The sequence below is a fragment of the Narcine bancroftii genome, chromosome 2, assembly GCF_036971445.1.
Source record: "Narcine bancroftii isolate sNarBan1 chromosome 2, sNarBan1.hap1, whole genome shotgun sequence".
Lineage (NCBI taxonomy): Eukaryota > Metazoa > Chordata > Chondrichthyes > Torpediniformes > Narcinidae > Narcine > Narcine bancroftii.
This window is the reverse complement of record NC_091470.1, coordinates 249829082-249901170: the sequence shown is the minus strand read 5'-3', so window position 1 is coordinate 249901170 and position 72089 is coordinate 249829082. Positions and strand designations below refer to the sequence as shown.

At 41.3% G+C, this 72089-nt stretch overlaps 1 long non-coding RNA gene across 1 annotated transcript; it reads right to left on the bottom strand.

Moving 5' to 3' along the window:
* Positions 1-21906: 21906 nt before the first annotated feature.
* On the bottom strand, positions 21907-43528 carry LOC138752666 (uncharacterized). The gene is made up of 3 exons (XR_011350820.1): positions 43488-43528; positions 28182-28315; positions 21907-22043 (listed from the first exon to the last, which is right to left on the bottom strand). It is a non-coding gene; the product is annotated as an uncharacterized lncRNA (long non-coding RNA).
* Between the last annotated feature and the right edge of the window lie 28561 nt (positions 43529-72089).

The following is a 72089-nucleotide window of genomic DNA, read 5'->3' as shown; positions in this document are numbered from 1 at the left end:
ATTTTGTTAAACAGTACCTACCAATCCACCTTCGATACCAATCCATAATTGGCAGCTGTTAAGTTGGCCCTGTCCAGTTAAACTTTTTTTACGTTCACATGTTACTTACTTTCTAAAATACTTTCCAAAGAAAGAGGGCATGATTTTGCTGTAAACAGTTAATATTTAACATAAAATTGATGGAGCTAACATATCGCATGTATAATTTTATCTCAGTCTTTGCCATCTGCTGGGTAATATATCATATAATTTACCTGTCTAAATCCAATTCCATTGTACTCTGAAGATTTGAGCTGATTTTTGGGGGGAGCTGTCAGTACAGTAATTAGCATACACCACAAAATGACTTAACATTTTAAAGGCACAAACTTTTAGTGGTTAAGGACAAGCAGTGCAATGAATTCTCAGATGGAACTCCCTGAATGTGCATAATACATGATTAATATTTAGCGGTTTATGTGCTACCTCATTTATCATGGGGCAGAAATGCTGAAGGGTTGCAGAATGCATGAGCCGGCCCCGTGAACTGCAGTCTAATCCTCATTATGCCGGCTCATTGAGTTAAGAATGCAGGCTGATCTTAAAACCAGGCGGATCAATGATGAGCAAGTTGGGACGACTTTGGAGCAGAAATGCTCTCAGTCACAAAAGCTGATCATTCAGGTTCAAGTATTGAAAGAAAAAAATAATACACAGTGATGTACTATTTCACTGGATGCAAATATTATGGATTAACAAAGTCCTCCTGCAATTCCAAGCTCAGTAACCCAGTTATAGCAATGGTCATAAGATCCAGTCTAAGATGCTAGATTGTGTTATGACTGTTTTGAAGTCATCAAATGGATATCTAAGGATCGATATGCTGGTGTTGTGCACACCCACCTTCATGTACATTCCAATATACTGGAGTGATTACTCTCTTGGCATTAGTCTGGGAAAGCAAGATATGTAAGTAACTTTTTTTAATGCTGGAAAAACTCAGCAAGTCCGGTAGCCTCTGTGGAAAGACAAAAAATAGAGTTAATGTATCATGTCCAAAGTCTTTTGTTAGAACTGACCTTTTTTTTGTATCAGATTCCCAGTACCTACAGTATTTTTAATGTTAAAAATTGTTTTCAATGTGCTTGCATCTGGACAGCTCTGATATAGGTCTGTCCCTGAGCCTGGGTTTTTTGCTAACCATGGTACTGAAGAACAAAATGAATCCTCCTGCTTCAATAGTAAAGGCCATAACAAGTTAATGCAGATGAGAATCTAATTTGCTCTGTGGGTCTCCTTTTCCAGAATTAATTTTTAACCTCTGTCAGTCATTTTAGCCTCTCCTTATCTGCTCTTATGGTCATGCATACAGGCTGACTGCCCTCTGATGGAGTACCACACTGTCAGAAGTGGTATGCTCGAAAGAAGTGGAACGGCTGTCCTGTCTGTTTCTTCAGATGGATGTAAAGATCCCGTGCACGGCACTGACGAATAAGGGAACTATCTTTGGTGCCCTAGTCAATATTTGCCCCTCCTTCATCAGCCCTAAAACTAATTTGTTATTAATTGTCACTTTGCTCTTCAAGGGAAGGAGATTTGCTGATGTATTTTTCTGCTTTATGTCTGAAGTTACATTTCAAAATTACTTTTGGCATTTCATTACATTTTCTTACTGCTTAGTAGAAGGCCATATGCGTGACCCATCAAATCAATGCTGGCTCACATAACTTTCCCATCAATTCAGTCTCCCATTCATTTCCTTGTGTACTATATCACACCCATCAACTCATTTCTGATTCATCTACTTCCCACCTGCACTTGAAACAATATGCAGCGGGCAACCAGCACATGCCTGGGATGTAGGAGGAAACCAGAGCATCCAGAGGAAACTCACACAGTCACAGGAAGAAGGTGTAAACTCCACACAAACAGCATCTAAGATGAGGATGGAACCTAGGTTACCTGACTGTGAGAAAGCTTTATTGCCTGCAGTACCTTGCCACTACCCACAACCACCTTACATCTTTCTCTGGGACTGCTGAGTGCTCATTTGAGATGCCACAGTCATGGGATGCCTCACAGCACAAAAGATCCTGATTCAATACTAACCTTGGGTGCTGCTTGTGTGGAGTTTGCTTGTTATATCTGTGATCATGTGAGCTTCCTCCAGGTGTTCCAGCTTTCTTCCACATCACAAAGGTGTGCCAGAGGTAGATTAATCGACCATTGTTAATTACCATCAATGTGTGGATGAGGGATATGGCTGAAGGGAATGTGGGGAAAGTAAAATAGTGGGATGTGTAATGAGTGGCTGATGTTTGACATGGATTTGGTGGGCCCAAGGGCCTGTATCTGTGTTGTTTCTGTCTACACCTGACTATCAATCACTACAACATAATAAGCTTTGTAGAAATGCGGGCCTTGGAGACACAAGAGACCATAGATGCTGAAATCTGAAGCACATAAAAGGGTTTCATCTGGGCTGAAAGAATAGAGTGGAGATAGCTGGCATAAAGATGTGAGGTGTAGGGGTCGGGTAACAACTAGTGATAGGTGGATCCAAGTGAGGAGAGGTAATGGGAGTGTGATGGGGGAGGGAAGGTTGGAGGTAGTAACAATGGCTAGGCTGTGATAAGTGGAGCCAACAAAAAGCTGGCGATGATGGAATCTGATGAGAAAGGAAGAGTGGAACCAAATAAGTGAGGGATGGAGGGCAAATGGGAGTAGTGGGAGGAGAGGAAATAAATGGTAACTGGAGGTCGGGTATGCAGGGAAAGAAAAGAATACATGAGAGGACCTGGGTAGATTAGAAATGGAGGATAATGACCAAAGGAGAAATTGGTTAGATGAAATTGGAGAATTTAATGTTCATGCTGTTGGATTAGAGACTCACTAAGTGGAACATGAGGTGCTGTTCATCCATTCTGCATTTGGCCTTGTTCTGGCAAGAGACGAGGCCAAGGACAGAAAGGTCAGTGTAGGAATGGGAATTGGAATTAAAATCCAGATGGCCATTGCAGACAGAATGCAGGTGTTCAAGTTTGGTCTCCACCTTGGTATCTCCTGCATCTCCCCTGCACTCCACTCATTCAACCCCCATGAATGGTCTTGACCCGAAAGGTCAACTGTCCATTTTCTTCTATGAATGTTGCCTAGCATCTTGAGTTCTTTTTGCTCCTTTCTCATTTTCTGACCTGTTTCATTTCTGCATTTTAACTTGCTCAGAAATCTTCAGGCTGAGCTCCTGGATTTCCAGTACAAGGGAAAGCAGCCAAGAAACAAGATGGAAAAAGATACTAAGAACAGCAGAATGGAGTCTCGATGTTAGCAGGAGACCAGGACCCAATACTGGAGCTCTTGGGACAAATGGACTCCGCACACCGGAAATGGAGCATGCACTTTCGCTCCATCTCACCCCCAAATTAGTTACTCACAATTTCCCAACCAATGCTCAAACATTCACCAATTCTCGCTCATTTTGTCCATAACAGTCAGCCAATAAAGAACAACCTTATGATAAGCAATAGCAAGATCCCATAAGCAGTACTATATGATGACAAGGGGATTGGTAATGTTCCTTGAGGGAATAAATATTAACCAGAATACTGGAGGGTATGAGGGGGTGGGGAGGTGATGCTGAACTAGTGCCTTTGGATCTCTTATGAACTTGAGGAAGTAGGCTTTTATTTAACATCTCATCCATAAAGCACCCACTGGATCATCAGCCTGGGCTTCAGTGCTCCATTTTCCTGGAATAGAAATTGAACCATGACCCTCCAAATCGAAGCTATGCCTGAGCTGCCTGCATTCACTGAGCTTTGCTCAGACTTTGCCTGTCACATGGTCAGCAAATGGAGTGCCGCCGAGTGTTTTCAATACTGGCAGTTTTCCCATTACTGTCTTTGTGTCCCACTGGCCTGCCAACATGCCAAGCAGCTTAGAGAACTAGCTAATGAGAATATTGGGCTTCACCCTACAATTTAAACAGCAGCCATGCCCGTTTGGCCAAACTCACAACAGGAATGCTGTTCTCTGGGCTTCAAACCAGAGAAACATTCGCCATCCATGGTGTCAATACCTTTGTGCTCTAACTTGTCCCAAGCTGTGGCAGTCCATTTCCCTGCTAAGGTTGGCCTGGCTACCCGCTCCCCATCCTCTGTCCCAACTTTCCCTTTTGTTTGTCGGAAAGTTCCAAAATGCACAGTAAGCCTTCTCTCTCTCTGATACCAGAATATTATTGCCAATGTAGCATTGTTAAAATCAACTCATCTGGACCTAATCGCATCTGAATGGTCTCCTGGTAACCTCTCCTGGGATGCTTCATATGGCCTCTATTTGTAAACATTGAGAGGGAATGGGGAGGGGAAGGGAGGTGGTTGTCATTGGTAAAGAAGCCTCTTGTTTGAAATCTTTCAGCACACTGCAAGCTGGACAGGAGTGTTTGCCAACATGTCATATGGGAGCTGTAGCACAGACTTTTATTTCTTTTCTCTCTGAAAATAATTACATCTTAATGGCAGAATTCAAATGGTTCATTGAAATTTTAAGTGTTAACAAAACCAGATGTGTGTGTGTGTGTGTGTGTGTGTGTGTGTGTGTGTGTGTGTGTGTGTGTGTGTGTGTGTGTGTGTGTATGTGTGTGTGTGTGTGTGTGTGTCTGTGTGTGTCTGTGTGTGTGTCTGTGTGTGTGAGTGTGTATGTGTGTGTGTGCACACGCGCGTGCATGCACGTGCTTGCCAAATACACCAGAGGAGCAACATCACAGCAGAAGTTAAAACCACTTTGCAACAGTGATCAGTGTGCGTAACCATGGTACTAATTTGATCATAATATAGTCATCTCTGAAGATTACAGCTATTCAATTAAATATTCTAATTAACCTGAAGTATTAGGCAAATGATACTAATTACAAATATTCTCCTGAGAGTCGCAGCAATGAAAAGACCGCTTGCAACCGATAATTCTAGCCAATGTTTCGTTGCACAATGTCCTGTGTCATAGTCTTGTGGAATATTAAAATGCAGTTAATTTGCGTAAACCTCATTTGTTTAATGACATTAGCATTTTGCTTGAAATTGTTATAAACATGTACATTCTCGCTTCCAACCAAAATTTAAAATGAGTACACTCTTGGGGTAGCTGAACATCTCCGTTTACGGATTTGGCACTTTACTCAGTGAGTGGAACAGTTTAGCTTTACTTTGGACCATTAAACATATTGAAATTGTTTAAGATTTCTTATAATTTGTCTCCACCAATAAGAGTGAGAGAGCATGGCTAAAATTTTATTACACAACACTTTTTTTAATCAGCACCCAGAGAGCTGGCAGTCTCAATGGTGAACTTTCCTTGCAGTTTAGAAAATAATCAAATCTTTTTTAACTCAAAGAAAGGGAATTACTTTTTTTTTTGTCTTGCATGCTGCTTCTCATTTAACCCTGTTCAGTCCAAGCAGAAGCAAACACTTTTTGAACCAAAATATTTTACATAGATACTGACCACCAATATTCACTCCAGTGAATTCAGCGGTTGAGAAGTTCTGATGTTACTTAAAGGTCCAGATAATCAAGTCTCATCTTGGTTCTTAACGATGTGGTTCCACTGGATTTCAGAAGAATTACAAGGACATCCGGGTATAGGAATATGTGCTGAGGGAGGATGGGCAAGGGGTGAAGGGTCATGCATTTTCCTTGTAAGACTAAGTCTACTCTGATCAATCAACTTTTCAGCAATCAGGACAGAATGAAGGAAACCTCCTGGCCAAATTGCTTTTCAACTTCTGCAAGATTTGCTGCCAGTGTTTGTCACTGCAGCATTTAATCTGCTGATCCGTTATTTCTAAATATTTCAAATTTCCATTTGAAAACAGTCCTTAAAAAAATAGTTTGTTTTCAAATAAATGAAAAACAAGGAAATATAAAATAGAAATGGAAAAGACCTCAACAATTTTTTCCCCAAAATGTTTGTTTGATTTGTCTTCTTGGGGAGTGGAGATTTCAGGCAAGGTCAGCAATAACACCTATTCTGCAGTACACTTATCAATTTGAGCATTTGAAATTAAGACTGCACTGGGAGGAGCTGTAATACATTGTTATACATTACATCATTTATCGATTCGGTTGTGAGTCAACACTGCAAATTTCAGAACTGAATGATTCTTGCACAATGTGGAGTGCACAAAGAAATATGTATCATCTGGGAATGAGGAGGGTGGTGAGTTGGTAATGCATGGAGTTAAGGGGTGCTTAGTTGGCCAGACATCAGTGCCTTGAGGTAGGAAGAATGGAGATCAATCCTGTCTTTAACGCGGTTTGCTGGGTTGATGGTGGTAGAGTTGGGGATGTTCAATGATCTGACGTGTGGCCTTTGGAGGCAGAGGGCCATGAGTTTGACGACCAGGGATGCAATGCTTCCCTGGACTGGTTGCGGGAATGGAAGGTATGCTGTGTGAGAAGAAATTGAATAGATTAGATTAGGCCAGTAGCTTTTGAGTTTAAAAGAATTAAGCCAATATCTTTGAAGGTTACAAAATGCCTTTGGGACTTGACAGGTTGGAATATTGGACCCAAAGAGGATGTTTCCCCCTGGCTGAAGAGTATAGGTCACAGTTTCAGAATAAGAGGCTGTTGATGACAGAGATGAAGAGAAATTTCTTCTCTTAGATGGTGGTGAATCTGGTGGGTTGTTGAGGTCCTGTCAAGAAAATAGATTAATAATGATGGATATTGAGGGATAAAAGGAAATGGGGAATATGAAGATGAGATAAAAGATCTTAATGAATGGTGGAGCAGGCTCAAAAAGCCAAGTGGTTGCATCTGTTCCAATTTCTTAAGTTATTATAAGGAGTCGGGAATGAGGTGAAGTTCAGAGGGACGATATCAGTGGAGGAGAGGGAACTTTGAGTGCAGAACTAATAGAACCTGCTTTGATGGGGTCCCATTTTAATACAGTGCAATAAAATTGTGTATGTTTGAGGAGTGACCAAAATCACATGGCTTAATCCTTCAGTAAGATCCAGATGGAGTGTTGCAAAAGGGAATGGGATCAACTAAAACTTCCAGGAAGTGTGTAAGTTTGTTACAATAAGAAGCTCTCTTGAATTTCCAGAGTGTGGTGAGATGGGCTGCAATTGATCATAATTGAGTTTGATTTTGCAAAATAAAATTGCATCACCAATTGCTTAATGGAGAAATAATCGTAACGACATGTTTGTCAGGTAAAGCTGATGAGTTGCCTAATTAATCCACTGAAGCCCTCATGGTTTGAGTTGTGCACTATCTAAAAGCAGACACATTCAAATTTTGAGCAGCAAGACCTCACAAACAGCAATGTGACAAATAGCTAATTAACTTGTTCTCTTTGTGGGGTTTTGCAAAGACTGATTCCCAAAAAGTGCTGTGAATATTGGAGGTAGATACAAGTTTGAAATTTGTTTGTTCACTGCTTTGGGTGGGGAATAAATTAATTCAACATGCACAGATTATTCATCACTTTGCAATAAATTTGTTATCTTCAGTTAAAATGATAGAAAACAGTATTTCACAAGAATTTAAAGCTTTAGCCACCAAGTTTCAATCCTATTTTTATACCTGAAAATGGAGGAACTTAAGTCCTTTTCAGAATTTAATAGCTTTTTTTTAAAAAGAGGGTAGGTTCTGAGTCAGTTGAATCAAATAGGAGAAAGATGTCTAAATGTTTGTTATAAAACCAAATTTACAAGCTTTGGAGATTAATTGTAACAACTGATTCTCTTCTCAAGTAAACATTAGGAAAGATTTGTTCAAGACACTAACTGTAACCATTAAGTCACTTCACACAATGAGTAATGCTGTGGTTGCACATTCATGACAAATATAGATTTAGAATTATCCTTTAAAATCAGAGTTTCTATTCTTAAAGTCATAGACTCAAACGGAGCATAGAATAGGCTCTTCATCCACATCAGCCAAGATGGCATTCTGAGCTAATCCCATTTAATTTTTAAGTTTAAGTTTATTTGTCACATTACACCTAGTACAGTGAGAGGGATTCTTCTCTTAAAAATAAATTGGTATAAGAGGGAAATTATGCTTCTTACATAAGAGATTATGCTCAGTGTCAAAGAAACACTCTATTTAAATGGCTGGCAAATGGGATAAAATACTCAGGGATACGTACAGATAATAATTTTTTGTAAAAAAAAATTGTACAAACTGAATTACTTAAAAATATTGAAGAAGATTTAAATAGATGGGCAGCCTTGCCTGTAACACTAGTGGGAAGAGTCAATTGTATTAAAATGAATATATTTCCAAGAATACAATATCTCTTTCAATCATTGCCCATTCCATTATCTCAGAGATTCTTTCAAAGTTAAATAAATATTCAGAAATTTTCTTTCGAAGGGTAAGATGTTGATAGTCTCGATAGAAAAATTAACCTGGAAATATGAATTGGGAGGTTTATGACTCCTTAATTTAAAAAAAAATTACTATCAGATGGTACAGAGGAGATTTCTTACTTTCTCTTTTGCGGAAGGAGATAAAACTACTTGAGTGAAAATAGAATTGGATAAAATAGGGGAGAGAATGGCAGAGGATTTTATATATAAATGGGATGTGAAATTAATAACTGGTGAGAGAGAAACCCCATTGGTTAAAAAAATTAATAAATATTTGGTATAAAATAAATAGAGATATTGGACAAGGGGCTGGGGCGGATATTTCCTAACACTCTTCTGACTCATCACAGGCTTATGCCATGTACTATGGGTAATCAAATTTTCAAAATTTGGTCCTGTAAAGGGATCAGACATATTGAAGATTGTTATGAGCGGGCACAAATGATGACATTTGAATAATTAAAAAATAAATATGAAATTCCTAAGAACACAATTTTTTGCTATTTTCAAATAAGAGTTTATCTAAGGGATAAATTAGGCCCAACAATGATTTAGAGACACTGATTCAAAAGAGAAATCTGAAGAAATTTACTTCAGCAATGTATCTCTTACTTCCAATGGGAACCCCCAAACAGGGGGCTCACAAGTCCAGGCAGGGATGAGAATCAGACTTCAATATAAGAATTGACGAACAAATCTGGTCTGAATTATGTCAGGATAGTTTGACTAACATGATCAATGTAAGATATAGATTAGTACCATATAATTTTTTGCATCAATTATATCTCACACCACAGAAATTAAACAAATTAAATTCAAATCTTTCAGATCGATGCTTTAGATTCGCAAGAAGGAAGTAACATTTTTACATTTAACCTGGTTATGTTCTAAAGTGAGAACTTTTTGGGTAGATTTAGGATTTTTTTTAACCCAGGAAGTCAATTTCCACAAAACCCAGAATCATTTTTTTATTAGGGAAAATTACAGGGATAAAATTGAAACTAAAACTATCCAAATATCAAATAGAATTTGTTAAAATTGAGCTGGAAGTTGCATGGAAGACTGACTCACAGAGATACATAGTTGGAACGCAGAGATACATAATTGTATTCCCCTGGAGAAGATTACCTCTAACTTAAGAAATAAGTATGAAATATTTTTACAAATTTGGCAACCATATTTACAAAATTCAGGCATAAATCTTTAGATGAGTTCTTCCTAACCCTCAAAACCAGCACTGATTTTCTCCAAAGAAAATTAAGTAGAATATATATTTGTGATCCATAGAGTGTGTGTCACTTTTCAGCGATCAAATCCAGTTTCTCTTTTTCTTTCTTTGCTATACTTTCATCCATTTATTTCTTTGGGGTCATGGAGGGGGGGCTGTAATTTGGGGGGAGGAGGGGCTGTAATTTGGGGGGACTGGGTTAATACCATCATGAAGTAAGTATTGAATATACTTTCGTACTTGTATTTTTAACTTTGTAATTGACTCCATGGTTGATAAAATAAAATTAAATAAAATATTTAAAGAGGGGTTCTTCAAGTAATCTCACAGGTCAATTCTTATAGGTACAGCTGTATAAAGTCATAGAACAAGAGTACACTGCAGAGTATAGAGCTAATTAGTCAATTAGTAGAAAGGAAGAGTAGCAAGGAAGATGGAACTGTTGTAGTTTTTGTTCAGGATCCTGATAGTACCTGCATTTATCCATATTCTTCTAAACCCTTACCATCCATATATCTGTCCAAATCGCTTTTGAACGTTGTAATTCTACCCATTCTCTCATTTCCTATGGCAGCATGTTCCAGATATAGATTTCATTCTGATTGAAAAAGTTGTCCCTTAGATCTCTCTCCACACTCACCTTTTAAGCCTAAACCCCCAAGTTCTTTAATTGGCCACTCTGGGAAATAGATTTGGTGCTTCTGCTTTATCTATGCCCCCCTGATTTTATCTACTTCTATAAGATTCCCCATGATTTTATCTATTTTTATAAGGTTGTCTCTTAGCCTCTGCTTCAGGGAATAAAGACCTAGTGATTTATAACTCGAGTATCCCAGTCCCAGCAACATTCTGACAAATTTGTCTGCTTGTTTTGCTAATATCATCTGTGGTTCAGTTTACTCCTTCTTTCCCACCTTCCTGAGAATAAGAACATAGAAATAGGAGCAGGAATAGACCATCTGTCCAACTGAGCATCCTCTACTATTTCATAAGATCATGGGTGATCTGGTCCTGGACTCAGTTCCACTGAGCCACCGAATTCCCCACAACCCATTATTCACCCGTTATTCAAATGCCTATTGGTGTATTTACTTTCTGTGAGAAATAGTTCCCCCTCATCACTGCCTTCACTCTATTCCCATGAATCTTGAGCCTATGTCACCTAATTCTAATTTCAGCTGCCGGTGGAAACAACGTATCTGCTTTTCCATCATCTATTCTTTTCATAATGTTATACATTACTAAAAGATCACCCCCCTCCAAACCGCCCCCCCCCCCCATCACCCATCCTTCCAAGGCTCAATGAGTATAGTCTGGATAAGATAACTTTGTTATTTGTGGAATCAGCCTGGTGAACCTCCTCTATACCATTATGCCATGTCCAGTATATATTTTCTCAAGTAATGACACCAAATGCTGCCTGTACAGTCACAGCAGTACCTCCCTGGATTTAAACTCAATCCCTTTCACAATGAAGGCCAACAGCCCATTTGCCTTCTTGATTACCTGTTGGACCTACACACTAACCTTTTGCAATTCACGTGCAAGCATGTTCTGGTCTTTCTCCACTACAACATGCTGCAGTCTTTCACTTAAATAGAAGTCTGATTTACTATTTTCTCTTCCAAAGTGGTTGACTTAACATTTACCAACGTGGTACTCCATCTGCCAGACCCTTGCTACTACTTAACCTATCTAGAAGACCACAGGAACACTTCTTCCAGCTGAGACAGTGATTCACTTGTGCTCCTTCCTGTTTAGTTTTCTGTATTGGCCCAATAAATGAAAATGCAGAAATCTAAGCAAATAAAGAAGAGCAAAATTACTCTGACAATCAGGTAACATCCATGGAGAGAAATGGGTAGTCAGTTTTTTGGGCCAGAACTCATTTTGAGATGGGGAAGAAAGCAAGCGTAAACTGAAGGTGGGGGGGGGGAGAGGAGGGGCCAAGAAGTAATAGATACCGGGCAAATGAAGGTGGGAAAGTTGGAGAGACAGATAGAGGAAGAAACCACAGAAGAGGGGAGAAGTGGGTGTGGATGAGTGAAGAGAGAGGAGAGCAGGTAAAGTACAGCTTTTGCAATCACTATTTGGGGATATGATCTCCTGCACACCGGATGTGAAGTTCTTACACATGATGCAATCTTCTGATTAACTCGCCTTAATTCCTTGCTCCCAAGTTAATGCCTCTGACATTAACAAATGAAGTTCAACATAGGCCCATTACAGCCCTTCCTGACAAACTACATTTAATTATACTGGGCAACAAAGATTTTGCTTCCTGGACACTTCCAGGTGTGTTTTATGGATTTTGGGCTGTGGATCACGAAAATCACATTAAAATGTTTCTATCACATACTGTTTTTTAGATATAACCCATTTCTGTGATTTCCTGTCATATTTTTGCCTACTTCAAGCATATAATATCATGAAGTCCAACATGTCACTGAAAATTCATTGTCTGCATCCACACTTGGACTTCTTCCCTGCTGATCTTCGTACTGCCATTGACGAGCATGGTGCTGGCCAACTATTGCTGGACACTGACAGGGAGAAGCATCGGATGCTGAGTACAAATGAAAATGAGCAGCAAAACATTTTTAGGTCAGTTGAACTGACCCAATGTGTCAGTGTCATTATGCAATTAAACTTGCTAATTTTGATAAAAGTTAATTTAATAATCTTTCTCCAACTTCTTACGTGATACAGCAAATCTGACATTATCTTTGTGTTCAGCTTGAAGTTGTCTATCATAGTCCCCAATTTCAGGAAGCGAACTTTTAAGTTGAATGTTGTCCAGTGTTATTTCTGATAATCAGCTTTGATGGCTCAAATTTCTTGGAAGTGTCAGATAATTTCTCACTTGCATCCTGTCAAGACCTTATTTCCTCTTTGCTATCACCCCTTTTGTCATTTAATCTATTCTCTATTTCACCCTATCACACACCTTTTATTTTCTCTTCCCCCTTATTCACGTTCTCTTTATCTTTTATATCTATCTTTTCCCAGTTCTGATGAAGGGTAATTTCACTTTTAAGCTAACGTTGTTCCTCGCTTCAAATAATATCCTTTATGTTTTTTACACAGCCACTGTATTCCAGGAAATCATTGCCATTTTCCCGGAACTCTTGCTGTGTAAAAAGATTGGAATGGTAACGAGGGTGCCATTCCCTTTCCGATATTTTACCCCCTAGTAAATTTCCCTAAAGTTAAATGCAGACATTCCATAAACAATGAGCTAATGAATAGTACGTATCAACGACGTGTGTTGCAAGTCCCACCTCTTTAATTACCGCATTTCCTGTATGCTGTCTAAACTCACACAAGGAAATGGAGATTACAGGTTTTTGGTTGTTTGTGTGTGAACAACCAATGCTGAGACATAAGATACACTTCAGACTGGCAAAATCATGTAAATTCTATCTAAAAGAACATACTTCATCTGCTGAGCAGTTCCCATGTTTTCAGGATATCTCCTCGTGTTTTCATCACAAAAGTCTGACTTTTGCCTGTTTTTCTCTCTCCACAGAAGTTGCCTGATTTTTGCACAACTTTCTCATTCATTTCAGATTTCTCAGTATTTTTTTTTCTCTTTGCTTTCATTCCTGAGGGAGTTGGAGGTGTTTTGTGGAATGGATATCAAAAATCCTACCTGACTTTGATAAAAGGAGAAAAGGATTTTAAAAAAGCACAAAAAACTGCTGTGGAATCTGGGAATTCACTGTTCATTGAAGCAGTGGAGGCTACCTATAGAGATAGATTTTTACATAGTGAAGGAGTTAAGGGAAATGGGGGAAAAGACAGGTTAGTAGAGGTGAGCCTATCATCAGATCAACCATTGAATGTAGGAGCAGGTTTGATGGGCTAAATGGCTTACTCCTGCTCCCATATCTTGTTTTTTTGCAGATGCAGGAAATCTGAAAATAGAACAATAAAATACTGGAAATAGTCAGTAGGTCAGGAAGCATTTGCGCAGAAAGAGAAACAAATCTGAGATGAGAAGTTGGCCAATTCTGATACACACTGACTAGACAGGCTATCTGAATTGATGTGGGTCACTCACTGGGAGTCGCCCATGAAAGCTGGAAGAGGTGCTTCTTCTTTCAGATGGCACGATTGTGGCCTTCACTTGCAGCTTCATTCAGCCAAACTGCCAGAGTATTTTCGATGGAGGTCAGTACAGATGTGGCTCATAACTCCTCGGTTCAAGCTTGAATATTTGGCAGCTTGAGCTGCCCTGCTGTCTGCAGCTTCAACACTCATTTAATTTTCAAACAATCAAAAATCAAAATCTCATTATTACCCAGCAGCATATGTTAACCTCATCAAAATGCTTCCTGCATTTAGTTAAATGAGACCGGTGGTGCGTTCCTTGATGATCTGCTGTTTTTGCACAAACTGTGCCATTTATTTGCTTTAGTGTAAGTGACGATAGCAGCAGCATTAGTCCAGGACCAAAGATCTGTCTGCAATGTTGTAACATCACTGTTTTTGTTGCATTAACTACAGATGCGAATAGAACATGGAAGAGTGCAGGACAGGAACAGGTCCTTCAGTTCACCTGAAGCACCATACATGATGACCAAATAAAAATAAAACTCTGTTCCTTGCACAGGACACATGTCCCACCAATCCCTGCATTTTTATATGTCTGTCTAAAAGCTTCTACCACATCAACTTTCACCATTATCCTTGCAGCCCACAGCCCATTCAAGGCACCTACCACAGCTGCAACATGACTTACTAATTTTATACTCAAGGCCATGACAAATAAAAGCTAGACCTTCTTTATCCTTTTGCTACTTTCAGAGAACTATGGAACATTAAAGGCTGGGGAGTTACCTTATAAATATTTATGAAATCATGAGATGCATTGATAAGGTGGATGATGACAGTCTGTTGTGCAGGATAGTGGAATGTAGGTTTAAGGTGAGAGGTGAAGATTTAAAAGTGAGGAGCATCATTTTCACACAGTGGGTATTGAGTATGTGGAATGAGCTGTCAGACAAAGTGGTAGAGGTGGGCATAATTGAGATGCTTGGACAAGTACTTAGACAGGAAAGGTTTTGAGGGATATGAGTCAAATGGAGACAAATTAACTAGATCAGATGGAGAAGCTGGTCACCATGGCGAGGTTGAGCTGAAGAGTCTGTCCCTGTCCTCTTTAGCTCTATGACACTATTTCAGGATAAAAGGGTTTTCAGTATAAGGGTGAGAAGAAATGAGATTGCCTTCACTCAAAGGCTTGCCAATCTTTGGAATCTCAACTTTTGAGGACCATGGATGCTTTTTCATTGAGTATCCTAAGCTGTGATTGATAGGTTTAGGGACACCAATGGGATTAAAGGAAAAGAGAAGTCAAGTGAGGTTGAATCAGAGATCATCCACCTTCTCATTGAACACTGGGACAGGCCAGAGGAAGTAAATGGTCTGCTCTAATTTTCATCGCTAGTAACCTGCTCTGAAAACCCACTTTTCCCTCCTCCAAGTCTTCATCATTGGTCTAACTATGGATCAATCACCTCATATGACAAGGTGTCAGGTTGAGTCCGATATCGATCTTCTATTAAGTGCATGACTTAGCTTCAAGCTGTTGTTCACGTCAGCTGTGCAACCCTTCACTAAAGTAACGTAAATGAAACACAAAATGTGAGAAAGAAATCATCAGGGATTCACAGTGCGTGACCAAACCACAGATGTAAAAAAAATACTCTGGAACAATATTAGCTCTACAAAATTGCAGCAACTACTGAAGCTGCTGATGCCATCTGTACCCACTTGAACTATGGGACAGATGTCCCATCAAAACTCATTTCACTTCCCATTTTAAGTGTCGCTTTCATGTTGATTTTCATTATGATTTTACACACCCTCGTTTGTTTTAGCTCTCAAATAAAATCACTGAAACCTGCCTCATCAAATAAATGGGAATGTGGCAAGAAGCAAGTCTGCTGATCGACCAACATGCACTTAAGTGCATGTGGCCAATGTAACATAGATATGTAACATTTTGCATGATAGAAGGTACATTTACACACACACTGATATCACAAGGTGCCTTTACATTGGTAATGGGTGCAAATGCTCCTTGAACAGGTTGTGGATGATATTAGTCAGGACAGCACTAATTGCCCATTGCTAGGTGTCCAAAGAAGGCTCTTCCTGCTGTGATAGGACTCCTAGGTTGGGTTAAATTAACCCCGGGAAGTTGTAGATAAAGGAATTTTTTTTTGTTCTTAGGACATACGTGCTGGGGGTGAAGCCAGCATTTATTGCTCATCCCAACCTAACCTTGGAAAGATGGCAGTGGAAGCATTTTCCTTGATATGCTCAGGTTCTAGTGAAAAGGTTTCCATGATGTTGTTCAATGTAGAATTTGAAGATTTTGACATAGCAATGATGGTGATAGTGTATGATTGGCCACGTGATGTCACAGTTAGTTCTGTGATCTCACAGGCTCTAGACAGAGCCCTGGAACACCTGGACAGTAAAGGTGCATACATCAGGATGCTCTTTATCAACTACAGTTTGCCATTTAACACTGCCATCCCCTCAAAATTTAACAGTAAACTCCAATAACTGGAACTTTGGGACGGTTGGTAATGTAGAGATGATAGTGCTTTCATGTGTCTGATTGCTTGAATATTTGCCTGCTGGGTTTTCCTGAGCTTGAATGGAGGAAGCCTTGGTGTTCCAAGGATAGTGCAGCCACAATGTACCAGTGAAGGATAGAATGAATGTCAAGTGAGGTCATGACCTGCCAATCGAGGAATTGTGTCATCCTAGATGTCAGCAAGTAGACAAATTAACTAGCTCAGATTAAGAACCTGGTCACCATGACAAGATTGAGCTGAAGAGCCCGTCCCAGTCCTCTTTAGCTCTATGACACTGTATCAGGATAAAGGGTTTTCAATATAGGGGTGGGAAAGTCATTGGAATTGGGAATGGGCTGGTGAATTCCCTCCTCCTTCGTAACATAGAGGATTATCAAACAATTCAGCAGGAATTTTTAGTTTCTTTTTATTTGCAAACTAGGAGGTCATCTGCCCATGTGGACTGGAAGCAGGTCAAAAGTCATCACCCTCTGTTAACAAATGTCACACCCACTCACAGTAAAGACACTTTCCAATTGGTTTGCCTCCTCACCTAATATCACATGGGCCCATCTGGACTGGCCCACTAGCCAGCTGCAGGATAAAAACTTAACACATGGGCTAGGTCATTCTCTTTTCCCTTTGGAACCATCTCTGAGCTCCACTCCAGGTTGTGAGCTGCAGGAGATGCTATAAGATGCATGCTGGTGAAGGGTAGGGCTATTTGTGGCATGCACCCAGGACAGACTTGTGTCTCCTTCATTGTAACCCTTTTTATGGTGCAACTGCGTATTAAGGGCAGCTTAATGAATAAAAACTCTGAGTGTACCTTCTAGGCTGATCGGAGCTCACCTGCTGAATCCGCCCTCAGAGCTTTTATGAAGGTAATTGAAGTTATGTAATGGCGGAGAATATCCACCTTTAATTTTTTTCACTGTAAAAAGGCCTATAGATATGACTTTGTAAATTGGAATGCAGCGTCTGCTAGTTGGGGGAGGGGCAGCAGGTACTGCTTGATTGGTGTGTGTGTGTGTGTGTGTGTGTGTGTGTGTGTGTGTGTGTGTGTGTGTGTGTGTGTGTGTGTGTGTGTGTGTGTGTGTGTGTGTGTGTGTGTAATTATGTCATGTGCAAATAAAGTTCAAGATTCAATTTATTATCGCAATAATATAACACCGTCATATTACATGAAATTTCTTTTTGCTTTCTGCCAGGCAGACAGATTCACCACTGGCAGGAATTGCCTAAGTGCGTCTTAAAGTTTTACAGTTAGATTTGCAGTCAGAGAGAGAAGCAAAAGAGAGTCATCCCCAAAGTCACCAAACTCCAGCCCTCCACTTCCCCTTGTGGCTGCCGACGATTAATATGTTACATCTCTGCTCTCTCGCTCACCACAGATCCGCACCAGTGGTAGTGCTGGTCACAGTTTAGGTCTGATCTAGTCCAAGATTTTCATTCTTTGAACTTTCACATTCTCTACCATCTTTTTAATGGTCAGTGCCAAACAGGTTTATTTGAGGGAAATAATGGAAAGCTACCATTTAATTTATGAATTTTCACATGGGTACATAACACTACTGAAATCGGTGGAGTTGAACTGTCTGTAAGATGAACTGAGAAAATAATGGGAAATGGGATGTAAGTTATTAAACTGCCCAATTTTATGATGAAAATATGACCAGTCATGTGACCAGCTGGACTTCAACCAACCAAAGAAGACTCTTGCAAAATAATAATGCCAAAGCAAGAACTCTCTATACTATCTTTGTTAAAGGATGTTTTATTTGCAAGGTAAGCTTTAAATGTGGTCAGGCATGGAAAATTCCAGAGGATGGCCAAACTTGTTCAATTTGGTAACTGCTTCAAAACTAAGTCAAGGGCAGAACCGTTTAAGTTCAAGCTGATTGTCACATGCACGGAGGAGAGTGAGAAAGTTCATTTTGTAAGCAATCAAGCTAATCAACCCATACATTCCTTTGGCTTGGCGGGCGAAGATTTATGGAGGGGTATGTCCACGTCTGCTGCAGGCTCGTTGGCGACTGACAAGTCCGATGCGGGACAGGCAGGCACGGTCGCAGCGGTAGCAAGGGAAAATTGGTGGGTTGGGGTTGGGTGTTGGGTTTTACCTCCTTTGCCTTTTGTCAGTGAGGTGGGCTCTGCGGTCTTCTTCAAAGGAGGTTGCTGCCCACCGAACTGTGAGGCGCCAAGATGCACGGTTGGAGGCGAGATCAGCCCACTGGCAGTGGTCAATGGGGCAGGCACCAAGAGATTGGTACTATGGTAAATGCACAGTACAGAATGCAGAGCTACAGAGAGAGTTCAGTTAACTCAGACCAACAATGGCAACATGGCTGGTATGTGTTTGGTCTCTGTGTTCCCTCCAGAGATTTGAGTGTGACATTATTTTGGCCGACACTCCCCGTGCACCACTGTGGGGTCATTACACTGTCTGAGGTGCTGCTTCTCTGTTGAGAGGTTAAACTGAGGTCCTTCCTGCTGGGAATCGGGGGGGACATCCCAGTGATTGTGTCCAAGATATATCCCAGTCAACAATGCAGGCAGCAGATTATCTAGTTATTATCATATTGCTGTGTGGATACCTTGTGCTCTATGATTTGGCTGTTGTGAGTTTCCCACTTTCCAACAGTGACTTGTTGCACTTCAGCATTGTTCATTGGCTGTAGGGTGCTTTGGGATGTCCTAGGGTCATGAGAGGTGTTACATAAAAGCAAGCCATTCTTTTTTCTTTCTGTTTATATTACTCTCTGATCCACAGACTAGACAGCTGCTAATTAAATCTGATGAGCAGCCTCTGATCGGAAACTTGCCAATGCAGAGGGTGTGAGGAGTTCACTGAGACACATTGCTCATTGTATGCAGCCTTTCAGGCAACAGCGCCAAACATCAACATTTTAATCGTCTTTTTTTTAACCATGGCCTAATTCTTTTCTTTAAATCTCATTTTCTTTAAAATCCCAGCAGTCAAATGTGAATCTTGCTTTTCAGTGGGATATTACAGGTCAAATATCCCAAGAGGTAACAATCAACAATATATCCAGTTGGAAGTGAGTTATAAATTTAATAGTTAACACAAAATAATCATTTGTTTCTTAGCTTTACCAATGACTTTAAGTACAATTGTAGTCAATAAATGCATGACAATCAGTTCCTGATGTTAAGATGCAAAGACGGATATAATTTATACCCTATATTATAAAAGTATAAGTGACTCCAAGGCAGTTATCTGCTCTTGGGAATTTAGCCTCAAATTGATCTTTGGAGACTTTGACTTGGTCTGAACCTTTCAATCAGGTCAATTACCTCTCAAAACTCTCACCTATCAATTGCTATCATATTATCCTTAGTTAATGCCATTGAATTTTCCCCATTTCAAATGGTGGCTGTACAGATAAAACTTTCCCTGGTGATTGCTGAGTTGTGTCTCTTGAGCAGAATCCTCCACATTAGTTTTCCACCCTACAGCCAATGCATTGATTCATCAAAATAAAATTTTCTGCTAGCCTTTATCGGAAGAAACATACTCCCAGACAATTTTACAGTCAGTAGTTTGGACCTCTTTTCTCACTTGGGGAAAAGCATTTGGCCATTGATTTGACCTCATGATTGAGACCTTGTTAACTCTGCTTTAAGGTTGCCTGAAAGGGGGAGACCTCCCTTGTTGAAATGCAGACAAGGCAGAGAATGAGCTCCTAAGGTAACACTCTATTTTGTCTAAGTCCGGTAGAGCTTTGCATGACTCTGCAGAGGATGGAATAGAACCTTCATGAAAGCAATGTAAAATTGAGCAGCTTCCCAGCTCAGCTACCCCAGTTCATCAACACTTGGCAAACACAATCAAAAGACAAAGTTAGTTGGCATAAATCATCCACGCTGACAGTTGTTTCCCTGAGCTTCCCTCATTTGCTTGAAGTTGTCCCATCTCTTTTTGAATCTTTTTTAATCCGTTACATGGAGAAATGTTTTTCTTTAAGTTGAATAACAAAATCTGCAGCTGGTGGTAAAGGGGAAGCCACATTTTGTGAATAAGGAGGTCATCTTGGATGATCTGATATGGAAGATCTTGCCCTGGGAGCAGAGACGGGGGAATTGAGAGAAAGAAATGGAGTCCTTACAGGGGACAGGGAGTAAAGAGCTGTAGCCAATGCATTAAAGAATTATGCATTAGGAAAACTAATGTGGAGGATTCTGCTCAAGTGATATAACTCAGCTATCACCAGGGAAAGTTTCATCTGTACTGAAAAAGGTAAAAGGTAAGGGAGAATTCAATGGCATTAACTAAGGATAATATTGATACCAATTGATAGGTGAGAGTTTTGAGAGGTCATTGACCTGATTGAAAGGTTCAGACCAAGCCAAGGTAACTCATCCCTCACCTACACATCCTCCAATACCCACACATATGACTGGACCCCACCACCCCCACATGCAACAGGGACAGGATTGCTTTTTTCCTCATCTACCACCCCACCAGTCTCCTTATTCAACATATGACCTCCACCATTTCTGCCACCTACTATATGATCCCATCACCAGAAACACCTTCCCTTCTTCACCTCCTCTGCCTTCCACAGGGACCCGTCCCTCTGTCACTCCCATGATCACTCCTCCCTTTCCACCAATCACCCCTGTGGCTTCTAACCCTGGGTCCAAAGAATGTGCAGCACTGGCATGCACACCTGTCCCTTCCTCACCATCATTTGGCCTCAAACAGTCTTTTCAAGTGAAACAACACCACATGAATCAGCAGGGGTCAGCTACTGATCCAGTGATCCTGTTATGGTCTCCTCTACATCAGAGAGACTGGACACAGGCTGGAAGATTGCTTAGTTGAGCACCTTGACTCTGTCTGCTGGAATAGTGGGGACCTTCCAGTGGCCTCCCATTTCAATTCCCTGCCTCATTCCCTTCCTGACATGTCTGTCCATGGTCTCATGCACTGCTAGACTGAGAGAATCCGTAAATTTGAGGAACATCACCTCATATTCCATCTGGGCAACCTCCAACCGAATGGCATTAACATTGGTTTCTGTTAGACACCCCCCCACCCCCCCCATCTATACTTAAATCTCCTTCCATCTTGCTTTCTCTCTCTCTTCCCTTTTCCCGCTGTCTCCTTTCACCTAGCTTTTCATTCACAGACCCTCCCCCACTCATTTCTCATCGTTCCTCTTTCCTGTTATCCAATCCCTATCCAATTAACACCTTTTTTTGTTGACCTACCCCTGTCCTTTATTTCCTTCTCCCCAGCCTTTTAATTCAGGCACCTGTCTGCTTTTCACTTATAGCTCAAAGAAGAGCTCTGGATCAAAATGTCAGTTACCTCCTCTCTACTCTGCGAGACATGCTGAGTCGCTCCAGCATTTCTGTATGATTCATAGCAACCCATTTACATTAACCCACTTTTGTAACCTAAAACATTGTCATCATGTAACATAATGAATGTATGGCAGGATGGTTGGTGTAGCGGTTAGCCCAATGCCTTTACAGGGCTAGTGATCAGGAATGGGGTTCGAATCCCAAGCTGTCTGTAAGGAGTTTGAACATTCTCCCTGTGTCTGAGTGGATTTTCCTCAGGGTGGGGGGGGGGGGGGGTTGGGCTCCGGTTTCCTTCCACCCTTCGAAATGTACTGGGGGTGTAGGTGTAGGTTAATTGGGTGTAAAAATTGGGTAGCATGGACTCGAGGACCAAAATAGCTTGTATATCTACATTTTAAAAAATCTCTAATAGCTTTAATAAAAATCGATCAGTCTCAATCTGATGTCTGATGTCTTCAATGTCAGCTTTCAGATTCCCAACATCCTTTATCTGAATTAAATGCTGGAAACACTCAGCAGATGAGGCCAGCTGTGGAAAGAGAAACAGAGTTAATATTTCAGGTTTCTGACCACTTGTCTATACACAAACAGAGGGTGAAACATGAAAATCAACAGACACAGTGGCTGCAGTTAAAAAAAAATGCTGGAGAAACTCAGCAGGTCAAGCAGTGTACTTTATAGAGCAAAGATGAAGATAAGTAACCAACGTTTCGGGTTTCAGCCCTTCATCAAGGTATGAAAAATTGTAGACAGGAGCCTGAACAAAATGGTGGGGGGGGTGCACAGGGGGAGGAGCATAGCACCAAAAGCAGGAGGTAACAGGAGGATAAGGGAGGGAGGCACGCAGGGGAAGGAGGAATGGCTCTGAGAATTGAGAAGGAAGGGGGTGGAGAGCTGGAGGAAAGAGGACAAAGGGAAAGGGAAGGGAGGAAGAATGGAGAGTAGACTAGCAGAAACCGGAGAAGTCACTTAATGCCATCTCATTCGAGAGTACCCAGACAGAAAATTATGCATTTCTCCTCCAATTTATGGGTGGTCTTGGTGGGACAATACATAAGGCCATGGACAGACATGTCAGCATGGGAGTGGGGTGCAGAATTGAAGTGGTTGGCCACTCTGTCACTGATGCAGTCAGAGCAAAGGTGCTCAGCGAAGTGATCTCCCAGTCTGTGTCCGGTCTCTCCAACGTAGAGAAGACTACAATGGGGGGAGCAAGTTCATTTTCAGTTGTGAAGGAGACAAGGAAGGCATATGTAAAACAAAGAGAATATATTTGATTGGATGAGACCAAACAGGCCAGAGGGATTTCTCATCAGAGGGTTGTGGGGCTGCCCAGATATCCAGACTGATTAAATGGAGAGAGATTAAAAAGTGAGCTAAAATCAGAGATAGATAACTGTTATAAATGATCAGTTTTGATTTAGACAGAGAAAAGAGAGCTAGTTGCCAAAGGATGGTCAATCCAAAATTCATTTATTCTTTGTGTCTAAATTTCTGACTGATATCATACCTGTATAGCTTGGTTCTAATTAAAGTTAATTAAAATTCTTGGTTAAAGTTTTTCCTGCTTGTGTTGAAAACACTCTTAGAAAATTAATTTTTTTGTCAAGCTTCCTTTAATGGACTAGATTTCAGACTTATTGTCAGGATGCATGACATCACATACAATGCTGAGATTCTCTTTCCTGTGAGTGAGGCAAAATTACTACTTATTGGTTGTGCAAAGAAAAATCTGCACACAAAATATATAGGTAAACAAATAAATAAAAGAAAACAAGCAGAGAAAAAAATTCACAGATCCTATGAACATTTTTCTGATGCATTAATACCAGTTGCTTTATACCATCTCAATTGAAATCATCATGGCCCTAGATGATTGTTGGTCTTTGCTTGATATAACACCAGCATGTGGGAAGTATTACCCCTATAACTTTCCAGCCAGCAATGCTATTGGGAGTCACTATCTTGAAGGATCTTTCCTAAACTCAACACACTAATGGCATCGTGAAGAAAGCACGTCAGCGCCTTTACTTCTTAAGGAGTTTGCAGAGGTTTGATATGACATCAGAATCCCTGGCAAATTTCTACAGATGCATGGTGGAAAGTGTGCTGACTGACTGCATCACGGTCTGGTATGGGGACACCAATACTCCTGAGTGCAATGCCCAGCAAAACATAGTGGACATACTCCACTATCAAGAACATCTACAGAGAATACTATCATCAGAGAGCAGCAGCAATCATCAAGGATCCACAACACACCACCCAGCACATGCTCTGTTCTTGCTGCTGCCATCAGAAAAGAGGTGCAGGTGCCACAAGACTCGCACCACCAGGTTCAGGAACAGCTGCTACCCCCCACCGTCACACTGCTCAATGATAAACTCGATCAGGAATTTATTTAAATACTTTTACACTTTTTTGATTTATTTCCTCTCTGTATTGTACAGTCTGCTAGTTTACATTTTTTATTTGCTTACGTATGGATGCTGTGTACATTTTTTTTGCTCTACCAATAAATGTTAATTCTGCATCACCCACAGAAAAAGGAATCTCAGGGTTGTATGTGATATCATGTATGTACTCTGGCAATAAATCTTAAACCTGAAAAAAAAATCAGTCAATGACTTTGAATGCCTCTGACCTTTGGAAACATTCAACAACTATTATACTTTCTTAAGTTATAACAACTACAAGTTTTCAAAACAATTATTTAAAACACAAATCACAAACACTTAAAACAATTAAAAAAAATTAAGGTAAACTCAATTAATTAAAATATAGGAAATTAATTTGAACTTTTTCCCTGGTAGCCATTCCTCTTCCTTTGAATAGTCCTGCACTGGGTGTGATTGGGAAATTGTTGCTGCAATTTAGCTGGCATGTTCTGGACTAACATGTTTGCACTTGACAATCTCACAGTTTGGTGTGGAACTCCAGGCATATCTCAATACGTTCCAGACCAATTGCTACAAGGGCTTCATTCAGTAACTCCTTTATTTTTCTCCACTAGCTTAGTCCAGGTAATTTGATTAGGCAAGGTATCATTCTCATGAATCTGTGCTGAAGCACTCTGCTTATCCACTCTTTCTCCCACCCCCTCATCACCTCTCCAAACCAAGACGAATGCATCTTTACAGAGTTGTGATACCCAGAACTGAATGCTACTTTGTAAACGAGTGTCCCAGATAATAACCTTTAATTTCAAGAGATCTCAAAGCAGTCTGGGAGGATTGATGACCCTCCTCAGAAGCTGTGTTGTGTTGACAAGTGAGAGCACTGGCCTTCATTTTGCCAACTTGAGTCCATCAGGAAATTGGAGTGGCTCAGTTCTCTCTGGGCAAGCAGATCAATTCCAGTTCCTTGTTCCCATTGTGTGTTTGCCCTCCCCCCAGTCCAGGATGCAGAGATAGTTGGATTGTAACTGATACAGTGAGCTGGATGCACAGCCAGCTTCAGGAACAAGGCGCCGTGTAAACACTGAAAGAAGATCAAATCCACTTCAGATCAATAGGCACCAGACTTGCAGTCCTTTAGCACAGGGAAATTCTCTGGAGGACGATTATATATATAAACAGAGCGAAGAGCCGCTCATCACCAAATACTCTGAAAAGAAGTCCAGGAAAACATAGAACTAAAATTTACCAGGTACGAATTGATATAAATCAATGCTTAGAAATCAGTACCCTCAAGCAAACTACACCACTTCCTTTTATTAGCAATAAATCAAGGCTGTAAATTATCCTAAAGGTACCAGTGTATCATATACTCTTGGTAATAGCATGGTGAGATTGTCACTTGAATCTTCTGCCTTTTGTTTCACTTGCACCTTTCTCCCTCCTATGAAAACTAATATTTGTTCACGACCCCAGTCCTCATCAAGGGCTCAGTAGTTAAGAGGGTTAAGAACATCAAATTCCTGGGTGTCAACATCTCAGAGGATTTTTTGATGCAATCATGAAGAAGGCTTGCCAACAGCTATATTTTCTAAGGTGTTTGAGGAGATTCAGTATGTCACCAAAGACTCTCAAAAATGTATACAGGTGTACTGTGGAGAGCATTCTGGCTGGTTGCATCACTGCCTGGCATGGAGGCACAAATCTCAGGACAAGAGGGCCGGCGACATCATAGGCACCAGAATTCACTCCTTCAAGGACATCTACATGAGGCAGTCTTATAAAAGCAGCTCCTATCCTCAAAGACGCTCACCATCCATGCCATGCCCTCTTCACTCTGCTACCATTGGGAAAAAGGTAAAGGAGCCTAAAGATGAGCATTCAGCGGCACAAGGACAGCTTCTTCCCCGCTGCCATCAGATTCCTGAATAATTAATGAACCAATGACACTGCCTTATTTTTCGTGCACTAGTATTTAAATTTTTTTAAAATATATATTATTATTGTAAGATGGTTATAATATTAATGTTTGGACTGTGATGCTGCAGCAAAACACCATATTACATGAGTTATTCATGACAATAAATTCTGATTCTAATAAAGAAAATTCCTTTGGCCTGCAACCACTGGAACTTCAATATTATCAAAGCAGAATACGTGGAAGGGGGAAATCAAAGGTGAAAAGGGGAATGAAGGGGAATGCTTGGCAGGTCATGCAGTATCCTTGGAGATCATAAAAGAGTGAACACTTCATCACTAGCAGGCACAGCTCAAGGAAACTATGTTTTAAGATGTGGAAGGACATAGAAGATGGAAGAATATAGCACACGACAGGCCCTTCGGCCGACAGTGTCTGCGCCAAACATTATGCCAACTTAAACTGAACTCAGAGAAGGGAGGGTAAGTGAGAACCGGGGGAAACTGTGACCGGGTTGGAAGAAAGATTAAAAGTACGAAGGTGCAAGGCAGAACTGCCCAATGGCACTCTTCCCTGTGTGATTGGACTCGGGACTCGGTGTCCTTCCACCTTTTTTTGTCATTTCCCAGCTCAAGCCAGTGCTCACTGCTGGATGGGAAAACATCAAGCAGGTTTACAAGGAGAAATTTAACAGAGAGGTTGCTACAACCTGAGCACACTCCACAATACAAGAAATAAAAGCAGAGACTAGAAACCCGTTCTCAACAGTTTTTCGGCTGTGGCCCCCTGAGTTTAGGGGCTTCCTTCCCTGTGAAGCACTCAAGTTTTGGTTTCTTCTGTATTTCTCTCCTGATGACTGCATAGAAAACATAAGACAATATTTGTTATGTGAAGTGAAATGAAAACAAAGTTTTTACTTAAATATACTGTGCCCCCCCCTCCCCAGGGGGAACATGGGGCCCCCTTGAGAATGGGTGGACTAGATCATATATCCTCTTCTTCTGCCATCGGAATAAAGATTGCCCAGAAAAAGAAATTCTCCCCTTCACAGTAGGACATTCTTACATTAACTTGAAAGACCAGTCTTGGCCTCAGTTTAAAATCTCATCTTTTACAGTGCAGCATTTCCTGAACACCATATTTAAATAACAACTTTCACTTCCCTACTCAACATTCTAGAATGCAGCTTGAATCCTTAACTTTCCAACTGAGCCACGAGTCACACTGCAACCCAGCTGCAATATTTTTTGCAATTCATATCAGAGGCACTGAAATTGACAAGCCATCTCGTTAGAATCTGTATCAACTCATTTCAGCAGAATGCATTGAAATGAAATATAACCAAGAGGTTCCCTATACTATTTCTTCATTGCAATCAAGGCATGGGAACCTCAAAACAAGACATTTTCAGAGACATGATTACAGAATCTTAATTCAACAAGATTAGTTAAATGAGATGTCAGTACACACCTGGTCATAATCTGAAGGCATTTGGTTTCAAGCAGTAGTGTTTAATAAAATTTCATCCTCTTAAGTTTTCCTCGAATCTTAATTACTTTACTTCTTTTGTTAAATGTTACTTTCCCATCCTCTAACAGCATGCTATAATTCCCTTCCCTCTTTTTAACTGTCAGTACTTCAGATTGAAGACCCAGATCATATCAGGCTCAAAGCCACCATTGTGGCTGTGGTCTGTGCACAAGAGTGTTTAACTAAAAGGTTATTTTCTTTCTGCCTCGAAACATCAGCAGGGTACAATCTTGAACAAAAACAGACTCTGACATCTTATTACAGCATAAATCTAACGGATGAAACTATACTCTATTAAAGCAAATAGGAATTCAGACTGTTTTGACAAGCACTTAATACAAATGTCTGAGTTTGTGTGCAGTTTTTGAAATCATGTTGGAATATTGTCTAACACAAGGCAGTATTTCTTTAACAGCACATTGCTATAGCTAATACAATAATATGTCAGGAAAAAAAGCTTTTCATGGGATGGGTAGATTCGTTTTGCAGTTGGTGGCCTCCATTAAGTGGATTGTGGTTAAGTGAGCTAAAGTATGTTGCCCCATGGTTAGTGAGTTGCTGGCTACAACGGCATTTGAGATGCTCATTCAGATTCTAGCCAGAGAGCAGATTTCTGTTGATTCCATGTTCCCTGCTAATTTGTTTATTTACTGTACACTTCTCCTGGGTGGTGGATGCTAGAGGGTTTCAAGGCCAGGCTCCTCTAGTTCTGGGTCAGCCATGATAAATTGCTACTTCACGTTACATATATCAAATAGTGGGCTCTCAGAAGATAAGGGACCAGGAGCAAAAGGCAGGTGTATAGCTCCTTAAACATACTTACTGTTCGGTAATGGTTGTACTGATCTTGACCTTGGTGTCGTATTCTTGTCTGTCCTGCATCACTACGATCCCTGATCATCTAAATATGTGTGCCTCAGTCTTGAATATATTGAATGATTCTGCCTCCAAGTCTCTCTAGGATAAAGGTTAACACCAATTTTCTGCTTATTAAGAGAAAAAAATAAATCCTCTTTAATTAGTTATATTAAGTATCCACTTAATTTAAAGCCATGTAAGTTTCCCTCATGAGGAAATACATTCTCACAACATCCACCCTGTTAAGGTCCCACCAATTTTTTTGTGCTTCAGTGAGATCACCTCTCATCTTTCCAAACTCAAATGAATGGCGGCCCAATCTACTTAATTGTTCTACTAAAGATAACACCTTTTATTCCATGGAGTGACCCATGAACCTTCTCTGAACTGCTCACTTAAATAGTAAGACCAAATCAGAACAGAAAACTCCAGGTATGGCCTCACCAACAATTCAGTAAGGCTACATGAGAGGAAGATACCAATTCAAATGAAATATTTCACAGTCAGTATTCCTATTGGAATAACCTTAAAACTTTGCATATTTGTAGCAAAATTAAATAAGCTTCCTGTTTATCTGAATCATATTTAATCTGTTTTGAAAATGAATGTTGGACTGTCAAAAAGTATTAATTTCTTTAATATCTTTCTGAATGGTTGGTGACATTTGATCACAGGCTAAGTAAGATCTTTCCTTTCAAAATGTTTTCCTTATAATGGGGATTGTTAAAGAAATTGTTTCTCTACAAATTGGGCTCATGTTCATGTTGAGTATCAATTTTATTCTATTATGTGATTTAGTGATTTACATGGCCATTTTGGGTCAGTAAAATGATCCTGGACTATTTGTGAGAGTTAAAGAAGTACAAAATCATTTGTTGTTTCTCTTCAATTGCTTTGCAGTGTTAAATTAATTATATAACATTCTTAATTTTCTTCTTCTAAGGTAATCCTTTGGCCTTGAGGGTGACATGGGTCCACTCCACTTTTAAAGTGATTGGTGAGGCTGGTATGTGATCTTCAACTTTGCCACAGGTGCGACATGAGGTGCTTGACAGGGCAGATAAGCAGTAAATGGTGTGTGCTTTCCACCTTGTTCATTGTACTTCTACATGTTCCCTGTTCAGGAGTTGCAGTGCCATTGGGATTACACTTTCTCCACTTTAAGTAGATTGGTGACTTGTGGTCTTATTTCTAACCCACCAAGCAGTGTTCTTCTGTTGCTGTTTCAATCAACCCTACCCTTCAAGTATCTCATCCATTAGCTGCCACCTCCGTACAATGCACCCTCACCAAATCCTACACGTGCCATGATACTGAACCAGAAGCATGAAGAATTTCTTGTGGTCTTGCATAACGGAGGGATATTCAACCAGTAAGGAAGACTGACAAGATCATTTCTGCTTACAAATCTAAACAGATTTGTGCATTGATTCCATGTGAAATCTGTAAGTATCACCATGAGACATTTTAGAATGCTAAAATTATCTTCTAGTTTTGCTTTGATGATGTTTACTCAGCATTCTTCCCAAAAAGAGCTGGATGATAGCAATCTGCCTTGTTCAAATGAGATGTATCGTCTAATAATTGTCTTAATTGGTGTGTTAGTCATCTTGTTTTGTTTAATTAAAATGATGTTTGAGACCATGTGGACAAGTGGCACAGCAATAATTGCTGAACATGCAGTAAATGGCTGCAGACTGCTGTTCACCTCTATTTGGAAAATCAGATGCTTTCCTTCCCCCCCCACCCCCCCCCCCCCGCCCCCCCCCCCCCCCCCCCACCCACTCCTCTGTTGCATACACTTTGGTAACCTAGACTGAAATAGGTCCATTTATTTATGAATGAATATATTTATTTAAATCATGTCAAACAATGGGAAAAATATAACAGCATTACCCTGTGTAGGGCAATTCAAACACTGAACATGGACAAGTGAGTTTCCCTCTACACACATGATTTCAATATTGGCTCACCAAGTTTTAGAGATAACAATGTCATTGCAGGGGTAACATAGGACTTCTCCTAAACCAGTAAGACTGAAGGACTGGAAACTAAGTAAGAGAATACGAATCTATTAAAATGATTAATATAACATTAAATCAGAAGGAAAATGAAGTGAGGGAAAGGAAGATCAGATGAAGAAACAGGTTAGAAGGATGAGAGGAAAAAGCTCATTTAAAATTTGTCCTCTTTAAATCATAGTGGAAATTTCAAAGTGCAAATGCTCCGAGGTTCCACATTTGTGGTAGCTACTTTTGCTGGACACAACATTTAGTTGGCATTCATCAACATTTGCAGCAGAATTGTGGCACAGTTAGTGTGATGGTTAATGCCAGCGAGGTGGATTCGAATCTAGTGCTGTTTGTCAGGAGTTTGTATCTTTTCTCCATATCTGCATGGGCTTCTTCTGGGTACTCTGGTTTCCTCCAACATGCCAAAGACGTACGAGGTTCGAAGGCTAAGTGCTCACATGGGTGCATTTGGGTAGCATGGGGCCATGAACTGGAAGGGCCTGTCACTGTGCTGTATCTCGAAACTAAACTAAACCTGGCCTGGGGAAACATCATCTCTACATCTATGGGAAGAACATTGTATGCCTCAAAGAGATAATCTCATAGTTTTATAAATTTGTGCAGTCTGGTTAATCTTCCCTGATGTGACAAGTGTGCCATCCCAGGAATGTGTATGCTTAATCTGCTCAAAGGACTATGAGTTTGTATCTGCAGCTCTCATGAGGACCCTTACCTTCAATCGGCAACTTTGACCTTGAAGCTGGTCCCAAATGCTAAGACTATGCACAATTTGTGCTTTGAATGACAAAAACCACATTTGCAGCCCAGACTTATTGGCTTTAAGAAATTGTTCAAAGATTTAGTCCAGCATTGGCAACATTTGTCTTCTACTGTCGCGGTCGCAATCTTACCTTCGTTGGGAGTGGTGCCGGTGTCCTTTATTAATAACGCACCAGTATGGTTCATGATCCTCAAAGCGCACTTCTCTGCCCTCAGTGTAATGAGTCAGAAGATGAAGCACGATTTACTTGTAGCGCGTCTTCCAGAGCAGGATACCCAGGTTCCACTGACTTAGTGGATCCGGATGTGAATCTCCCATATGACATGTTTAAGGTGGCTATTTTGTGGCATATTCAGCCATCTAGGGAGACTCGTATTGCCCAATTACTTGCTGATGACAGCCTAGGCGATAGGCAACTGGTACAGATATTGAGGATATGGCACAAGCTAGCGGGAACAGACCACATCAAAGGCGATTTTTGGAAATGAAGGTTCCTTCAATGTTTACCTTGTCATGTTCAAGAGCATTTGGTGGGTGTCTTTCGAATATTCACCCTCAATAGTGGGCAAATCATGTTGACCTCATTATGTCTATGACTGCCACATTGAAGATAGTGAGATTGGTTTCTTGCCTGAGTCAACAGGAGTAAATGGAACTGGAACAACAGCTGACTGCGCCTTGTGAAGCGCCAGCACCTTATCAATTGAAGGTAGCACCAGCACCACACGAATAGAAGATAACTGAGATGGAGCAACAAATGTCAGCACTGACTATGCAGGTCCAGGCTTTGGGCACACAACAGAATTCCTTCCATCGACCTGTTTGGAATCGTAGTGGTCAAGGACATAGCAGAGATGAGGGGCAGCATATTTGTGGAAGTATCAGAGATTTGGTGCTGCTGCCTGGTCCTGACAGCCACCTTGTGACCTCTGAAAATGGCAGCCAAGAAATGACCAGGCCCAGCAGTTCAGGCAACTGCTCCCCATGGGCACATCAGCCGTTATCTTTTCCTCAAAGAACATCTCTTGGGTGTTCAATTTTTTGTTGATTCCGGTGCATAGATTTCAGTGGTCCCTCCAACCACGGAGGACACAGACACCCCAATATGTCATGTGTTCTTTCAGCAAATGGCCAGAGGTCACTCATATTGCATTTCAGACTCAAGAAACCTTTTCAGTGGGTTTTCATGTTTGCAACGTGGCAATGTGGGAGTGGATTTCTTGTCACATTTTTCTTTGTGGTGGATTTTAAAAATCACTGTGTCATGGACTGCAGCTCATGTATGCCAATGAGTTGCATTTGGTGTCCCTCCAAAGTCGTCTCCTGCAGTGGGTGTGCCAAATGATTTACAACTCTGTACTCATGTATTCCTCCTCCATGATGCTCTTCACAAACCACTTCAGCCCATTTACAATGGCCCTTTTCAGGTCTTATGATGACACCCGAAGACGTTTTTTTGATAGACACAAATGGTAAAGCTGACACAGTTTCCATTGAGAGGTTGAAGCTGATGTATGTCAATGGTCCATGTCTGCACTATTGCAAGAGGTCTGGTCGAGCTGTCAGCCCTTCGGATCGTTACATAGTGGGACAGTTCCAATTAGTTGCCTCCTTGCATGGCTCAGAGGCTGTGGAGAGGGGGTGGGGATGGGGAGGGGGCACAGTTGCTGTTATGGTCATGTACCTACCTTCGTAAGGAGCAGTGCCACTGATGACATAAGCGATGTGATACACATGAGTAATACTGTGCATGCACAGGTGTGATAAGCGTCAGTGTACGGGTGATGGATCTCAGATGCAGGAGGAGGAGGGTAAGAGAGTCAAGATCGCCCGTGTGGCAGCGAGCCAATGAGAAGGTCAGAGGGTTTTAACTGGGTGGTGTCAGGGGAATTGAAGAATGCAATGTTGTGTTAGTGAATAAAAAAAAGAAAGTCGACTTAATGGTGTGTTGAAATGAGTAAGGTATTCTTTATTTGTTTGTAAGCTGTGGTAACTCATTGCCATTACACTAATCACCCACTTCACCCTGTGTGACTCATTTTCCTCCTTTATTTTTCTTGCCTCTCTCTTCCTTTGTCTGACACATGTCTGCTTCTGTCTGTCATAGTACACCTCTGCCTAGAAGACCAATCTGATGTCGGACACCTGCCTCACCCCTCCCACCTTAATTTTATCTATAATTTTAGACATACCATGTCGGCCCACGAGTCCGTGCCATCCAATTACACCCAAATGACTATAAATGGTGAGAGGAAACCACAGAGGCATGCGGAGAACATACAAACTCCTCACAGGCAGTGTGGGTCCCAATCACTGATGGTACAACAGCATTGCACTAACCACTCCCCTATCCATACCACCCCTGGCCTCTTTATAGAGCTCCTGTATATTTCCCTTAGACCTGATGAAGAATTTTGCCTCAAAATGTTAACTATTCTTCTCCCACTGCCTCGACTTGACCTGCTGAGTTCCTCCAGCAGATTGTGTTTGGCTTCAGATTTCAGCTTCTATAGTCTTCTGTGTGTCTCCTATGACTTTGTAAGTCTCTGGCATTCACAATCATCCAACCAGAATGTAATTAAACTGCAAATTTTTTCAACTATCTTCAAATAATTCAAAGTTTTTAAAAATAGTTATTGAAGCACTTAAAGTACCAGAAAGTATTAAAATGTTTAAATATCATGAGAGATGATATAAGTTTTTGAGAGATAAATTGTGTCAGGTTTTTTAGTGTAGGTCACATACAAACACTTTAAAACAGATCTTATTTAAAATACTGGAGCTCTGCTCATACTAGACATATCAGCTGCAGAGCCTTTTCAAAAGCTTTGGAGAGTGCCCAAGAGACTTCACTAATGGATTGTTGTTTACAAAAAGATGAAAGAACTTGTCGGAGCCGCAGAGTGTCTGGAGAGGAACTTGCAGTTCTAGGAGGATCATGTGGTTTTGCAAGCAGAGAGAGTAAAACAGTTTTTTTTTCTCTCAGATCGGCTCTACAGCTTTACAGTCAGCAGCAGCAGCTGGGACTGGAATGGGACAAGCTGGCAAGCTTGTGAAAAACCCCATTTGGAAGATGAGTTGTGAGTACTTAGTTCAGCCTGGTCAAAGCCCTTGTGGTTCATGCAAGAGGAGAGGACTAGCTGTCTAATGTTTCACTTGAAATAAGAGAAACAAAAAGGAACTATGTGGTGACCTGAAAGAAAGAGGTTATCATCTGGAGAACCCTGAGGGGGCAAGTTTCTTTAGCAAGACAGTGAAATGGCTGATTAAAAAGGAATCAGTCATGGGTGTCCAGCGTACAACAAATGTCTATCTGAAAATCAACAAGAACCTTCCTGACTGGTAACCATTTACCTTTCAAGCACCAAAGCTCGTTGAACTTTATAAATGTTAAACTCTGTGCACAGTATAAGAGTTGCCTGCAACCAATGAACTTGGAGGAATGAGAAGTGAGATTGGACTGTGAATCAAAGAACTTTTCTGAACTTACACACACATTACATATATGTGTGCTTAGAATTAAAAGGGGGTTAAGTTAGGTTAGTTAAGTCAATAGTGATCAGTTAAAGTGTGAATCTGTTTTCATGTTTAAAGATAATCAAAAGCAACCGTAACCCTAATGTTCAAGTAACCATTTATCTTGGTGAATATCTATTGCTGCTGGGTTTTGGGGTCCTCTGGGCTCGTAACAATACAAGTAAACTCACCATCTCCATTGCAGTCATTGCTCTTCTCTGAATAAAATCAACTTATGCCCAAACTGGAGGAGATGGTTGGTGCTGGGTTGTGAATGTGAGGTGACAGGAGCAAAGTGGGCAGTAAAATTAATGCCTGAGTTACCAACAGTCACGTATTCCAGTAAGGGATTCCAGGAACTAAAGAATACCATCTTGTTAGACATTGATTCAGGATGTTAATTTTCTCATGAATCAACAGGCTCTTCTCTTTAAAAAGAATGAGCAGTTGACATCATCAGCAGGCTTACATTGTGACCTTGTGTCATATGGTAAACAGGGAAGACTCAAGAATATAAATGAACCTGATTGCTCCATTTCTGGCTGGATCTCACATGATGTTGGCCCAGGTCCCAATCCTGCATTAGGGCACTAAAAATGCTGCCGGTGCCACTGATAAATCACAAGAACAGACTCTTCAGCCCATCAAGTCCACACTGACCACCAGCCACCTAATTACACTATTCCTATATTAATTATACTTGGTTTGTTCTCCCCACATGTTCATTCCCCCTTCATTTTCAGATTCAACCCCTCACCCACACTTTAGGGGAAATTTACAGTGGCTAAAAGATTTCCTATTCGTGTGTTTTTGGGATGTGAAGGAAAACCAGAATACCCAGAAGAAACCCATGCAGTCACTACCCTTAAACTCCGGATTAAACCCAGGTCTTCTACTAAGAGTCGCACTGTGCTGGTATACTTTATCAGCCACTGCTGGTATCAGGAGGACTGTCAGTGTGGCAAGATTGAATCCATCCCCCCCTCCCCTCCCCCTCCCCCAAGTCATGCTGCTGCAACAACCCTTTGTGCAACTGAATGTAGTAATACTGTTAATGGGTCTGGACGGATATCCTGTCTGTTCTAGTCTGGTTTCAGTTACTTTCTATCAGCTTCCCAGAAGGACAGAGTTCCTCCAGTCTGAAATCATTGCAATATTACTTGAAACAGAAGGAACAGAAATTACTGATTGGTAAGGTGAAGAGGAATAGGAAGACTATAATCACCAACATTATCCGGTTGCGATGACTGACCTCCGTACAACTTTTACTGTTATTGCTCCCAAATTTGGATGGCAATGTAACAGTCGCTAAATCCTCATTCATCCAAATTTATGTTTATTATAAACGTTAGGAAACAATGCGGCAACATTTTCTAACTGAACCATCTTGACTTTGAAAATGATAGCTGAGAAAATGGGCATTTCTTGATATGACCATGTAAAGGATTTGGTGGGATTGCAACATTTTGTTCACAAGGCACCTGTCATTTATCTCAAGCCCCTTCAAAGTTTGGTAGTAAGTTTGACGAGGAGAAAAGTGCTACTGGAATTGGAATGATGAAAAAGAGGAGGAATTGTGGCAAATATTCATCAGGTCAGGTCGTCAATGAAGAGAACGTCTTTGGTATGGAAATAGATCTACGGATGGAATAGTACCTTACTGCAGGGCAAATTTGCAAAAGCACGACATTAAGGCGAGCTGGTCAGCAGAGTTAGACTTTAAGAGCACCTTCAGAGAGAAGAGTGACGTTCATGGGGCAAAGATTTTCAAGGTGGCGCTGTTTCCAGGTTGGAGGGTGGCGCCCCCCCTAGGGGCATGGACAGGTTGTCATGAAGAAAATGTTTTAATTACGTACAGAAATTTTTTATTATTCAGTGGATAAAATAAAAGAATTTTTGGATGGGAAAATTATGAGAAAAAAATCTTTCTGAACTAGAAGTAAGAATACTTTGAGAACTTCTGACTGACTCCCTTGATTGCTGAAGTCACAGTTTTTTTTAGAATGACAAAATTGACATTCCTATTGACTGAGGAGAAGTCAAAAGAGATGAATGTTAAGAGAAGAGCACTTGATATAAGGTGACTGAGTTTCCCATGGCTAATATATATACAGTGGTTGGCTTGGACCTACATATGCAGCACTGGGTTCTCAGAGAAGATGAAATCCATGCAATGAGACACACAGAATCCCTGTGTGAATGGCTGAAGCAGTCCACAGAACAATCTGTCAGCACAATGATGGTCAAATTAAACTAAATCTTTGCTGCTTGCACGTGATGCACAACCCTCTTACCCCTGCATATTCATGTGTCTATCTAGAAGTCTCTTGAATGAAGCCAATGTATCTGATTCCGACACTACACCGGTCAGCCTGCTCTATGTATATACCACTCCTTTTGTAAAAAAAATCTTGTTCTGATCATTTCCTTTAACCACCCCTCCACATTTCAAATGCATGTCCTCCCGCAAGTGACATTTTGACCCTTGGAAAAAGAAGCTGAATATTTACCCTATCAATGCCTCTCTTTTTTGATAGATGGCATGGATTTGATGGACTGAACAGCCTGCTTCTGCATTGCATGACTCAATGTAAACAATGTAAATCTGCTTTTCACATTTATTGTTATTGCTGAATATGTTGAACTGGTGTTTCTTTCACATAGAGGGAAATGGACAGACCAATAATAGTTGAAAGTTCTCGTTTAATCCTTCATCCAGTTCTATCTCCCACTTGTGCAACCGTTCAGTCCTATTTTCAGAGAAGCATTCCTCTTGATAGCTTTTGAAATCTGTGTTTTGAGCCACTGTTGGTCTCACGTGGGAATTTCTTAGTTAATTCAGACAATTAGCCAGGGACAAACAGATACAAAATTAGATTTGAAACAGATTTAAAATAAATATTGTCTTTCTGCAGTCTTCCAAAATAACTTCTGTTTAAGAAAACTTAGCCACTCAGGTTTGTAAACATTAATTTGCAAAGAAAGAGTAACTGATGACTGTGACATTGTGATTGCATAGCAATAAACAGAAGTGCTTGAGAAACTCAGCAAGCCACACAGGGTCTTTCGGAAGCAAAGGAATATAACCAATATTTCAGGCCGTGACGAAGGGTTTCGCTCAGGCCCTGAATGTTGGTTATATCCCTTTGCATTCCATAGACACTAGATGATTTGCTGAGTTTCTCCAGCACTTTTATGTATTGCACAACTGATGATTCCTGATCTTTCTGGAGAAAAAATGTAAGATGGACCTATCTATTTAATTCAGAATTTCCTGAAATTTAAATCTGCAGAGCATTATATTTGGGCCATGTCTTATTATCCAGGAAATGTTAAAGTCCATGAAAAGCACTTGTGTTCTACAAGGAAAATGCTTTTAATTTTAGCCAATGTATTACAAGCATTATAATCCCTGTTTTGATTCTGACATGATTGACTAAGCTGCTCATCAAGATAAGCTTTGGCCCAGCCATGCCCGGCTTACAAAATGATAAAAAATGAGGGCATTCTGACAGATTATTTACTGCAACAGATAAAGCCTATGAAGAAAATATTTATGTGAGTAGGTTATTGGCAGAATTTAAGTAGATTAGTAGTTTAATATCTGTCAGGCAATTCATGATGTTATGGCAAAATAATGCCAACAAGTGCTTCCACAGAACCCACAAACCAGGTATTAATATGACACAATGCAAGGCTTGTCAGTGCTGTATTATCCGTAATAGGACTGAAATGCAGGTTAATCAGCTGAAGCCCTGTGACCAGAGTGCAAATCTCACACAATTACAAAGTCCGAAAAATATTAACATCTGTGTACCTACCATAGAATGATAAAGCAAAGGAGTTCTTCATAAGCAAGGCTGCTCTTTGAAAGTCAGTCAAAATACCTCAGTGTTCCCTATACCTGTGCCAATCTTTTCATTTTTAAACATTTATTCCATTCCTGTTTGAAAATTACTGTTGCATCTGCTTTCTCTACCCTTTTGGATACACACTCCCAACTCATTGCATAAATTAAATATCTTCAACACCCTTTTGACTCTTAAATGACAGTAATTGGTGTTCTTTGATTACTTCCACCTTTGCTAATAATCTCTCTGGCGAAGAGAAATGTAAGATAAGCTGTCCATTTAATTTATAGTTTCCTGAAATTTAAATCTTCACTGCATTACAGAAGCCAAGGAAAGGACTAGCACATCTAGGTCCAAGAACAGTTTTTTTCCCCAATAATTGTCAGTGTTACCTACCCTCGTTACACTAATCAGACACTGCTCCGACACCACAAAAGGACTGTCTACACTATTGGTATCGCATATTTTGCACGAAGATAACTGAATTTTTTTTTGTGGTTTTTATTGTTTCTTTTCAATTCAATTAAACCTATCATTGCAGTGTAAGACACAAAAGTACTGGAGAAACAAAAGGTCACGCAGTGTCTATATGAAGCAAAGGATAGCTAATGTTTAAAGCCTAGGCTCTTTATCAAGGTATGAGCAAAAAGCAGACAGGTGCCTGAGTGAAAGGAGAGGAGAGAAGAAGGTGCAGGAGGAGGAAGACAGGCCAACAGGCAAGAGGTCATAGGCGGATATGGGTGGGAGGGTATGAGAAAAAAAAGCTGAGATGTGACGTGGAGGATGTAGCTCTCTGAATTGAGAGGGAAGGTGGTGATCATCTAGAGCACACATGTCAAACTCTGGCCCGCGGGCCAATTGTATTTGGCCCGCAAGATCACTTAAAAAATGTATTAGAGGTGGCCCGCTGGCCGCCGCGCCAGTATAGCGCATGCACAGCTAATACTATAAATCCCAGAATGCATTGGCGTCAGCCCACTAATCGCCCCCACCTCCTCTGTTTACGTTTCAGGGTCTCACCATGGACTCTGGTTTTGGGCCTGGCCGGTGTCAGGGGAAGCCAAGGCCGCTTCCCAACGCCCGGAACCGGAGGCCTCGGGCCTGACCTCGCCAGGACCGTTGCCCACTCCCCCTCCCTGCCGCAGGCCGACCCGCGACTCACGGTGACGGGGCCGCTGATCCGCCAAGATGCCGCCCTGCAGCGAGAGCCGATGCCCCCACACTGTCGTTGTCCAACCTGATTGCCCGCAAACCCCGCCCTCCCGCACACAGGCCTGAGTAAGGATTATGAACTTTAATCTCAGGATAAAACGATCTTCCAATAGTTTCATGTCACAGTGATAAATATATTCCTAGTTAAAAATGGTCCTGCACCTGGATACAAGCTCATTAGGCATAAAACTTGAAAAGTGTGTAAATCAAAGGATATCTGTACCAATGGAAAAAGGGCATGGCAAATAACCCTGCTAGAGTTCATGTCCACAATCAGTCACCCATTTGATTGTTTCAGGAATCATGTTATTCTCCCACATTCTCAATAGCCCTCAGATTTTACTATTCGACAGCACACTAGCAACATTTGACAAATCCTCTATAGAGAAATATTATTTATTGAATATTTTATTTCTCATTTGTTAATGCTTCTGGAAAGAGTTTATCCAAAACTATTATTAAACATTTATTTTAATAAGAAAAAGTTTAACATTACATATGTTGAAAGAAGAGAAAACATGCAGATGTTGTTGAAAATTTTCAATAAATTTTTAGTTCGGCCCTCGACTTAGTCCAAGTTTTTGATTTTGGCCCTCTGTGAATTTGAGTTTGGGACCCCTGAGCTAGAGGAAAGGAGACAGAGAAAAAGAGAAACAGGGGAGGGGTCCAATGAAAGGTGGAGAAGTCGATGTTAATACTCAGAAGATATATTAGGCGTGACTCCTCCAGTTTGTGGGTGGCCTTGGTTTGGCAGTAAAAAGGCCATGGTTGAATATGTCGCTGTGGGAATGGGATATGGAATTGAAATGATTGGGCACTGGGACGTCCCAGTTATTTCAGCAACAGAGCGAAAATGCTCAATGAAGCAATCCCCCAGTCTGTGTCCAGTCTCTCTGATGTAGAGGAGGCCACATGCAGTAGATGAGCCATTCAGATTCACAAGTGAAGTGTACTCATAAAAATGATCCTCCAGTATTGTAGTTGTTTTAGTTGTTTTTTTCTTACAAGGGACCTGTTCAGCTACAAAAAGTCAGAAATTTGGTACTTACAGGCATTGTACAATGGACATGACAATAATCTCTCTATCATTATCAATGAAAAGGGTTCTACTCCCTTGGTTCTCTCTTAAAACACAACATAACTTTAATCATTTGAGGGCCACCTATTCAATAGAATGGGTGGAGGGAATGTAGGATGAGCTGCCAGAAGTAGTAGAGGCAATACAATACAATAGCAATATTTAAAAGTACATGAATAGGAATGATTTAGAGGTATATGAGCCAAATGCAGGCAAATCGGACCAGCTTACATAGCCATATTTGTTGGTATGAACAAGTTGAGCTGAAGGGCCTGTTTTCATCTGTAAAACCCGGTGACTATATGATTCTAAATTTTGTATTGTTCTGGTTTTTAAAGGATGTCAGAAAAGAACCAGGATCCAACATGATCAGATCCAAGAACATTCCTGGAAAGTTAGATGCAGCCCGCGTAAAATGCAGTACAGATTTAAATCTAGGAATCCGTGGATTAAAAAAGCAAGTCTACATGGGTGGCCCAATGGTACAGAGATTAGAACTGCTGTCTTACAGCTCCAGTAATATGGTCCAGCCATGACCTCTGGGTGTCAGTGTGGAGTTTGCTCATTCTCCTTGTGACCACATAAGTTTCCTTTCCCACCCTCTTCCCAAAGATGTGCAGATTGGTGAATGAATTGGACTCAAGTAACTATGAAGCTAGTATATGCCAGAGTGTAGAATTTGGGGAAGGGCATGGAATTGATGGGAAGAACATATGGTAAGAGATTTGTGAAAGATTATACGTATGTTGCACAGACTCTATGTGCCAAAGAGTCTGTTGTTGAGCTATAATTCTTTAAGGGTCCATGACTATGACAAACTTCAATCTCCAGGACTTCAGCATGACCTTCTCAGTTCCAAAGTTTATTTGTTTCTGAATTCCAGTTGCAAGCTCCAGTGAAATCAAGATAAGACTAAAGAAAAGGATGTTTGACAGATGTTGGCCTGGATTCTGAAGGGGTCGGTAGCAAATTCTCATTGCTTGCTTCTGACCTTGAAGAAAACTGCATTCATATACCCACCATTATCTGATGTGTGAGCCTACCTTTTCTCATATCAGTTACTATCCGGTCAAAGGCACCCAGCAGGCATGATGCCATCAACCAAGAAAAAAAAAGAACAAATTTTAACTGATAGAAAACAAAAAACACTTGAAATACATAGTTGAAATGCATAGTTGCACATTGTGACCATCAATTTTTTTGACTTGATAATCCTTAATCAGAACCAAGGCAAACAAAATAAATAAGATTCCAGAAATCGTAAACAAAATGAAAAGCTTTCACAGTTTGTCTCTCCACATATGTTGTCTGACCTGTTGAGTGTTTCCCCATTTTATTTCAGATCTCAACACCTGCAGTGTCTTAATTTTAAAATCTCACTTGATGTTCTACCCTTTGATTATCACAGTTTAGAACATTCATAGCTGATTGGGGCAGAAAAGCAAATAAATAAAAAAATAAGCTTTATTATTTCTAAATCCACCAAATTTTGAAAAACAAAACCACAATCTTAACATATAATAAATTTTTTTTTGAAGGACTGAAAAACTTGTTAATGATTATATAAGGCTTGGAACGTGTTTGAAGTTCATTTATACCTGAATTTGTTCGGAGTGCCTTCCAGTGATAATAATGGGCCAGATCTCATTGACTGCTATCCCCACCAACCCACACTGACTTTGTACACACACACACACACACACACACACACACACACACACACACACACACACACACACACACACACACACACACACACACACACACACACACACACACACACACACAATCTCACAGATCATAGTCTTTGATTAATGCTCTTCCCCTAGCCAGATGTTTCTTTTGAATTATGAGCCTTGCAAAAAGCTGGAATAGTTTCAATAGACTGTAACCTTTCCTATCATTATCACTTTCCAGCCTCTGAAATGAGATAGTAATTGTAAGAATTTGGACAAGACAAGGTGAAGATTCACAAGACAGCCCTGGGTAGGTGTGATGAAAAGGGATCCCAGAGGATTCCAGTGACAGATTAGTTGTAGAATCCATTGTTAATTGTGATGGTCCTTGGGGCAATACAGGTACATCGATTGGACACAATAGCACTGCAGTACAAATTAGAACAGGCACAAAGTTGCCATAGCACCCAGACTCCCAATCAATGTTGTCTGTGGCAAGGTTGGCATTTACAGCTCTTGAGTGGAGGAATTTTCTAAGAGATTTCAGTCAGCTACTTCATTGAGAGTCTGGAGTCACATTTAGCCTTGATCTGGTAAAAGTGGCAAATTTCTTTCCCATCAACTAATTAGTTTGATTTAATGACCATCTGATCTGGATAACCAATGTTTTATGTCTAGTTTATTAACTCAGCTTAATTTTAAGTTTCCAGCGGCGATGGTGAGATTTGATCATGGGCCTCATCCAGAATTCTGGGTTAATCCTCACAAACTGCTTTAAGAGATCTGTTTCTGATCTTTTCTCTGGCTACATCTCCTTTTGCTTTCTCTTATTTGATGAAACCTTACAAATCTTATTTAATAGCGCACATACAATAAAAAAATACCTATGAAAAACAAGCTTCTACCTATTCCTGAGACTAGGGTTGGAACTGTGGTAAAGATTGGGTGGAATAAGTTGGATCATGTGGTCTTTTCATAATCCAGTAAAATCCCTGGTATCTGGAATTCAAGCATCAAGCAGCCTCAAGCAACCAGCAAAAAAAAAAATATGGCGCAAAATAAATTTTAAAAGTTTAAAATTGTAAAAGTAAATGTTCCCCGAAGTAACATTTAAACTTTTGGAGAAGATGGAAGCAAATACTTACTCAGCAGTGAGCCTTGGCCATGCTTTGTAGCAACTGTTTCAATACATTTGTATCAAACAGCAATGGCATTGTCCATTGTTGATGCCCCTTGCCATTGTGGTGACTCAAAGTTTCTCCATACACCTGCTTAGTATCACCCCAGTCATAGGCTTTATCTGTAAACTCGGGGGACGGTGTTGTGTTTCAAAAGTATCAGGTTTGGTGGGTTCACAGAGAGACAAGCTTGGATACGCGCAATCTAAAGTAACTTTATTGAATACACGGCAAACAAACAGAGGAAGATGTCAAATGATACTTAATTCTTCTTTCTTTGGCTTGGCTTTGCGGACGAAGATTTATGGAGGGGTAAATGTCCACGTCAGCTGCAGGCTCGTTTGTGGCTGACAAGTCCGATGCGGGACAGGCAGACACGGTTGCAGCGGTTGCAGGGGAAAATTGGTGGGTTGGGGTTGGGTGCTGGGTTTTTCCTCCTTTGTCTTTTGTCAGTGAGGTGGGCTCTGTGGTCTTCTTCAAAGGAGGTTGCTGCCCGCTGAACTGTGAGGCGCCAAGATGCACGGTTTGAGGCGAGATCAGCCAACTGGCGGTGGTCAATGTGGCAGGCACCAAGAGCTTTCTTTAGGCAGTCTACTTCTTCTTTGGCTTGTCTTCACGGACGAAGATTTATGGAGGGGGTAAAAGTCCACGTCAGCTGCAGGCTCGTTTGTGGCTGACAAGTCCGATGCGGGACAGGCAGACACGGTTGCAACGGTTGCAAGGGAAAATTGGTTGGTTGGAGTTGGGTGTTGGGTTTTTCCTCCTTTGCCTTTTGTCAGTGAGGTGGGCTCTGCGGTCTTCTTCAAAGGAGGTTGCTGCCCGCCAAACTGTGAGGCGCCAAGATGCACGGTTTGAGGCGATATCAGCCCACTGGCGGTGGTCAATGTGGCAGGCACCAAGAGATTTCTTTAGGCAGTCCTTGTACCTTTTCTTTGGTGCACCTCTGTCACGGTGGCCAGTGGAGAGCTTGCCATATAACACAATCTTGGGAAGGCGATGGTCCTCCATTCTGGAGACGTGACCCACCCAGCGCAGCTGGATCTTCAGCAGTGTGGACTCGATGCTGTCAGCCTCTGCCATCTCGAGTACTTCGACGTTAGTGATGAAAGCTCTCCAATGGATGTTGAAGATGGAGTGGAGACAACGCTGGTGGAAGCGTTCTAGGAGCCGTAGGTGATGCCGGTAGAGGACCCATGATTCGGAGTCGAACAGGAGTGTGGGTATGACAACGGCTCTGTATACGTTTATCTTTGTGAGGTTTTTCAGTTGGTTGTTTTTCCAGACTCTTTTGTGTAGTCTTCCAAAGGCGCTATTTGCCTTGGCGAGTCTGTTGTCTATCTCATTGTCGATCCTTGCATCTGATGAAATGGTGCAGCCGAGATAGGTAAACTGGTTGACCGTTTTGAGTTTTGTGTGCCCGATGGAGATGTGGGGGGGCTGGTAGTCATGGTGGGGAGCTGGCTGATGGAGGACCTCAGTTTTCTTCAGGCTGACTTCCAGGCCAAACATTTTGGCAGTTTCCGCAAAGCAGGACGTCAAGCGCTGAAGAGCTGGCTCTGAATGGGCAACTAAAGCGGCATCGTCTGCAAAGAGTAGTTCACGGACAAGTTTCTCTTGTGTCTTGGTGTGAGCTTGCAGGCGCCTCAGATTGAAGAGACTGCCATCCGTGCAGTACCGGATGTAAACAGCGTCTTCACTGTTGAGGTCTTTCATGGCTTGGTTCAGCATCATGCTGAAGAAGATTGAAAAGAGGGTTGGTGCGAGAACACAGCCTTGCTTCACGCCATTGTTAATGGAGAAGGGTTCAGGGAGCTCATTGCTGTATCTGACCCGACCTTGTTGGTTTTCGTGCAGTTGGATAATCATGTTGAGGAACTTTGGGGGACATCCGATGCGCACTAGTATTTGCCAAAGCCCTTTCCTGCTCACGGTGTCGAAGGCTTTGGTGAGGTCAACAAAGGTGATGTAGAGTCCTTTGTTTTGTTCTCTGCTCTTTTCTTGGAGCTGTCTGAGGGCAAAGACCATGTCAGTAGTTCCTCACCCCAAGTCCAAAGCCCGCTGCGCAGCTCAGACGGCAAAGTCCTCCTCAGCGACAAGATCTCCATCCTCAACCAATGGTCAGAACACTTCCAATCTCTTTTCAGTGCCAACCGCTCAGTCCAAGATTCCGCCCTGCTCCAGCTCCATCAACAGCCCCTAAGGCTAGAGCTGGATGAGGTCTTCACCCAGGATGAGACATATAAGGCAATCGAACAACTGAAAAGTGGCAAAGCAGCAGGTATGGATGGAATCCCCCCAGAGGTCTGGAAGGCTGGCGGCAAAACTCTGCATGCCAAACTGCATGAGTTTTTCAAGCTTTGTTGTGACCAAGGAAAACTGCCTCAGGACCTTCGTGATGCCACCATCATCACCCTGTACAAAAACAAAGGCGGGAAATCAGACTGCTCAAACTACAGGGGAATCACGCTGCTCTCCATTGCAGGCAAAATCTTCGCTAGGATTCTACTAAATAGAATAATACCTAGTGTCGCCGAGAATATTCTCCCAGAATCACAGTGCGGCAGTCTACTACTTAATAGCTATATAGACATTCATGTCAGACTCAGGTTGGGCTCTGATATCAGTGGCTGCCTATCTTCTACATGATATTTAATGAAAACTATAGAAGTGTAAGCAAGCACATTAGGCACACAGGACTCCGATACCAGTGGCTACTTATCCTACCACATTCTCCTGCACGTGTACACACTTCACAAACAGAAACTTTCAAACACACTCTTGATTTCCTTTATTAACAGTGGTGCAGCTCTCTGTAAGCACTGATCTATCGCAGTACTATGGCTCAACTAAGTGTAGTGCTCACTTTATCTGCGACTCCTCCAGCAATGTCCACAGTAATGACCTGGCATTGGGCAATGTCCCAGACTTGGACCAAGAAGCAGAGAGAGAGAGAGTGAGAGATGTGGTATGTGTCGATGTTTATACTGAGCTGGGCATCTTGTCAATGATGATGTTGAATCATTTAAAGGCGCTAATGTTAAGATGTGCACTAATGGTGGCAGGTGATGTGACTTCCAAGTAGGTTTCGAGCAGGGAGGTCATGTGATTCTCCTCAATCCACATGTAACAGTTGTGGGGTGGGGGGAGGGGATAATTATCTATAATGACATTGTTCATCTTTCAGGTGACTCCATGAGAAGAAGGAACCTGCAGATAGTGATGGTTAAATATTTTCAAAAATTGTGATTGAAAATAAAGTAAAATGCTTTAAGGTTTATATATTCATGAAAATGAACTTTGTTCAGTCTAAGTATAGATAGTATGTTTGTCCTTTGTCTTTTAAACTGTTTATTTTAAACGCAGGTTTATTAGCTAGACATTGTAAGAGTAAGTCTCAAGCAACTGGAAAATTCACTTATCTGGCATCTACCAATCCCCATAGGTGCTGGACACCAAGGGTTTTACAGCAGTGCCATTGGGGTCCTATAGTGTCCACTTGCTTTGAGATAGGGATTTCCATCTGCATTACATGTCCAGCAAGTTATTGCAATGGGCACTCTTTCTGCAGAAGCAGTTGACTGGGCAATATTAGGTTGGAAGAAAGTGACATTCTGGCAGCTAGAGCTTTGTGATATCTATGGCAAGGATAGGGGGCATGGAAAAATGAGAAAGGAACAAGAAAATTATCTGACTGCAGATTGAAACCACTTTTTCTTGAATGGCTGCAAATGTGAATATTTATGTATCTATCCTTTTATATTTATTATTCCTTTTTCAGACTTATTGGACATTGTGGTAATTTATACTCTTGCTGTTGGTGTATCATACATAAGTATGGCTGCAGAAAGGTAAGAATTTAAGTACCTTGTACTTATGAATATTACAATAAACTCATACTCTATCCTAAAGATTTGGGTGAACTAATCACTGATATGTTGTGATTAATATCTGGGCGGAAGTAATACCTGCTGTGTAACAGGACATCTTTCAGTAGTTAAGCAAAAGAGTTTGCTGTTCAACGTCTTTTGTTGAACTTAAGTATCCTTGCAGTGTCTTTTGTTAGACTTAAGCATTCTTGCGATACTTGTTCCTTCAATGTGTCTTTGACAATTCTCACTGATTTCTCAGCCGCTCCATCTGATGCAGTGGAATAAGCACATGGTTTAATACTATTTTGTTTCATAAAGTGCTCAAATGGAAATGAACACAACTGGAGGATTAACATTGAAGGAAATAAAAAAAAAGGATTAAGAAATTGTTGAAATGCACTTACTCAAACTTCACTTGGCTTTTGAATAATCTCAAGTATACTTACCATCATCCAGCAACACCAAAGCCTGTATTAAATAGCCCTGCTTTTAGCCCCACTCAGTAGAATGGATAATGCAGACAGGAAGAATACATCTCCATGTTAAGGTTGAAATGAAGTGATATCTGTTTGGGCTTACAACTCTTCCAGATGAAGAATATAATCCTGTTGACTCTACCCTGCCCCCCTGGTTGTATGGGTAAGGACGTGTGATTACGTGGAATGGGACTGTTGACATTGTTCTCTGAGCCAGCGTAAACTAATGCCTACGTTCTGTGTTGATTAAAAAATGCAAAGCCAGACAGCATTAGTGGAGAGAGGAACATTTTTTTTCAGAACAATAACTTTGTCATCAGAACATCAAACAGTTCAGGAACAGACTCTTTGTCCATAATGTCTGCATTGAACATGGGGACAAATTTAAGTAAATCTCTTCTATCTGCAGACAATCTATATCCTTGCATTCCCTGTATGTTTTTGTATCTTTCTTTCTTTCTTTGGCTTGGCTTCGCGGATGAAGATTTATGGAGGGGTACGTCCACGTCTGCTGCAGGCTCGTTGGCGACTGACAAGTCCGATGCAGGACAGGCAGGTACGGTTGCAGCAGTTGCAAGGGAAAATTGGTGGGTTGGGGTTGGGTGTTGGCTTTTTCCTCCTTTGTCTTTTGTCAGTGAGGTGGGCTCTGCGGTCTTCTTCAAAGGAGGTTGCCGCCCGCCGAACTGTAAGGCGCCAAGATGCATGGTTTGAGGCGATATCAGCCCACTGTCGGTGGTCAATGTGGCAGGCGCCAAGAGCTTTCTTTAGGCAGTCCTTGTACCTCTTCTTTGGTGCACCTCTGTCTCGGTGGCTTTCTAAATCTAGTTTGGTATCTTTCTAAATGCCTCTTAAATGCTTCTACTGGCATTTCACTTCTGTGAGGGGCGCTTGACAAAATGGCGACTCTGACTTCCTTACAGTAGACAAAGTTAAAGAATTTCAGGTATGTTACATTCTAAATGTAGCATGATATGACAATAATAGAACCTTTACCCTTTTACCTTTTATTGTATCTGTTTCCACCACTATTCCTGGCAGCTGGTTCCAGGAACCCATTACCATTGGTGTAAAAATCCTGCCCTGCACATCTTCTTTGAACATCTCCTGAAACACAGTAGATGTCATTTTAATGATGGGAAAAGTATCTATGCCTTTCTATCATGTCTCCTCTCAGCCTTTAATACTCCAGAGATAATAACCCAACCTTGCCCAGATGATCCTTTTAGCTCATGTCCTCTCATTCAGGCAACATTCTCATAAATTCCTCTGTATCTTTTCCCAAAACCCTCAATCATTCCTCTAATAAGGCAATCAGAATTGCAGATAATACTCCAAGTTTGGCTCAATCAACAATTTAAATAGCTGCAAATTAGACATATAATACTCTGCCGGGGAGGTGGTAGGAGCAGATAAGGTAGCAACATTTGTGAGACATTCAAACAGACACATGTACAGACAGGTAACAGAGGGATGTAAATCATGTAAAAGCAGATGAGATTGGTTGAATTGAATTGTGGAGGCACAGGCATGATGAGCCTGTTCCTGTGCCGTGCTCTTCTAGGTTCGGTGTTCTAAACATACTTTAAGTTGCAAGCAAAGAAGCAAGGGAGTAGAGAACTGAGGGAATGATCGGTGACAGGGAGGAGATCAGGAGAGAAAGAATGACACCAGTAGCAGTGGTGCTGACAGAAAGAGGGAGGATAAAAAGCTGGTGAATCATTGAAAGTGTGATGAAGGAGGTGTGATCCAAATGAAATCTGAAATTACAAGAGAAGCAACAAAAAAATCACTTGGCATGTGAGATGTTAAACTGCATTGGTTGATAATGTAAAAATTATTTCATTCAATGTCGAGTCTACAAGATCATGACATTGGAAAATGAGGTCCTGTTGCTCAAGCTTATATTAAGCAGTGCTAGAACAGTGTTAGGTGGCTGACTGCAGAGAGGCCTGAGTGGGAGTGCGATGGAGAATGAATAAGATCCTTAACACATCATAATCTGTGGAAATTTGTTGCACTCAAAAAGGGTTGACTTATTTTCAGACTGTACTGAGAGAATAACCAGTGGTGGTAAAGCACCTTCTGCAAGAGATAATTACTTAATTAATTGTTATAATCTACCTCTGCTAGAAAACTATTTACATATATATATATATATAGAAATACATGGGGAAAAAAGGAGCCAGCCATAGTCATTGATAGACATTCATGCAAAGTTTATTCTAAGAATTCAGATAAAAAACTTAAATATTATTGAGGTTTGTAGAATTTCACCTTTGTTCTGACAATGGAGATGAGGATGTTTTTATAGACTGCCACGTGATCCAGATAGCGAGCACAACAATTTAACTTCACTTTCCTACTTTTAGATTATTTTCTCGTCCAGATAAGAGGCAGTAAAATAATTGGAAAGGAACCATCACAAGGTTCACTTCAAGGGAAAACCTCAAGGTCAGACATGTGAGGAAGTAAATAGATGTTGCTAGTACCATGAAAACTACCACAAAAATACTCCGCTTCAATTGTTCTTGCCATGTTTTATTTATTTCACACGATTAAGAGTGAATGTGCAAAATCGAACCTTGCATTAAATTAAACAGCTCTGGTTGGAAAGCTATTCTTTCTGTTCTGTCTCTGTTCGAAAGAAGATTGGATCACAAGTAGATTTAGCTCTTAAACCAGCATATTGCAGGGGTTAGTCCAATGACTCCTAGTCCAACTAGGAGATGAAACGCAGTTCCCCGTGAGCAACGCATTGATCTTTGGAGAAGTGGCTCCCAGTCTTGCACATCAGGGCAACCAAACTGACCTACTGAGTTAAATGAATATTGAAGCTAAAATTTATTTCCCAGGTCACAGTGGAGAATTTGTTTCAGGTAGGGTTTGTTGAACTCCACAGGTCAGTTAGCTTAACATTCATATTGAAGATATCGTTAAGGAAGATACAATGAAATGGAACAGCAGCATGGAATTCAGAAAGGGCAGGTCATATTTAACTACTTTAATGGAGTTCGTTGAAAACACAATGCATTGAGAGGGATAGAGGGGTGTGGTATACTTGAACTTCCACAAGGTGTTTGATAAGGTGCTACAGAGCAGGCTTCTGTATAACAATGCATAAGAGTGCCGGAGAAACACAACAGATCTCCAAGCATTTACAGGAAGCCTGAGCCCTTCATCTAGGTATGATCAAATTACAGGCAAGTGTCTGAAAAAAGTTGGGAAGGAGAAGAGGAGAGAGGAAGGAGGAAGGAGCAGGGGAAGGAGCCCATAGATGGATATAGGTGGGAGGATAGAAGAGGTAATGAAGAAAGAAATGGACCTATTGAATATAAGATAAGGGTGACTGTGTTCCAACTTTGCAGGGTACTGCTTAGGCTAAATCTGGAGTACTATGTGGAATTCTCATCTCTTTATTTGACTTTGGCTTTGGAGTTAGTGTAAAGGAGGTTCGTTCACCAGGTTAATTCCAGAAATGAAGGGGTTATCTTAGAACGAGAGATTGAGAAGGCCCGGACTCCACTCACCAGATTTTAAGGATGATTTCATAGTTACATATAAAATTCTGATTAAGTACAGTAAAACCCCTGGAAATTGACACCTATGGGGATTGGTAGATGCCAGATAAGTGTATTTTTCCATTTGTTGGAGACTTACTCTTACAATGTCTAACTAATACACCTGCATTAAGAATAAACAGTTTAATAGACAAAACACTATACTGTACTTACACAGAACAAACTTCACTATCATGAAACCTTAAAGCATTTTACTTTATTTTCAATCATATTCTTTGAAAAAATGTAAGTGTTGCTCCATCTGCAGATTCATCCACCCCTACCCCCCCACCCCCCACAGAGCTGGCTGAAAGATGAACAGTAACATTATAAATAAAACCCCTCCCCTCCAAATTTACAGATTAAGCAACTTGACTCTTACTAAGCAGGGATAAGGAGACATTTTAAGCAAGTCACTGCCATTGCTGTTTCACACAACTTTATTCAAACACCTGCTATGAACAAAGCACGACCAAGGCTCCCCGCTCTTATCTTCACCAACGGTTTATGTGTTACTTCAGAGAACATTTACTTTTACAATTTTAAACTTATATTTTTTATCTATCATTTTATTCTTATTTATAATTTTTTTCTTCCATCTTTTTCCCAGATGCTTAAAGCTACCAGCTGCTTGAATTCCAAATACCAGGGGGTTTAACTGTAATACAGAAGGGAGCTTGTATCTACTGGCAGGTGAAACTAGAATTGAAGGATGTAGCTTCAAGATTTAAGGGAATAGACTTAAGATAGAGATGATGAGGAACTGCTTTTTCCAGAGAGCAGTGAATCTGTGGAACTCTCAGCCCAAGAAAACATGATTGCCTCATTGAATGGATTTAAGATACAGTTGATTCGACTTTAACATATGTGGGGAATTAAGGAAAAATCAGGTAGGAGGTGCTGCATTCACAGCTGGATCAACCACAATCTTATTGAATGGCAGAGCAGGCTCGATGGGCCAGACTCGTGCTCTAATTTGGACCGACTCGTGCTATGATACTCTCAGCTTGGAAATTACATTTCTTGACCATATTAACAAATATTTCTCATAAAATCCTTTACATTTGTTACTGACCAATTTTTTGTGTCTGCGGCGTAAACCTTTTGAAACCTTTTAAACAAATATTGCATACCCAAAGGTGATCTCGTAACTCCCAGAATTTTTTTATATGAAATCTCAAATAAAATCAGAATTGTTGGAAGTGTTGAAGAAGACAGTTAATGGCCATGGATAAAGTTAAAGTTGATGATTTTAGCCCTATATTTGGTAACTCTTAATGTTTTATGGATAAATTAATAAGATCTCCATTTTCTCATTTTCTCGGAAGAATGAGAGGTGACCTCATTAAAATAGACAAGATCCTTGGGGCATGATTGGCAGATATTGAGCTGCTTCCACCATTGGGAACATCCAAAAGGGAGGACATGGTTAAAAACAAATTAGAGAGCTGCCACTTAAAATTGAGGCATACCTCTTTTCACAAAAGGTGGTGAAGCTCTGTAATTCTTTATCCTAGAGGATGATGGAGGCTGGATTATTGAGGATATCTAAAGAGGAGACAGAATTTTTGGGAAGATCAGCAAATTGTGGGAAATGTGGAAATGGTAGAGAAGAGGAAATGAAACCAATCAGCCATATTGAATGGTGGGTCAGCCTTGAGGGCCAAATGGCCTCCTCATACACCTGTTGACTTAGGTTCTATGTTCTGCAGCTTATGAGATGGAACATAGAACATTACAGCATAGGACAGGCCCTTTGGCCATGATGTTGCTCCGACCCATAGAGATATACAAACAAAAAAATTAAACCATTCCTACCTCATAACCCTCTATTTTTCTTTCATCCATCTGCCTGTTTGTTAAATGTCTTTATTGTTCCAGCCTCCACCATCACCCTTAGCATTGCATTCCAGACACCCACAAGTCTCTGTGTAAAAATCATACCTCCAGTATCTCCCTAAACCTTCCTCCCTTCACTTTGTACAGACTTCCTCTGGAGTTTGCTACTCCCACCCTGGGAAAAGAATGCTGGCTGTCTACCTTATTTATGCCTCTGACAATCTTGTAGCCCTCTATTAAGTCACCTCTCATCCTTCTTAATTCTGAAGAGAAAAGCCATAGCTCTGCTAATCTTACCTCATAATAAAAATATCCATTCTAGGTAACATCCTGGTGACCAGGATTAAACACCAACTTTTCCTCCGATACATTGATGACTACATTGGGGTGGCATCATGCACCCTCGATGAGCTCGTCAATTTCATCAATTACATGGCCAATTTCCACCTGGGCCTCAAACTCATCTGCTCCATCTCTGATGACTCTCTCCCATTTCTGGATCTCTCTGTCTCCATCTCAGGAGACAGACTCTCCACTGACATTTGTTACAAACCCTCTAACTCCCACAACTACCTGGATTACTCGTCCTCACACCCCATCCTCTGCAAGGACTCCATCCACTTCTCTCAATTTCTCTGTCTCTGCCACATCTGCTCCCAAGATGAGATCTTCCAGTCCAGAGCCTCTGAAATGTCTGCCTTCTTCCACAAATGTAGCTTCCCCTGCACCATTATTAACTTGGCCCTTACCCTCATCTCTTCCATTCCCCACTGATTTGCCATAGCCCTCCCGCCCCTAGAAACAATAAACACAGAATCCCCCTCATCTTCAACTACCACCTCACCAGCCTCCGCATCCAACACATTATCCGTCGGAATTTCTGGCACTTACTATAAGACCCCACCACGAGACACACTTTTCTTTCTCTTCCCCTCTCTGCCTTCTGTAGGACCCTCTGTGACTCCCTTGTGCACTCTTCCCTCCCAACCTATCGCCCCCCCCCCCAGATCCTTCCACTGTGGTCGTAGGAGGTGTAATACCTGCACCCACATCTCCTCCCTCACCACGGTCCGAGGTTCCAATTCAGAGTCACACTCTCAGCCTCACACTTCTGTCCATGGGCTTTCACACTACCCCACCCTGAACAACATCTCGTTTTTCATCTGGACACTCTCCAACCCCAGGACATGAACATTGAATTCACTGCATTCCACTAATCAGCTTGCCTTTTTTCCCCTCCCCCCTCTTTAACTTGTTATTCCAGTTCTTCCTTTCTCGCTTCACCTAGCCTAGACTCCTCCACCCCTTCCTGTGCCCCCCCCCATAAACCTATCATCTCCCACCTTCACCACTCTCCCTCCCCCCTTCCTCCTTTTGTTCGGACATCTCTCCTGTTCCCCTACACCTTGATTAAGGGTTCAAGCTCGAAACTTTGGTGATGTATCTTCACCTTTGCTGCATCAAGACACTGTTTGACCTATTGAGTTTCTACAACATTTATGTGTTTTTCTTCAGGATTGAACACAATATTCTGAGTGTGTTCTCATTAGAGATTTAGAAATCTGCAACATTATCTCACAACTACTGAACTCATTCCCTTAACTAATGAAACCCAGCATACCATAGACCTTCTAACTATACTATCAACCTGTGTGGCAACCCCATCTGTAGGCTGATTCATGACCCCATTTTATAAAGTGATATTGTCAGCAAATTTGGAGATGTAAAGCAGGTAGAGCAGGGGATTAAGAATGCAGCCCTGTGGTGCTCCAATACTGATGGAGATTGAGGAGGAAATTTTCTTGCCAATCCATCCCTTGACGTGTGGAAATCCAGGACCCGATTACACAGTGGGATATTGAGGCCTAGATCTTGGAGTTTTCTGATCAGTTTTGAGGTGATGATGGCATTTGGGTGTCCTTCATTGTTTCCATTTTCAATAGGAGTCTCCACTTTGCTTTTCATAGATTGTACCTGATCATTTGGACTGCTTAGAAGAGTGGGCTGAAAGGTGGCAGATGGAGTTTAACGTAGATAAGTGTGAAGTGCTTTATTTTGGGAAGAATAATCAAAATAGGACATATGCAGTAAAGGGGAGGGCATTGAGGAATGCAAAGAAACAGACAGATCTTGGGATTACAGTTCATCGTTCTTTGAAAGTGGATTCTCATGTAGAAAGGGTGGCGTTTGGTATGCTGGCCTTGATAAATTATATCATAGAATATAAGAGCTGGGAGGTGATGTTGAGACTGTTCAAGGCATTGGTGAGGCCAAGTTTGGAATATTGGGTGCAGATCTGGTCTCCAAATTATAGAAAGGATATCAATAAGATAGAGAGGGTGCAGAGATGATTTACTAAAATGTTACCTGGATTGAAGCATCTAGAATATGGAGAAAGATTGAGTAGACTGGGTCTTTATTCATTGGAGCATAGAAGGTTGAGGGGGGATTTGATAGAGGTATATAAAATTATGAGGGGAATAGATAGAGTAGATATGAATAGGCTCTTCCCCTTGAGGGTAGGTGAGATTGGAACAAGGGTTCATAAGTTAAGGGTTAGGGGCCAAAACTTTAGAAGTAACGTAAGAAGAAGCTTCTTCACTCAGAGTGTGGTGGCTAAGTGGAATAACCTTCCCGGAAGAAGTGTTTGCAGCAGGGTCAATTTTGTCATTTAAGACAACCCCATGATGGGGTTGGAGGGTTATGGACAGGGAGCAAGTGGGTACAACTAGTGGAGTTCGCTTAAATCAATGCAGACTAGAGAGGCCGAGATGGCCTGTTTCCGCATTGTAATTGTTATATGGTACCGTGCATGGTACCGCACGGATGGCAGTCTCTTCAATCTGAGGCACCTGCAAGCTCACACCAAGACACAAGAGCAATTTTTCCATGAACTACTCTTTGCAGACGATGCTGCTTTAGTTGCCCATTCAGAGCCAGCTCTTCAGCGCTTGACGTCCTGTTTTGCGGAAACTGCCAAAATGTTTGGCCTGGAAGTCAGCCTGAAGAAAACTGAAGTCCTCCATCTGCCAGCTCCCCACCATGACTACCAGCCCCCCTACATCTTCATCGGGCACACAAAACTCAAAACGGTCAACCAGTTTACCTATCTCGGCTGCACCTTTTCATCGGATGCAAAGATCGACAACGAGATAGACAACAGACTCGCCAAGGTAAATATCACCTTTAGAAGACTACACAAAAGAGTCTGGAAAAACAATCAACTGAAAAACCTCACAAAGATTAGTGTATACAGAGCCGTTGTCATACCCACACTCCTGTATGGCTCCGAATCATGGGTCCTTTACCGGCATCACCTACGGCTCCTAGAACGCTTCCACCAGCGTTGTCTCCACTCCATCCTCAACATTCATTGGAGCAACTTTATCTTCAACATCGAAGTACTCGAGATGGCAGAGGCCGACAGCATCGAATCCACGCTGCTGAAGATTCAACTGCGCTGGGTAGGTCACGTCTCCAGAATGGAGGACCATCGCCTTCCCAAGATCGTGTTATATGGCGAGCTCTCCACTGGCCACCGAGACAGAGGTGCACCAAAGAAGAGGTACAAGGACTGCCTAAAGAAAGCTATTGGTGCCTGCCACATTGACCATCACCAGTGGGCTGATATCGCCTCAAACTGTGCATCTTGGCACCTCACAGTTTGGTGGGCAGCAACCTCCTTTGAAGAAGACCGCAGAGCCCACCTCACTGTCAAAAGACAAAGGAGGAAAAACCCAACACCCAACCCCAACCAACCAATTTTCCCTTGCAACCATTGCAACCGTGTCTGCCTGTCCCGCATCGGACTTGTCAGTCACAAACGAGCCTGCAGCTGACGTGGACATTACCCCTCCATAAATCTTCGTCCGCGAAGTGCGGTACCAGGAAATCCAGGAGCTGCTGACAAAGAAGCGAGCTGTCCACCAGGCTCACCTTGCAAAGCCATCCTGGCCAGAGAAGAAACGAGCCTTCCATCGCACATGCAGTCATCTTCAGCGTAAACTCCGGGAGATCCAAAATGAGTGGTGGACTAGCCTCGCCAAACGAACCCAGCTCAGCGTGGACATTGGCGTCTTCAGGGGTTTTTACGAGGCTCTAAAGGCTGTGTACAGCCCCTCACCCCAAGTCCAAAGCCCGCTGCGCAGCTCAAACGGCAAAGTCCTCCTCAGCGACAAGATCTCCATCCTCAACCGATGGTCAGAACACTTCCAATCTCTTTTCAGTGCCACGCGCTCAGTCCAAGAATCCGCCCTGCTCCAGCTTCCTCAACAGCCCTAAAGGCTAGAGCAGGATGAGGTCCTCACCCGGGAAGAGACATATAAGGCAATTGAACAACTGAAAAGTGGCAAAGCGGCAGGTATGGATGGAATCCCCCTAGAGATCTGGAAGGCTGGCAGCAAAACTCTGCATGCCAAACTGCATGAGTTTTTCAAGCTTTGCTGGGACCAAGGAAAGCTGCCTCAGGACCTTCATGATGCCATCATCATCACCCTGTACAAAAACAAAGGCGAGAAATCAGACTGCTCAAACTACAGGGGTATCACGCTGCTCTCCATTGCAAGCAAAATCTTCGCTAGGATTCTCCTAAATAGAATAATACCTAGTGTCACTGAAAATGTTCTCCCAGAATCACAGTGCGGCTTTCGCGCAAACAGAGGAACGACTGACATGGTCTTTGCTTTCAGACAGCTCCAAGAAAAGTACAGAGAACAAAACAAAGGACTCTACATCACCTTTGTTGACCTCACCAAAGTCTTCGACACCGTGAGTAGGAAAAGGCTTTGGCAAATACTAGAGCGCCTCGGATGCCCCCCAAAGTTCCTCAACATGGTTATCCAACTGCACGAAAACTAACAAGGTCAGGTCAGATACAGCAATGAGCTCTCTGAACCGTTCTCCATTAACAATGGCATGAAGCAAGGCTGCGTTCTCGCACCAACCCTCTTTTCAATCTTCTTCAGCATGATGCTGAAACAAGCCATGAAAGACCTCAATAATGAAGACGCTGTTTACATCCGGTACCGCACGGATGGCAGTCTCTTCAATCTGAGGCACCTGCAAGCTCACACCAAGACACAAGAGCAACTTGTCCGTGAACTACTCTTTGCAGACGATGCCGCTTTAGTTGCCCATTCAGAGCCAGCTCTTCAGCACTTGACGTCCTGCTTTGCGGAAACTGCCAAAATGTTTGGCCTGGAAGTCAGCCTGAAGAAAACTGAGGTCCTCCATCAGCCAGCTCCCCACCATGACTACCAGCCCCCCCCCACATCTCCATCGGGCACACAAAACTCAAAACGGTCAACCAGTTTACCTATCTCGGCTGCACCATTTCATCGGATGTAAGGATCGACAACGAGATAGACAACAGACTCGCCAAGGCAAATAGCGCCTTTGGAAGACTACAGAAAAGAGTCTGGAAAAACAACCAACTGAAAATCCTCACAAAGATTAGCTTATACAGAGCTGTGGTCATATACACACTCCCGTTCGGCTCCGAATCATGGGTCCTTTACCGGCATCACCTACGGCTCCTAGAACGCTTCCACCAGCGTTGTCTCCACTCCATCCTCAACATTCATTGGAGCGACTTCATCTCCAACATCGAAGTACTCGAGAGGGCAGAGGCCGACAGCATCGAATCCATGCTGCTGAAGATCAAACTGCGTTGGGTAGGTCACGTCTCCAGATTGGAGGACCATCACCTTCCCAAGATCGTGTTATATGGCAAGCTCTCCACTGGCCACCGAGACAGAGGTGCACCAAAGAAAAGGTACAAGGACTGCCTAAAGAAAGCTCTTGGTGCCTGCCACATTGACCATCGCCAGTGGGCTGATATCTCGTCAAACCATGCATCTTGGCACCTCACAGTTCAGCGGGTATCAACCTCTTTTGAAGAAGACCGCAGAGCCCATCTCACTGACAAAAGACAAAGGTGGAAAAACCCAACACCCAACCCCAACCAACCAATTTTCCCTTACAACCGCTGCAACCATGTCTGCCTGTCCTGCATCGGACTTGTCAGCCACAAACGAGCCTGCAGCTGACGTGGACATTTACCCCTCTATAAATATTCTTCCGCGAAGCCAAGACAAAGAAAAAGAAAAAGAATATTGTGTCATGTTCTGGATCTGTTCTAAATGCCTGTGATCTGGCTCTCAGCAGGTTCTGGATTTCATTTTTCAGCTAGGGCTTTTAGTTCAGGTAAACCCAAAATTATTTGGTGGCGACACACTTGATCAAAGCTTTTTTGATAAAATCTGCAATCACCCTAGTGTAATCATTCAGATCCTCAGCTGAGTTATTGAACATCACCCAATCTACTGACTTGAGGCAGTCCGTGCCATTCCTCAGCCTCTCATGACCACCTTCTGGCTGTTCTGATCTCTTGAGCCTCTCTTTGTATGCAGGCAGAAGGAGCACAGCTAGGTGATTCAACATCAAAATGGGGTCTCATGAAAGAACAGCCGGCCCTCCTTACCTTGGTGTAGCAGAGATCCAGTGTGCGGGTCCACTGTTGCAGCAGGTTATGTGCTGGTGGTAATTGAGCAAGGTTTTCTTGAGGCAGGCCTGGTTAAAGTCACCAACTATAATTTGTGTCTTATCTTTATCTTTTGCAGAGGCCAAATGAGCTGTAAAGCATCCAGCAGGGGGTTCTGCATTGCCTTACAGCCCACTCCTAATAAATATCAAAGGCAACAAACCAAACATCATCTGCTGGAGGAACTCAGTGGGTTAAGGAGCATCAGTGGGTGAAACAAAATGGTCAGATTGGTTGAATGTCGTACAGAAGCCAAAGTAAAGAGCACATGTTGGGAGGGGAGGGACAGGTGGCCCATATGGGATTGGTGAGGTAGAGGAAGTGAAACATGGCAGACAAAAGCCAAGGATTCACAGAGGGAGAGAGAGGCAAGAGAAACAAAGCAGTCAGTCAGGTGGAGGAAGGTGAGTCACACAGGGTGGAGAGGGTGTTTAGAAGACAAAGGATGTCAGTGCAGGAATCTGATGAGAAGATTCAAGATTCTTCTATTGTCATGTAATAGTACAGAACACGTAATATTACACAAAATTGCCTTCTGGCTGATGTAAGGCAAAGAATCATCATTAGTGTTACCCGGTGCCCCTTACAGTAAGAGAGAAAGAGAAGCAAGAGAGTCCCTTCAGAGTCACTGTGTGCCTGTGGATTCACCTCCAACGCTCCCACAGTGTCAGCAGTCGCACCTCTTTGATTCATTGGCATTCTGAACTCCAGATCCAAACCTTCAACATGATCAGGAAGCCTTCATCACCCAAGTCTCATCAAGGGCCATTCTTGCCCCCAGAACTCTTTCGAATTTCGGCTCCAATACCCATGAGCAGCTAACAACCCATGCAGATCCCCCAAACCACAAGTTGTCTGCAGCCTATGTGGGCCCTCAGCCGCTGAGCACCTCACTGGTCCGTTGCCATGGTCACTGTCCTGTCATGTCATCTCCTTTGCTTCTCCTTCTCAATGGGGTGCGTTCATTCCATTTCTGGTGCCCTCGTGGCTGCTGTCGAGCACAGGCACCATAACTTGGGCACAGAACTCTGCAGTTGCAGGATTTTACTTACAAATACAATCAGCTCCATTTACGGGCCGTTTAAACCCTTTATGCAGGCGTCAGCATTTGGACCGGACAGTTGAACTCTTCGTAGCAGAATAGAGAAGATGGCAATAGTGGTAAAAGAGAGACCAGATGGCTTTTTAACTTGTTTTTAAGTTCCTGAAAGGCAGTGATATTCAAAGACATTCAAATAATTTATTAAACCTGATTTCAATTAATGTATTCTTAAAAGAATTCTACCAAATATTTAAAACTAATAAAATAGGTTAGATTAGGTCAACAACTTATTCAGCAACATTATCACATTTCCTAACCTTACAGCATGTAGATGGAAGAAGCTTCTTCAGTCCTTCAAGACCATGGCACCTCTCATCAGAACAATCCCAATAAAAGAATCCGTCCATCCCAATCACCCTTCCTTGATTCCTTCTAGCCCTGCAACTTATTCCTTCTCATATTCCCTTTGTGTCATTTGACACTTATCTTCATTGACGGGTAATTTAAACAGCCAATGAACCTACATCATGTCTTTGGGATGTGGAAGGAAGCCAAAGTATCTGGGGAAATCCACCCCATCGAGAAGACAACATCTAGACTTCATACGGACAGTATTAGAAGTCAGAACCGAACCCTGGTCACTGATGGGCTGTGAAAGCAGCACTAACTGCTGTCCTGTTACAGCAGAAATGGTCATTCCTTCCACCATAACAACTCTTGCCCTGTCTCCTTTACACTTAAACTCTAATGCACCTCAGGATGCAGGAAGGAAGAGTGGCTATAATTCGACTACTAAGCCAGAGCACAGATTAATAATCCAAAGAACAGGAGTTTAAATCACATCACAGGAGTTGGAGTACTTAAAGTTCAGCTTTTCTTTAAATAGAAGCTCATTAATAAAATGTTCTATCAGTAAAAGTGACTAGAAAACTGTCAGATCATAGTAAAAATCTAAAAAATGGTTCATTAATGAGTGACATGATTGGAAACCCGTTGTACTTAACCAGATTGGGCCTGTATATGATGCCCTTAATTGGACCTATATGTGGCTCCCTTAACTGACCCACTGAATTAACAAACTCATCGATAAATGTAAGCTTTGCTGAAACAAATGAACCCCGAGAATAGCCAATGAAGAAAGATGGTTTAGTGTTTGTACACAGATTGTCAAGGTAAAACACCAATATAAAAGGAAAATTAGCCTTTATGAATGGAATGGGAGAGTGTTTTATTGTGTAAGGATAAAAACACCCCAGAAAAGTGACTAGTTAACAGCCTAATGCTGTGTCTGAGTGCAAAAGCTCACCTCAGACAACAAAGACAAGACAAAAACTTTGGCCAATGTTTCACAAGTCTGGACAAAATGCTCACCTGTGCTTTGGTTGAGAAGCTGGAATCCATAAAGGGACCACTCTCATTGGGTTGCACACTGACACTCATTTAGTGATCTGAAATTGACTGTTTTTTCACTCTATGGCGTATGAATCTAGCATCATAGGCTCTTTATCCTGACTGCAAACATCTTGATTATTTTTTTTCTCTAAATCTGGAATCCTGTCTGAATTGCTCCTGAGTTTGAAAATTCCTGCTCTAAACCTTGCAGTTCTTTGCCCCCTTCTTTTAGATGCAAATTAAAATTTGGACAATTGCCATAGGGTCATAGTTTTACAGCAGAAGCAGGGTCTTTGGCACAACTTGCCTCAGCTGAACAAGCAAGCCCCATTTTCCTGTATTTAGCTTATACCTCTCCAAACCTTTCCAATCCATGTACCTCTCTAGAAAGCTTTTGAATGTTACAATTATCCCTACGTCTACAACTTTGTCTGGCAGCTTCTGTGGTGGTGATGCCTTATCAATCTTTCCCCTCTTTCTTCACATCTGTGCCCAAATGTTAGATTACCCCCCACTGGGAGAAAGTCTATGATTATTTACTTTATCTATGCCCCTGGTAATTTTATAAATTTCGACAAGGTCCTCCTAAGCCTCTTCAGATGGCAAAATGGTTAAATCCAAAATTGCAGTCTTTGGATAATTCTGGCTACTTCAATTATAGTTTTTCATTATGCAAACCTTTTCACTATTGGATTGTTACATCCCTGTTAAAGTACTTCTGATCTGAGTATTGTCTGCAAACTTGCTGATCCTATCACCACATTGTTGTCCAGATTGTGGATCTAGATGACAAGCTACGCTGGTCCCAGCACCGATCCCTGCAGCACACCACTAGTCACAGGCCTCCAGTCTGAGAAGTAATTGTCCACGGCCACTCACTGGCTTCTCCCACACAGCCAATGTTTTGAATATTTTAATAGGAGATTTCACATCCAAAGTACAGAGTACCTATGGATAGATGTTAAAATTCTCAAAGATACACTACACTTAAAATCACCAATGCTTGAACAAGGGCGCACAAAATCAGTGAACAGGTGCGGACTCGAAAGGCCAACATGGCCTGTTTCCGCTCCGTAGATGGTTAGATGGTTAGATGGTTTATCATCAAAGAAACAATAGCAAGGCCTGGCCACACAATCAATGCAACATTACACATAGAGACCTCCTTGGTTGGAAAGGACCTTAAGATGTTCTGAGGTTGTGAAAAATGAAATGAAATTCTTTCTTTTCAAACATAGAAACATAGAAAATAGGGGCAGGAGTAGGCCATTTGGCCCTTCAAGTCTACACTGCCATTCATTATGATCATGGCTGATCTGTACCCGGTTCCTGCTCTCTCCCCATACCCTCTAATCCCCTTGGCCACAAGGGGAAAATCCAACCTACACTTAAATATTGACAGGGAACCGGCCTAAACTACTTCCTGTGGCAAAGAATTCCACACATTTACCACTCTCTGAGAGAAGAAATTTTTCCTCATCTCAGACCTAAAAAATTTCCCCCTTAGCCTTAAACTATAGCCCCGGTTCTGGTTTTTCCCTGCATTGGAAACAACCTTCCCGCCTAAACCCTGTCTGACTAAACCCTTAAGAATTTTATAAGTTTCTATAAGATCCCCCCTCAATCTTCTAAGTTCCAGAGAATACAAGCCTAGTCTATCCAACCTTTCTTCATATGCGAGTCCCTCCATCCCCCGGTATCAGCCTAGTGAACCTTCTCTGCACCCCGTCCAAAGCAAGGATATCCTTCCTCAAAAAAGGTGACCAAAACTGCATGCAGTACTCCAGGTGTGGTCACACCAAGGCCCTGTACAGCTGCAGCAGGATCTCCCTACTCCTGTACTCAAATCCTCTCGCTATGAACGCCAACACACCATTCGCCCTCCTCACCGCCTGCTGCACCTGCACGCCCACTTTCAATGACTGATGCACAGCAACACCCAAGTCTCGCTGCATCTCCCCTTTTCCTAAACAGATACCATTTAAATAATAATCTTCTTTCCTGTTCTTACCTCCAAAGTGGATAACCTCACATTTATCCACATTATACTACATCTGCCATGTTCTGGCCCACTTGCCTAACTTGTCCAAATCACCCTGCACTCTCCTAGCATCCTCCACATAGCTAACCCTGCCACCTAACTTCATATTGTCTGAAAATTTCGAGATACTGCTATCTATTCCCACATCTAAGTCATTGATATATATTGTAAACAACTGTGGCCCCAGCACTGAGCCCTGCAGTACCCCACTGGTCACTGGCTACCAATCGTTCTCTCTTTCTCTCTCTCTCTCTCTCTCACCATATATCAAATACTAATTTTTCTCTTTTCTCTTTCTTTTTCTAAAAGTACCTAAATGTGACCCTGTTTGGAGAGTGTGGAATTCCACTGTAAGCTTTGATCTTAAATGCAGAATAGGCTATTTGTTTGGGTAAAGATTTGGCTCTGTATAGTATTGTTAAAAGTTATGCTTCAAGTGATTCTTCTTGAACTTTTTTCTAGTCACCCATCCTAAGATACCACAAATTTGTTTGTCTTTTAATGCCAAAAAGAGGGATTTAAAAAAAAATCTGTTTAGTTGGGAAACTAGCTATTGGAAACTAGCTCTGCTATTCATAGGATCAAATGTATGTACACGTATCCCTCGCTTTTCGTAAGTTCACTTTGCTTTTATGAAAGACCTACATTAGTACCTGTCTTCGCTAACTGAAAAAAATCTGAAGAGGATTTTCGTTTTTATGAAAAAAGGTGAAAAGCGAAAATAGCTTTCAGTGTTCAGCGTTTGTTTTGCAGCAAGCTGTTGTAGAGGCTCACTGTCTTCCTGTTTCTGGTAAGTGAAACTACACTGTGCATTCATTAATTCTACTTTATATTCCCTGTGTATTTATCATATCATTCCTGCCTTTACTATATGCTAGTGTTACTTTAGGTTTTATGTGTTATTTAGTATGATTTGATAGGTTATTTTTTTGGTCTGGAAATTCTCAAAACTTTTTCCCATATAAATAAATGGTAATTGCTTCTTCGCTTTACACAATTTCACCTGATGAGGTTTCATAAGGACTCTACTTTCGGATAGCGGAGGAAGCCTGTATGTACTTAAGCTTAATAATATTAAATGAACTTGTTTGTATACATGAGTGTCCATCAGTACTCATGACTTGGGGTCAGAAGGTACTCTCAAATTCTGGTGTTTGAACCAGAAGATGACACTCCAGAACTAGTGCACATTTGACAAGGTTCTTACCAGAATACAGCATGAGAGCTGGAGCTTCGGGCCTTCAGTAACCCGGCTTTGATTCTGCAGAGTATGCGTTTTCTCTGTGACCCTGTGGGTTTCCTCCTACATCCAAAAGGTGCAATTTTGGTTGGTGAATTGTCTGCCATAAAAATTGCGTAGGTGAGTGAGAGAATTTGAAGAGAGTGTTGGAAGAATAAAATGGGATTATTGTGGAATCAGGGTACAGTACGATGAATGTTCAATGGGCTGAAAAGGCTGTCTCTATGTTGATTTGCTCTATGCCTCTCAGCATTACCATTCTCTACATTTTCATTCCACCTGTTATTTCTGAGTTCTGAAATTTTAGACAGTTGGATGTTGATTCTGCCACAGTGATAACAGATGGGGCTTGTATTATGTTGAGACAAATTTCTCAATGGTGGTGACTTCTATCTTCTGCAAAATAGGCAGGAGTGTTAAGACTAACCACAAACATGCCTTTTTTTGTGAGAGTTGCGCAACTCATCTCCTTGCCATACTCACATTTCCTAAAGATCCCACTTTTAACAAATCATTCTCATCAGTTGTATTTTATTTACCACTGCCCTTTGGTTTAATCAACTGTGGATCTTTGGAGGTATGAGTGGTTTGAACAGTCAAGTTTCTAAATCTTGGAGCTCAGCAGATTTTTCATCAGCCATGCTTCAGCCCAGCATAAGGTAATGATTTTCTCTTGCCAATATTAATCAGCAATGATAAAAATGCTTTCTTCCTTAATATCTTTAATTCTGCTCCTTAATCTAAAATAAAAAAAATAAATCATTGCTTCTTTAGGCCTTCTTTATCATGCCACATCAACAGTTGACTCTAAAATTCACAGTGAAATGCAAAAACCTGCAGTCACTGTTATTGCAGTAAAAACACACAGAAATGCTGGAGGAACTCAGCCGGTCTCGCAGCATCCATAGGAGGTATTGACATTTTGAGCCTGAACTCTTCTTCAAGGTTTAGCAAAGAATAGGAACATGTCAAAATAAAGATGAAAGAATGGGTGGGGGAGGAGTTCAGACCAACAAAAGGTGTTAACTGGATATGATAAGAAGTGAGGTGAGAATTGATTTTGGCTCTGTGAAAGGAGACAAAGGGAAAAAGGAAGAGAGAGAGAGAGAGAGAGACAGACAGACAGACAGACAGAGACAGACAGAGCTGGGGGAAAGGCAACAGGGGGAAGAAGTGGGGGGGGGGGGTTAACGGAAACCAGAGAAATCGATGTTAGTAACATCTGACTGGAAGATGAGGTATTGCCTTTCCAATATGTGGGTGGTCTCAGTCTGGCAGTACATGAAACCATGGACAGACATGTCAGCAATAAAATGGGATGGGGAATTGAAATGGGTGGCCACTGGGAGATCCAAGCTATTGCAGTGGACAGAGCCAGGGTGCTCAACAAAGCGATCTCCAAGTCTGGACCTAGACTCCAATGTAGAGAAGGCAATAATGGGACCATCAGATGCAGTAGATGACCCCTGCAGATTCACAAGTGATTAAAAAAAAAATAATTTAAATTTTTTAAATTTAATTTTGTTTAGACATACAGAATGGTAACAAGTTATTTTGGCCCATGAGTCTGTGCCGGCCAATTTACACCCAATTATCGACACCACCGATACATTTCAAGCAGTGAGAGGAAACTGGAGTCACCAGAAAAAAAATCCACGCAGACACGAGGACAATGTACAAACTCTTTACAGACATCGCAGGATTTGAACCCCAATCCTGATCACTAGAGCTGTAAAGACGTTGCACTAACCACTACCCCAATTGTGCCACCCGTAAGTTAAATGTTGCTTAACTTGGAAGGACTGTTTTTGGCCCCGAATGGTGGTGAGTGAGAATTATGGGCGCAAGTGGAGCATCTACATTCAAAGGGGATGATTGATTAGGAGGGAGGAGTGGACAAGTGAGTCACAGAGGAAGCAGTCCCTGTGGAAGGCAGAGAGGGGAAGAGAGGGGATATCTTAACCTAAGACAAGGCTCCCAAAATCAGTTGAATCAAATCAAATCTGAACTTGGGCACAAGTTCAGGGGCCCAAGCTTTCAGACACTGCTGGAATAATGCTGTTATTCATGCTCTTTGCAATGGGAATAATGAGCAATGAGTTTATTGTCATATATATTGTACAAGGTACTTATGCACTAAACAGTTCATTTGTTAAAAAAAATAGCTAAATTTTTAAAAATCAAAAGAACTACTTATAAATGCATATATAAACATAGGTCAAAGTACTAATAAGAAGTCTGGCCACTCTCACAAAATAGAAACTACATTTTAAAAAGGTGCTACCAACACTATTGAAACACAATTGTTGAGGGCTAAAAGTTATTTTTACATTCATGGGGAAAAGTCAGGTAAGTTGTTGGCCAGACAATCAAAGAGATTACCAAAATTTTTATATCTTTTCCAGTCTATATGAATCTTTATGCCTAAATCTTTTTTTTTGATTCAGTGGACTTTCTTACTTCATATATATGGCAAGGAAAACAATCTCGTTTAAACAAAGTGCATCTTCAAAAAACTAAAAAAAAGCAGAGGACTCTCACTTCCAAATTTCAGATTCTACTATTGGGTGGTCAATATACGCAATTTGCTTCTTTTGTTAAAATTTGATAAATTAGTTGACTGCCCTTCTTGGGTGGAAATGGAATTGAATTTCTCTAAAAACAATCAATGTTGCCAGTCCCTGGGTCCTTTATACATTTTTCTTTTAATAAATTAACAAGAAATCTGACAATGAGGCATAGGCTGAGAATATGGGCACAATTTAAAAGTTTTTGATACCCAGTGGTGCACCACTCCCTAAAACCTGTATCTGACAAAGAAGGTAAAAAAAAAGATGATTAGCTATAATAGGACTGCAAGAGAAAAATGATGGATTCCAAAAAAATTCTATAGTTTTTCTCTTGCCATTCGAATTATAGCTAATCATTTTTTTTTACCTTCTTTGTCAGACAAATGTTTTAGGGAGTAGTATAGACTGGGCATCAAAATTTTAGAGCTTTTCATTCCACATAATTTTGCTTCTTTTGAACATTTGAAGACAAAATTTAAATTACCCATAGTCTTTTTTTTTCAGATAGCTACAAATCAAATATTTTGTTCAGTCCAAACTTTTCTGATTTTCCACGAATTTCAGAAAAAAACATTCTTGATTTATTTTTTTATTTTCTATTTTCTCATAGAGGCTTGATATCAATTATTAATAATAATTTGATGGATTTGAAAATAGTTTCACTAGTTAAGATCAAGAGTGATTGGGAGCATGTCTTGGATTTGTCACTTGCAGACAAGGACTGGGATATCGTTCTAAATTGGATTAATGAATCCTCCTTCTGTGCCTAACTGTTTGTTGCAATTCAAAGTGGTGCATAGAACATATATTTCAAAAGCCAAACTATCTTGCTTTTATTCTGAAATTGATCACCTATATGACAAAAGTTATATTATTGAGGCTTCATTGATATATATGTTTTGGGCTTGCCCTAGTTTAGGAAAAAATTGGAAAAATTATTTCCAAACTTTATCAGTCATTTTTAGGGTCAAATTGGAGCCATGCCACTTAATTGCTTTATTTGGTTTTTCTCAAGAAGAAGACATACTATTGACCTAATCTCAGATTGAAAGCTAGATGGGCAATTTGGATGAAATGGAAAGAGAGAACTCCACCTACTCATACTTAATGGATACAGAAGGTCATGTCCTTCCTAAGTTTAGGAAAACAATCAGATATAATGTTAAAGATATACAGGTGATTTTTTTATGAGACATGGGGTCCATTTATAGAGTATTACCATAATTTAATAAATTAGGGTGTTTGGATGGATGCTCCTGAGGAGTGTTGTCTAGGGTCCAAATGTCGTCTTTCGTTTCCTATGTATATTAGATATTCAAGTTTGCCTTATTTGGAGGAAGGGGTTGGATGAATAGGATTTTTTAAAAAATATTTTGATATAATAGGTTTGATTGGGAAGCAGGAACACAATTTATACTATGTATGATCAAGTACAAATTATCTGTTTTATATTCCAGCCTATTTCTACACGTGTTTCTTTTTAAACTCAATAAAATATTTTAAAAGGAAGAGATGGTACATAATTCCTCTCCAGTACTTAGGCCTTAACTAGCATCATTAAAATATATTATTTGAGTATAATTAAACTTGCATCCACACCTCTTCCCTCATCACCATTCAGGGCCCAAAAAAGTCCTTTCACGTGAAGCAAGATTACACTTGTGAATCTGCAGGGGTCATTAACTGTATCTGGTGCTTCCGTTGTCATCTCCTCTACATTGGAGAAACTAGGCATAGACTGGGAGATCTCTTTGTTGAGTGCCTCGGCTCTGCATGCCACAATAGCGTGGATCACCCATTGGTCACCCATTTCATTTCCCAGTCACCAGTTTCATTTATAATGGTTTTAATCAATTGGTATAATTCCTCTGAATCAAGTGAAACTAAACCTCAAACCCAATAGATGCAGATCAGTATCAAGTCAGTGTAATCTTGTGGACTACTGAGTTTCTCATCCTTTAGATGGTTAACCATATTACTGAGAAGTCCATGTCACAAGGTCAAGCTAGGCTTGTGCTTATCCCACCTATAGCTGGCTTCCTGAGCAACCTTAGGACTTGTACTACATTCGGTGATATTCCCCACCCTCCCAGCATGCAATAATGTTTCATAGCAAGCTCTCCTGCTGAAACTACCCTACCTTCTCCCACTGATAGATTTATTTGCCTCTTATGGAATTATCTGGGCAATTGACAGATATCTGCCTAATTCCAAGATACCATGAGCAGTCCATGCTAACCACAACACTCTGCCCTACCTGTACAAGTGGTAACCTGAATGACCTGCAGTTAACCACACTGACAAACAATGAGTCTGAAGCTACAACATTTGGCAGCAAGTACCTTAGCAAGTTGGGACTGGTGCCAAATCTGTTTGAGCCTGTTTGTTCAGCATCTCACTTCAACAATTGCAGAGAACACATTCATCTCAGTATCACCTTTTGGGGCAATATCATCAAACCTCCCTCTCCATAAAAGCCCTGGAATGACTATCTTAAAAATCAGAAGAAAGTGGAAGCAGATCTGAATGGTGGAGGAGGTTTCAGGAGTCTTATCACTCTGTTTCTTGAGGAGGGTACATTGCAATTAATTTGCAATTATTTGGACTCCATTGTTATCCTCTGTGGTACAATTTGATATAAAACAGAACATTCATGTATGCTATGAGGTGTACAGATTTTGAAAGGTAATTATTTCAGATAGAGACATGGTATCTGATTGGGTCTGAGTACTAGCGATGTTTCATATCTTAGATTTCCAACAGATTTTTACTCTGATTTGACTTTGAAGTACAGTAGACATTGATATAAATGTGCATCTCAAAGGCAAAATCGGTGCAGTTTTGTTTGATGATATTTCTCGTGGCTCTCGCTCAGCAATATTAGAATCAAATTTTGGAGGCAAAGTGTATTGCAGTACAAGTTTCCATCTGTGTAAGAGAGTCAAGTTTGGGGCTTTACATCTTGTCAAATATCGTTAGATTTCTGATTTCAGATTTATTATGATATCACATACAATCCTTTTTCCCGCGGGCATCGCAGAATTGGTAGTGCAATAAAAAAAACACAATGAACTCTGGTAAATAAATAAGGAAATATAAACAAACTGACTGGGTAATACAGAAAAAACAAGTGCAAATGTAAGAGTCCTTAAATGAGTCCCTGATTGAGTTTGTCATTGAGGAGTCTGGTGGTGGAGGGGCAGCAGCTGTTTCTGAACCTGGTGTGTGAGTCATGTGGCACCTCGATCTCTTTCCTGATGGCAGCAGCGAGAACAGAGCGTGTGTTGGGCGGTATGGGTCTTTGATGATTGCTGCTGCTCTCCAATGACAGTGTTCCCTGTAGATGTTCTCGATGGTTGAAAGAGTTTTGTCTGTGTTGTCCTGACCTGTGCCAATTACATTTTGTAGGGCTTTATGCTCATGGGATATTGGTGTTCCATAGCAGACCGTGATGCAGCCAGTTAGCACAATTTTCACCACACTCCTGTAGAAATTTGCCGGGATTTCTGATGTCTTTCCAAACCTCTGGTGTGCTTTCTTCAGTGTGTTGGGTCCAGAAAGATCCTCCAAGATAGCAAGCCCCAAAAACTTAGATTTGTTCACCCTCTTCACCTCTGATCCCCCAATGATCTCTGGATTGTAAACCTGTGGCTTTCCCTTCCTGAAGTTAACAATCAGCTCCTTAGTTTTGCTGATATTGACTGTGACATTGTTGTCGATGCATCATTTGGCCAAGTTTTCAATCTCCCTCCTATATGCTGACTCATCTCTCCTTTTTATATATCCTACAACTGTGGTATTGTCAGTGAATTTGTAGATTGTGTTGTTGTATCAAGCCACAGTCATGGGTGTAAAGCAAGTCTAAGAACGCAGCCCCATGGTGCTTCTGTACTGATGGCGATTCCGGAGATGTTCTTATCATCCTCATTGATGGTGGTCTGGTGGTGAAGAAATCAAGGCTCCAATTACACAGTGGGGTGTCAAGTCCCAGGTCTTTGCTGA